Source organism: Amblyraja radiata, chromosome 29 (assembly GCF_010909765.2).
Source record: "Amblyraja radiata isolate CabotCenter1 chromosome 29, sAmbRad1.1.pri, whole genome shotgun sequence".
Taxonomy (NCBI): Eukaryota; Metazoa; Chordata; class Chondrichthyes; order Rajiformes; family Rajidae; genus Amblyraja; species Amblyraja radiata.
The window spans coordinates 1,643,387-1,715,475 of record NC_045984.1 but is presented as its reverse complement, the minus strand read 5'-3'; the positions used below and the strand labels follow the sequence as shown (position 1 = coordinate 1,715,475).

The following is a 72,089-nucleotide window of genomic DNA, read 5'->3' as shown; positions in this document are numbered from 1 at the left end:
AAGATACAGAGTGGAAACAGGCCCTTCGCACATTAACACTATCCTACACAAATGTACAATTTTACCAAGCCAATTCGCCTACAAACCTGTACGTCTTTGGAGTGTGAGAGGAAGCTGAGCACCTGGGGAAAGCCCACATAGGTCATGTGGAGAATGTACAAACTCCTTACAGACAAAGTACCCGTAGTCAGGATCGAACCCGGTTCACTGGGGCTGTAAGGCAGCAACTCTACTGATCTGATCTGATCAGCGACTGATCAGTCACCCAGTCAGACTGAGCGAAGGTGTTCAGCGAAACGATCACCCAGTCTATGTTTGTTCTTGCCTGTAAGAGACCACACGTTGAATAACGGATTCAGTAGATGAGGTTAGAGGAGGTGCAAGTGAACCTCTACCTAACCTGAAAGGACTGTCGAGGTCCCTGGACAAAGTCGAGGGAGGAGGTACAGGGAGAGGTGTTGCATCTCCTTGCGTAGTGAGGGAAAGTACTTGGGGAGGGGGTGGTTTAGGTGGGAAGGGGATGAGTTAACCAGGGAGTTGTGGAGGGAACGGTCTCTGGAAGGCGGAAAAGGGTGAAGATGGGAGAGTTAATGTCTGATACAAGTACTCATGAAGTTTTATTTCATGAGATCCTGCGCGCTTTCTGTTAACCACAAAAAAAAAGTGTTTGTCGTCCTTTAGCGTTCTTCTAAGTGGCTCTGAAAAGAGCCTTTGAATTGTGTTGTGGTGAAGCAAGTGTCTATTTGCAGCCGGTGTATTTGCTGACCGCTTTTGTTCCTTCAGAAATAGCGTGCTTGGACAGTTCCCGGGCAGCAGGGAGGTCTGGATCTCCCTAGAAGAGATGGTCTGCCGTTTGCTCTACCGGATAAAGCGGGAAGCCTCGGAGGCGAGGTGCTCAAAGATGTCACCGACGAAAGAGTTAATGATACTCATGGCCGAAGAAGCGATGCCCGTATTCGGGTGTACCCACAGATCTTATAGCAGATCTTATATCCTCTACTTTTTTCCATCTCGGTCAACGTACTTCTGTTCCAGATTTGAAACCACTCAACCGCAGACATGTCAATTGTTCTCCCAATCCTTCTCCTTTTATAGTATTTAAAACGTATTTAATTTCAAACTTTTCATCATTCTAAAGGAAGACCAAGGACTTGAAATATTCAGATTTTCTTTATCCTCAAGGACTGCCTGACCTGCAACATTCGCAACATTTCTGAATTTAACTTCAGATGTTCAGCACCTGCAGATATGTTTTTTTGCTTTTGATTTGATTGGTTTTCTTCCACAGAGAATGTACAAAGTATGTTAGAACACAGAGCAGCACACCACAGGAGTGCATTGTTTGTGCCAAACATGATGCCAAGTTAAACTGATTGCATTTGCCTGTACATTATCAAAATCTCCCTATTCACTGCATTTGTTCATGCCAATCTAAACGCCTTTTAAATGCTGCTATCGTAACAGCCTCCAGCTTTTCAAAATGAATTTTACTTTAATTAAATCCATGTTTTTATCATCAATTTACATACAATACCCCATAATTAAAAAGTGAAAACAGGTGTTTAGAAATGTTTGCAAAGTAATTAAAATTAAATAACTGAAATATCCAATTTACATAAGTATTCAGACCCTTTACAAAGTACTTTGTTGAGGCACTTTGGCAATGATTACATTCTCAAGTCTTCTTATGTAGGACGCTACATGCTTGGCACACCTGTATTTGGGTAATTTCTCACATTCTTCTCTGCAGATCCTCTCAAGCTCTGTCAGGTTGGATGGGGAGCGTAGCTGCACAGCTATTTCCAGGTCTCTACAGAAATGTTTGATTGGGTTCAAGTCCGGGCTCTGGCTGGGCCACTCAAGGACATTCACAGACTTGGCACGAAGCCACTCCTGCATTGTCTTGGCTGTGGTGCTTAGGGTCGTTGTCCTGTTGGAAGGTGAACCTCTGCCCCAGTCTGAGGTCCAGAATGCTCTGGAGCAGGTTTTCATCAAGGATCTCTCTGTACTTTGCTCCGTTCATCTTTCCCTCAATCCTGACTGGTCTCCCAGTTCCTGCCACTGAAAAACATCCCCACAGCACGATGCTGCCACCATCATGCTTCACCGCAGGTATGGTATTGGCCAGGTGATGAGCGGTGCCTGGTTTTCTCCAGACGTGACGCTTGGCATTCAGGCCAAAGAGTTCAATCTTGGTATCATTAGACCAGAGAATCGTGTTTCTCATTCCTTTTGGCAAACTCCAAGCGGGCTGTCATGTGCCTCGTAGCAAAGATGAGCGAGAAGCAATAGGATTGGGTAATTTTTAAAGAGCTGAAGATAACTAAAAAGACAGTACGGGGAGAAAAGATGAGGTACCAAGGTAAGCTAGCCAAGAATATAAAGGAGGATAGTAAAAGCTTATTTAGGTATGTGAAGAGGAAAACACTAGTTAAGACCAAAGTTGGACCATTGAAGACTGAAAAAGGTGAATTTATTATGTGGAAATGGCAGATGAGTTGAACAGGTACTTTGAATTTGTCTTCACTAAGGAGGACACAAGCAATCTTCCTGATGTACTAGTAGCCAGAGGATCTGGGGTGACAGATGAACTGAAGGAAACCCACATTAGGCAGGAAATGGTGTTGGGTAAACTGATGGGACTGAAGGCTGATAAATCCCCAAGGCCTGATGGTCTGCATCCCAGGCTACTTCAGGAAGTGGCACTAGAAATCGTGGATGCATTGGTGATAATTTTCCAATGTTCTATAGATTCAGGATCAGTTCCTGTGGATTGTAGGGTAGCTAATGTTATCCCACTTTTTAAGAAAGGAAGGAGAGAAAAAATAGGTGATTATAGACCAGTTAACCTGACATCAGTGGTGAGGAAATGCTAGAGTCAATTATAAAAGATGAAATAATAGCACATTTGGATAGAAGTAAGAGGATTGGTCCGAGTCAGCATGGATTTACGAAGGGGAAATCATGCATGACTAATCTGGAATTTTTGGAGGATGTAACTGGGAAAATGGACAAGGGAGAGCCAGTGGATGTAGTGTACCTGGACTTTCGGAAAGCTTTTGTTAAGGTTCCACATAGGAGATTAGTGTGCAAAATTAGGCCACATGGTATTGGTGGTAGTGCTGACATGGATAGAAAATTGGTTGGCAGACAGGAAACAAAGAGTAGGGATTAGCGGGTCCCTTTCAGAATGGCTGGCAGTGACTAGTGGGGTACCGCAAGGCTCGGTGCTGGGACCGCAGCTATTTACAATATACATCAATGGTTTAGATGAAGGGATTCAAAGTAACATTAGCAAATTTGCAGATGACGCAAAGCTGTATGGCAGTGTGAACTGTGAGGAGGGTGCTATGAGAATGCAGCGTGATTGGACAGGTTGGGTGAGTGGGCAGATGCATGGCAGATGCAGTTTAATGCGGTTAAATGTGAGGTTATCCTCTTTGGTAGTAAAAAACAGGATGGCATATTATTATCTAAATGGTATCAAGTTGGGAAAATGGGAAGTACAACGGGATGTACAGAACTGCCAACTCCTCTGGAAATCAGTCATTTAAAATGTTGATGAGGAAACAACAGGGGATTTGAACTTTAAACCATTCACAACAATTATTTATTAGTACGGAAGCTGGTTACTGAAATGGGTCCTATAATTGCCCATGAATCTGCCCATGACCGTTATACGTGTTTTGCATAGGAGTAGGACATCTTGCTCCGCTATAGGATTTTAGATCTCAGCTGCACGGAGGTGGAGAGGAGAACCCTTCAGCACGTCGTCCACAGAGCACAGAAGATTATTGGGACACTGCTACCAGCCTTGGAGGGCATCTACCACACACGGTGCCTCAGGAAGGCCGTCAGCATCCATAAAGACTCCTCACACCCTTGTAATGGACTGTTCGAACTCCTACCTTCCGGCAGACATTACAAGGCCTTCTACGCCCGCACCTCCAGACTCAGGAACAGCTTCATTCCCAGAGCTATAGCTGCTCTGAACCGGCCCTGCTGAGTGCCCCCCACCCCCATGTACTGTCTCCCTCGGATGGTCACGTCGTACAGACACATCTGCACTTTAGTCTGTTTTGACTGTTTACTGTTTTAATGTTCTTTTTACAAACCATGTTCACGGGGTATCTAAATCTAAATTGTATTAGTTATTTAAGTTATGACATCGGATGGAGGCTGCATACCAAATCTCGTTGCACTTATGTGCAATGACAATAAAATGTATTATTATTATTATTATTATTATTATTATTAAGTATTATATAGTCATGTGCAGTAGATGTACCTGGCAACATCACAACACATTTTATGTGTGAGCTTATTTTGAGAAGGAATGTTTATTCTGCCTTTGTAAAATACATAAAATAAATAGATGTGTAATTGCAACAAAATGAATGTGTTTGTGGGAAGAGTTTAAAATAAAACTTCACTTTTGCTAAAACTTTGAATCTATCATTTGCAGGTACCATGGTTTGAATGATTGTCTGCAATTTGGTATTAGTACTGTAATGTGACGCAATAACTTGTTCTGTGTTTAATATCTTGATAATATAGTGGGCTATACCCTGATTATATTAGTAACCTGTGGTGTATTTGGTGCTGGGAACGGACTTTAAATAATACTTGGACACGGGAGTAAACTAACAAGCTTATTTTATTCTGAACGCCACGAAGAGTCTCTCCTGTGCATGCATCAATTGCGCACGACCTTAAATATGTTAATCATATTTCATACACAACACAACTCCCCCTTTAACTTGGAAGCAGGTAACACAATTTCACCTTCACGGTAGATGCTCTTTACCAAAAATATAATTGATTAATACACTGTTCCAAAATTGTATTATTAAAGTCATCTTACAATACATCCTCATAACTGTAATAATCATACCTAAACTTAGCACTTATAATTTTTACATTCCACCCACCTTCCTTAAACCAAATCCATTACACCTTGCTTTATGTGATATCATTTATAAAGAACAAAATCCTCAAATCTTTTGGGTGTTCTTTTTGTCCTATCAGACCTTTGTCTCTCTGCCTGTGTCAGCCTTTGCACGTTATCTGAGACATCAGGCTCTGGTTGTGATGATATATTATCACTAGGGGCTAGAGGTTCCCCGCTCTCTGAATTTCCTTCAGGATCTACACCAGCTGTTGGAGTAGACATAACTATCAGTGGCTCCTCGCTTGGTTGACCCCCTTCTCTTAGCTGGACACCGGCGTGCTTGTCACCTTTTGGTCAGGATGCTCTTATTTGATCGACATGACGACGCACGACTCTTCCTTCATTCAACTTTATGTTGTACATGACTTCACTGATTGCTTCTTCTATCATCCCATAAAGCCAAGTAGGGCCTGAAGTGAAGTTCTTGACCATGTTATTCATTTCAAAGACTCATTCCTCGCTTCCTCGATCTGCTGCCTGTTTCATTGAAGCTTGCTTAATTTGCTGACAGATAAGCTGAGATCGGGTCGCAGACTGTCAAGTTTAGTGCGGATCTTTCGTCTGAACATCAGTTCACTGGGTGACTTTCCATTCGTTTCTTGAGGTGTGAATCTGTACGTCAACAAGAACTTCTAGAGCGTTAGTTCCAGGTCCGATCCTTTCTCTTTCTTCACACCTGCTTTCACCGTCTGTACACCTCTTTTGGCTAGTCCGTTGCTGGACGGGTGTTTGGGTGATGTTTGAATACGGCAGATGTTGTTGCTACTGAGGAACCTGGCAAATTCCTCAGACACAAACTGCGTACCGTTGTCTGTTACCACCGTTTCCGGTAACCCATGAGTTGCAAACAACCGTCTCAGGGCAATCACTGTTACTGCTGATGTTGCGTGTCTCACCCGAATGGCTTCAATCCATTTACTGTGAGCATCGACCACAATCAGCAAATTCTCTTCGTCCAGGCTGGCATAATCACAGTGAATCCTACTCCACGGTTTCTCAGGAAACTCCCATGGATGGCTGCCACCGGACTATGTTGACTCTGCTGTCAGCTTGGGCAACTTCTCACTTGTTGTTCCAACTCTTTGTTGATTCGGGCCACCAGACGTTTGATCTTGCCAATGCCTTCATTTTCACGATGCCAGGGTGCGTGCTATGAAGTTCTTCAAGGATTCTAGTCCTCATCTCAAGATTATCTGGGATGACCACTCGTGATCCCCACAGGATAATGTCATCCACCACTGACAGCTCTTCTTTCTTGCTGGCTTTACTCCTCTGGAAGATTCCTTGCACATGGCCACCCTTCCATGATGTGGCTCCTCACCTTTGAGAGAACTCTGTCCTTCTTGGTAGCTCTCTTCACTTCCTGTGCATCAACAGGGCGTGTGTCCAGATCGGTGAGCAAGTTGCTGCGTGCCTCTGGTGCTTCATCGAGCTCCGCGAGCTCAGGGTGATTCCATGAAGAGTCCTCTTCGTGGATCGGAAAGCGCAACAACGCATCGACATTCTGGTGTTTCTTGCCTTCCAGATGGACAATCATATAACTGTAGACAGACAGGATCATATGCCATCTTGCTACCCGGGCAGAGGCCATTGGGCTTACAGGTTTGTGGTCACCAAACAGTCCCATCAGAGGCTTGTGATCAGTCACAATGGTGAAAAACCTCCCATGTAACTGCATTCAGTATATTGACAATACAAAAATTAATTCATAATACTAAGTTTACTTTCATTAGGGGAGTACGTCCCGACGTGTGGTGTGGCGGCGTCTAACGGCAGCGGCTCAACTACAGTCGTCCGTCTTTTTTTTTATTTTTGTCTTGTTAAATGTATGTTTTGAGCTTACTTTTTATTATTTTTTAGCTGTGTATATGTGGGGGATGGAGGGGGGGGATGTGGGGTCACAGTTTAAGGATAAGGGGGAAATATTTTAGGACCGAGATGAGGAAAACATTTTTCACAGAGAGAGTGGTGAATCTGTGGAATTCTCTGCCACAGAAGGTAGTTGAGGCCAGTTCATTGGCTATATTTAAGAGGGAGTTAGATGTGGCCCTTGTGGGTAAAGGGATCAGGGGGTATGGAGAGAAGGCAGGTACAGGATACTGAGTTGGATGATCAGCCATGATCATATTGAATGGCGGTGCAGGCTCGAAGGGCCGAATGGCCTACTCCTGCATCTATTTTCTATGTTTCTATGTTAGTCTCTTCCCTGTACGGGGACCCGACTTTTTCCCTGTCGGGTCTCCGGTGTCGTTCGGCCTAACATCGTGGAGCCGGCGGCGGCCGGGACCAACCTGAGGGCTACAGTCGCGGACCTGAGGACCTGACATCGCGGAGCTAGCCTTCTTCGGAGCGGGGAGAGCTGTGATGGCGCTCGGCTACGACCCGACTTTGGAGCTTCGGAAGCTCCGGCTGCAGGCTCAGTGGACAGGAACATCGGGAGCTCCAGGTCCCTGGTGGGAGGCGGCTTTTCGGAGCTCCCGCAACGGCAGCTTCTCCTGCTGGAATCGCGCGGTTGCAAGGACACGTCCGGTGCGGGTTAGTGGCCACGGGATTTACCATCTCCTGCCGGGGGCTCTAACATCGGAGCCCCAGTTGGCCTAGACGCTGCAGTTGGACCGCGGGTGAAGAATAAAGGGAACAGATAAGACTTTGCCTTCCATCACAGTGAGGAGGTGTTGGAGACACACTGTGATGGATGTTCACGTAAATTATGTTAAGTGTGATCCTGAAACTGTGACGTTACAACCATCAGGAAAAAACAAGCACTTTCAACAAGGAGAGAAGGGAAAAGGAATTACCTTGATAATAACCTCTGAAATTATATAGTGGTTAGATTCGTCATTTTAGTCCGTGGCATTGGCAAGAATGTGAAACGTTGCCATTACCAAAACAGTAATGTGACCAGACCCAGAGTCGAGGGGGAAACCGAAAATATGAGAAATTGCGATTTAATATCATACATTAGGGTAGACTGTTATCAAAGTATTTAGACCAAGTTGTCGGTCTCTAAGAATTATGTGGTGGTCCTAATAAGGACCTTTGATCATAACTTTTCATTTATCTTTCAGCCCCCGAACCCATACAAGGTGCGCCCCTGGCGTTTCAGTGCATACACCACGTCCATCGCTGTCACTGTCTTGCGTTTCGCATGTTCCGTGTAGGTTACTGAATCCCGGATGACATTCTCAAGGAAAACCTTCAAAACGCCGCGCACTTCTTCGTAGATGAGGCCAGAAATACGCTTGACGCCACCTCGGCGAGCCAAACGACGAATGGCAGGTTTGGTGATGCCTTGAATATTATCACGGAGGACTTTACGGTGCCGTTTTGCACCACCCTTGCCCAACCCCTTCCCACCTTTTCCTCTACCTGACATGATACCAAATCGCCGGTTGACAAGTGTAAATGAATGGGTTCCTCGATTGGTTCTAATACCGGCTGTGCGGACCTGGGTGAAGAAGAAGAAGGAAGCGGTATCCAGTAAATATCACGTGATTCATCTTCCTGGGGATAAACGTCACTGTCGACGTCAAGTGAAATTGAATAAACAATGCTCTTCCTCACAGGAACAAAAATGCATATTTGCACACTTCCTTGCAATTTCTGAAAGTATATGATTTATTCCAACAACAGTCGTTTGTTGTTGGTGGGAAATGAAAGTTTGTTTTATAAACCTTGCCATTTTATGGGAGAGAAACGCGTAATGCTTGGAAACCAGATACAGTTCTTGACTTTCATCCAAATTTTAACCCACTAAATTACTTCCTCTTGAACAATGGTTCCTGCAAGGAATACATTTATTGACATAGGCCATTGGAATTACACTCCAGACCCCACTCGAAACTGCTCTTTTAATCTCTCAAATGGAAAGATTTTGTTTGCAATTACATTTCAATTTCTACCTGCACTGGATTTATTCCCAATCAAATTATTTTAAAACATTATGATTCAAAGCGCTGGAGCACCTCAGCATGTCAGGCAGCATCTCTGAAGAACATGGAAGAGATAACATTTTGGAAGAAAATTCTTCAGAGTCTGAAAAAGGGTCTCGACCGGAGACATCGCCCACCAGTATTCATGTTCCCCAGAGATGCTGCCTGACCCCCCGAATTCATAAAATCATGTTATAGGAGCAGAATTAGGCCATTTGGCCCATCACGTCTATTCTGCCATTAAATCATGGCTGACCTATCTCTCCCTCCTTACCCCAAGGAGAGCCCTGAGTTCGAAATTCAGAGAAGACTATGCCCTACCAACAGAATGAATCTGGCAATTCATTCATATGGGTAATATCTGTCCAAGTTATACATTTTATGATTTAGTTTAAGAAGTGATAAGTTGGAATAGTAAAACAAATGAGAAGTTATTAGAAGTCAATGATTTGCATGCATGCTTAACTCGAGTTGTAATAAACCTTCAGATCCTTTTGTTCGACACGTCAGTTGATAACCGATAGAAATAAAAGGGTCAACATTTTCATGTGCGTGGTTGAGTGGTCAATTTTTGTGGTCCCACCGTGCCTGAATCACAGATGTGCCGGACAAAGCAGAGGAAGATCGAGAGGAAGTAAAAGTTGCTTAAGAGGATGTAAATCGTCCAGTAGTGAGGGTAAACTCTTGTTCAGTATACCTCCTGTGAAGTGAGTTGGAGGGACTGGGTGGGAATTAGCAGGGAAGATGGTCACTCGGGATTAAAGGACATCCACATGCCCTCTGGCCATACCGGAATGCCGGTCCAGCACTTTGTGTCATTTTGTTATATTAACCAGTATCTGCAGTTCCTTTATACTACCTTTAAAATACTGTAGTGCAGAGAAATGGAAGAGCTGGTGTCTATGCAGCAATTTCCTAAACAAAAGCAGTTGAATACATTTAAAAGAATCTGTCTGGAATGGAATGGACAAGGCACAGTGAAATTCTTTGCTTGCACACCCAAGGAGTGCAAATAATCACCACATAAACGGTGCTGATATAGTTACAAAGAACCCTGCGCTTGCTCCTCTGTTGTCCCCCCCCCCCCCCCGGTAGACAAGCACCCATAGTCAGGATTGAACCAGAGTGTCTGGTGCAGTAAAGCAATAGCTCTACCGCCCAGCCACCTTTTATGTCTAAAACTGTTATCAGCATCTTACCCGACTCCAAAGGAAAGAGAATCACATGAGATTGAATTCAGAAAACTTAATCAAATTCATGAGAAGTGACCTCCCACATACAAATTGACTATCCCTAATTAGCCACTGTAGCGCAAGGGTTAAACAGACAATTTCAGCTAAAATGTGAAATGGAGTCATTTCCCACCAACAACAAACGACTGTTGTTGAAATAAATCATGTCATTTCACTAATTGAGCAGCACTACATCCCATAGCCCCTTGAAAACAAGATTCCGACGCGTTATCTCCTAGAATTGACCTTGCACCGGTGCACATTGCCTGGGAACGTAGCCTTTCTCAGGTCATTCTATGGGAAAGCGTAGCATTGGTGAACAATGTACGCTTGCCAGATTCATTCTGTTGGGTAGACCACATGCGCCCCTTGTCGCTAGTAGCGCGGAAAAGTTGCAGACAAGGGGGGCTTATGATTGGCTCAGGCAGGAGGCAGTGGTGCAGTCTGCTCTGATAAGATATGCCATAAAATATGTTGTTGGGCACCCTTTCTAAGGACCTTTCCAGGTGCTGCAACACGGCACCTCGGCTTTCATCATCAACTTGGGCAGTAGGCACGAGACCGTTTCCGTGGATCATCTTAAGCCGACACAATTGGACATTGATCAACCAGTGCAGGTGGCACAGCCCCGATATAACAGTCCACCGTTACGACCACACCCACCCTCAACTCTGCCGGTTGTGACCCCGAGCATAGGAGACATGTACATGAGATCAGGCCGCCTCACTCGTAAACCTACTCACCTCCATTACTCCAGTTTTGGGGGGAGGGGTCCTGTGGTGCCAACTTGTGGTCAAGCCATTTGTCACTCGAACTTTCAATTATCGGGCTCGAACTCTCACGTGCACAGCGTGTGATTTGGGCCGATCAATCACGTGGTCAGGGGGGTGGGCCATTAGGCAGTTGTAGTTGGAGTGGAATTGGGGTGTGCTCACGAACGACGGCACAGTAGTAGTAGTAAAATATTAACTTGACGGGGCTGTTTTGGTTAACAAGCGAGTTCGGTATTCCGAAAATCGCAAGGAGTCATGGGATTTGTCACAAGCAATAAAAATTCTCGGCAGCCATGGACACAGACCTGCACCTCATCTGCAGCCAGGACCAAACCCGGGTCTCCGGTGCCCCTCACCCCGTCCAGGGGCGGCCAGAGATGTCGGGAGTCAGACTGCCAGCGCGGAGAAGCAGTGCTAAATCCAACTCAACTCTGCCTGTCTCGTCGGGTTTACCTACCAGCCCTGCCTGGACTGACGGGACACCAGCCCGGAGCGGTGGAGTTAGCGCTGCTTCGTGCTGGCTGTAAGCCTGGGCCGTCGTTCCTGTAAGTCCAGGCAGGGCTGTAGGTTAACCCGGCAGGGGGGGGGCACTCAGGAGGGGACGGACGGGGATGGTCCAGCGATTGCGGCGCCAGAGACCCGAGATCGATCCTGACTGCGGATGATGCGCAGGTCTGTGTGCATGCCGCGGCACGGCTGCCGAGAGTGTTTTTCACTTGTGACCTATGGCCTGGGCATGCGCAGTCGGAATACCAAACTCGCTTATTATTAAACAGAGTATTTACACTACGCGTGGTCCTGTACAACCGTAACAATTTCAGATACAGGCATGACATGATATTCCAACTCCTGCACTCAATATCCTGAAAAACGTACCTTTTGCAACAAGTCAAAAAATGTTTGAAAAACTCACTAATCATAAATGGGTGGCTAAATAATCATTTATAGAGTCAGACAGTCATAGAGCTGTACAGCATCAAAACACGCCCTTCGGCCCGAGGTGACAAAGCCCACCAAGAAGGAAGAGGTCGGGGTGTCGGTGCAGCGCGGTCAGTGAATCTGGGTGGGCGGAGGGAGCAGACCATCCCCAACTCTGCTGCAGCTGACATTGCCCAGAGCCGCGGCCCGTCCTCACCCGGCCCCGCTCCCGCCGGCCCCAGCCCCGTTCCACCCAGCCCCGGTCCCGCTCCCCCCGGCACCGCTTCACCCGGCCCCGTGTGTGGGCGCTGCCGACACACAGCCCGTGACAGTGCAGCCCACAGGGGGAGACGGGGCAGAGGGCGGCCTTGGCCGGACAGCGCTGACCCCGGGTGGAGAGTGTGGGCTGTCCAAATGGATGCGCTCCTTCGGCCGCGTACACCTTGGTGCTCAGGCTCAGAACAAATATACTGATACATTCCCGCTTTCAATGACAGTAGCCACAAATATTTATAGCGCAAAAAAAGACAATTTCGGCGATTTTTAACAGGTAAGAAGGTACGCGTTCCATGTGTTTACAGTCTGTGCCGAGGCAGCCATGTCCTCCACATGGATTGAGTTGCTCCGTGCATCACGCCCTTTGACCCGATGACCTTACACGCAACCCCCCTATATTTTGCCTACTTTTGGCCCATATTCTTCCAAATCTACTTTGTATGTTTAGCTGCCTGGGAGTCTTGTTATAACTGTACCTGCCGCTTGCGCTAACTCAAGAAGCTCATTCCATAGACCCATCATCTTCTGTCCCCTCAAAATCTTTCCCCTTTCACCTTGAACCTACCCTGGGGAAAATACTGTGGCAATTCAACTTATCTATGCCCCTCATGATTTATGAATCTGTAAGGTGTAATGTGTATGATGTAAGTTATTGGCTGCACAATGTTTGCTGTATTTATTTGTCCAAAGAAAGTGAAAGATTAGTCATGTTTGAATATTGCTGAAAAAGGAAAATGGAGCATGTGACTGAAGTTTGCAACCTGACCATAACTTGATCCAATATAACAGACTTCGTTAGTCTTTACATAAGCACCTTGCTCGACTTCATTTCATCTTTCCACTGTAAATGGAGGTGGAAATTAATAAATGAGTCTTTCACAGGTTAAATGGTTGAACTTCCATTATTGAAGGTTCAACGTTAGTTCGGCCTGGGCTAATTGGGACGTAGGGCCTGTTTCCATGCTGTGTGACTCTTTGACCTTAGGAGTCGCCATGGACCCAAAATGTATCCAGGAGACGGGGAGGGGTGATACGTTGATGCCTAAAATGGAAATCTTCATATTGGGCACGGAAGCAGTAGAGATCGAGACTTAAGACCTATCTTTGCTTGAGACCCTTTGCAAGAGGAAGTTCGACATGTCCCCAACAACTCTCACCGACGTCTACACATGTGTTGTAGTACGCATTTTATCAGGAGAAGTGCGTGAGATGTCTTGACAAAGCAAAGGTTCGATGTTCATAGTTTTTGGTTCAATTCCTTGTTTTTATTTACAATGGTCAACAATACATGCAAGTAAAGAAATACAACCTGTCAGAAGCGTAGCGATGGTGCATAGTTTATTTCAATATAAAGGTACACCAATCTAAAGCTTGCTGAAGGATGAAACAGGGTGCATTGAAACCAGGTGGGAAATGGAGTGGGTGATGGTGGTCAGGGACGCGGCTTAGTGTGGATTGGGCAGCTCCACTGGCGTTATGGGCGTGGCCAACGGATTGTCTCTCCCCTGTCCGCCTTTCGCTTTTATAAAGCGTGATCCTGCACTGAGCTGCCACTTCCGCAGCGGTGTCCATCAGATAGAGGTGGAGATGGCCGAGATCGCACCCATCAAGGCGGATATTGCCGCCGCTATCCCTCCTGATCTCATCAGTGGTCCCGTATCCTCGGCTCCTCCCGTCGCACTCGCTGCCACGAAGAAGAAGGCGGCCTATCGCCCGCAGAAGGGCGCAGCGGCCGCCGTGGCCGAGCAGATCCTGGAGGCTGTGGCCGCCACCAAGGAGCGTCAGGTCGCCAAGCTGGGCGCTGTAAAGAAAACCTCGGCAGCCAGCTGCAGGACGGACAAGGTCGGCGCCTGGCCAAACAAGTCTAACAAGAGCAGTCCATCTGAGGACGGCACTGACACTTCCGCGGCTACTCTCCCGGAGCGAGTTAAGGAGCTGAGAGGGGCAGAGAGCGAACAGGGACAAGGCAAAGTTCGGAACAAAAGGAACACCAAGAAAAAAGCGCCTGCGACGAAAATGGGCCAGAGGACCGCCGCCCAGAGAAGGGCTAAGAAACCGGCCGCCAAGAGTCCCAGCAAGCGCAAGGCGGCCAAGAAAGGGTCCAAGAGACCTGCCTCCAGCGCTGTGGGGCAGCAACGACGGGTAGTCAGAAAGAGGTAGACAAATCCCGTACAGCCAAACACAAAGGCTCTTTTCAGAGCCACCCATACATCTTTATTAGGAGCTACTGACAATAGGGTAATTTCTCCCGGATAAATGTTAATTCATAGAAACATCGAGCTGTCACGCCCTCCTCTTTTTCAGCTTTCTCCCACCCCCCATTGCGATCAATCTGAAGAAGGGCCGACCTGAAACATCGTCTGTCCTTATCCTCAAAAGATGTTGCCTGACTCGCTGAATTCCTCCGACGCTTTGAGTTTTGCATAGAAACAGGCCCTTCATGATATATCATCCATGCCAACCACATTGCCCAACCGAGCTACTACCATTTATAGCCTGGTCCATATCTCCATACCTTTCCAACTCCCGTGCCTGTCCAAATATCTTCATTTAAATTCCGTGAGTTGTTGACAAAATAGAGGTAATACATCTATTTCATGTCTTCACGTAATTTATTCCACTTCAAATGAAATAGTAAGATTTTTTCTCATCTTATAATTTAGATGTAATCGGCTAAAATGGATAATGTTTGTCACCATTATCAATTCATCTTTGTAGGAAGTTGTCATATGAGCTCACAGAATCTAAAATGCTAGACACGTATTCATGCAAACACCCGTGCTCCCAATCCTAATATAATTCTGCAAACAATTAGTGACTAACATTTAGGATAAGATTTGAAAAGTACATATAGCATATCTAGGGAACTCCAACCTCAGCCCTTCACCGTCAGCTACCAATGTGCAATTGTGAAAAGACTAATCCAGATCAATCCATCCATTCCCTGCGAAAATTATTGTATTTGGTTTGTAATATTGTTCTTATAGAAACATATACAATTCTTAAAGGATTGGATAAGCTAGATGCAGGTGCTGGCTCAAAGGGCCGAATGGCCTACTCCTGCACCTATTTTTCTATGTTTCTAATATCAGCCATCAGCGGGCAAGTGGGACTAGTGGATATGGAGCATCTTGGATGGCATGAGCAAGTTGGGCCGAAGGGTCGGTTTCCAAGTTGCATAACTCTCTGAATCTATAACATGTTGAAGAAGTATAGAAGGACATAACAAAATCGGAGCAGGAATAGACCACTCTGCCCCTCAAGCCTGCTGCACCATTCACTAATGTCATGGACATCATCTACTCGTCTACATCAGTTCTCCATAGCTGTTCATTCCTTGCTTTACCTCGTTAAATTTAAGACAAATCGACCACTCTTTAAATACCTCGCCTGCACATCCTGCGAAGGAATAAAGTTCCAGAGATTCACGACTCTCTGTAAGAAGAAACGTTGTCTGGCCATTCTCTCCACAGTTGCTGCCTGACCCTTTGAGTTCTTTCAGCTCTAACGGAATCAATGGATATGTGGATAAAACAAGAACGGGGTACTGAATTTGGATGATAAACCATGATCATATCAAATGACGGTGCTGGCTCGAATGGCCTACTCTTGCACCTATTTTCTACGTTTCTAATATGTATACAGACAGAAGATTAGGCCAGATCAGTGAAAGTATAGTTCTCCTCAGAAATAGAGGTGGGCATCGACGTGTGGTGACTCAGGAGATGAGTATTTCTGCGCAGTGATTTTTTACCATGGAGAAAAACACGATGGTTAAGGAGATGGAATGGAGATGTCTTGTGGTTGAGGTGGGTTGAACGCACAAAAGCATATACATGATTTATGCACCCCAATGTACTTGGAAATTGAAATTGCAAACACATTCTTCCAATTTGAAATTTTAGAAGAACAGTTCTGGAGTGTAAATCCAATGGTCAATGCGAAGAGATAGTTTCCTTGTTGCAACCATGGTTCCATAGTAACTCAAGTAATTTTAGGGTCAAAATTAGGACTAGACACCCTTATCTCGTTCCAAAGTACTACAATCGTTTCCCTCACATTACTCGTTTCCCTGGCATAAAATCCATCGCTTTAAAAAAAATATTTCATTTCCCATATAAACGAAACTGTTGTCGCAATTAATCATATAATGTCACAAATTGCAAGATAATCGACAAATATACGCAAATTTTTTCCGTTGAGCAAGTGCATTGTTTATTTAATTTCACTTGATGTCGGCAGTGATAGGCCTGCGTCAAAGGATGAGACACGTGATATTTACTGCGTCGCGTTTCTCATTGTTCTTCACCCAGGTCCGCGCATCCGGTATAAGAACAAGTGAAGCACCCGTTTATTTTTCACTTGTTAACCAGATATTTGGCATCATGACCGGTAGAGGGAAAGGTGGGAAGGGGTTGGGCAAGGGTGGTGCGAAGCGACACCGTAAAGTTCTCCGTGACAACATCCAAGGCATCACCAAACCTGCTATACGTCGTTTGGCTCGCCGAGGTGGCGTCAAGCGCATTTCTGGCCTCATCTACGAGGAAGTGCGCGGCGTTTTGAAAGTTTTTCTTGAGAATGTAATCCGGGATTCGGTAACCTACACGGAACATGCGAAACGCAAGACAGTGACAGCCATGGACGTGGTGTATGCACTGAAACGTCAGGGACGCACATTGTATGGTTTCGGGGGCTAAAAAATAAATGAGAAGTAATTAGAAAACCAAAGGTTCTTTTCAGAACCACCATATCATTCTAAAAGACTGATAACTAGTTTAACTGCTTCGAACAAGAAACGCTCTATCATACACATGGCAAATCTATAACATTAAATTCACGTTAAAATAATAAACTTTGCCCCTCGACTCTGGTCACCATCTCCATCTAATTTATTTTCTTTATATACAGAAATGGTAACATCACATTCTTCCCAATTCAACGGATTAAAATGACATCTAACACCACTTTCTAATTTGAGAGATTATTATCAACCAATTCATTTTGCCTTCTCTCCTTAAGTGTGCTAGATTTCCATGATGATTGTAACCACAGTTCCGGTGTTATCTGATTAGATTGTCTGATTAGTCTTTGCCGGATCTATTGCACTTGCTGCCTTTGTGCTTCCGTTTAGGGAGGTGCTGCTGAAGAAATCTTGGGGAGTTGCTATAAATTGTGCAGCGTGGCCACATTGATATTATGGTGGACAAGGTGCCAATCAATGGTATCCTTCTCAGAGAAAAAAAAAGGCACAGGGTTGCAGACACCCAGCGGGTCAAGCAGCATCTCTGGAGAAAATGGATAGGCGAGAGTTCTGGTCGGGAACCTTCTTCAGACCGTTCAAGGAAGGCTGCCCTCAAACCATGTCTTGCTTTGTGGTTTAGAATCAACCTGTTTTTTTGCGAATTGCCCTTCACATCTCCCTTTTGTAACCCGGGCAGCATCATAAGGGCAGCATTTATTGCCCATCCCTCACCATCATTAGAACAAGTAGGGGTGAGATGCCTCCTTGAACTGTTGCAGTAATTGAACTTGGAGCAGAGCCCACAACATCTGTGTCTAACGATGCCAAGATAAACTCAGCTCATTTGCCTGCACATGATCCATATCGAGTATCCAATGTAAATGTTACTCTCATTTATCAGGTTGTGCTGGATGTCCTAACTGTCTGCAGTCATTCTATGAGGTTGCAAATTACCGCACTGTGAAGCAAAGATTTTAGAGCAGAGCTCTGCTCTATAATCATTGCTATGAAGTAGCAGTTACTAAGATAAGCTCGCCACTCCAAAGACACAGCATCCCGCAGAGACATGCAAGCAGGCCGACTCGCCGGACACACGACGAAGGAGGACACTACACAGGGCGCCGCGGTCTACAGATCCGGCGCGAAGTCCCATCCTTCGGAGCATCGAGGTCGTAGCGAGTCAGGTCGGAACATCAAATTTGAAGTGAGTCAGGCCAAGGACGGAACCTCGAGGTCGGCGCAAGTCGGGCTGAAGTCCTAGCGAGTCGGGCTGAGGTCGGACTCTCGAGTGGTCGTGGTCTAGCACGATATCACACGATATAACAGGGGGTAGATAAAGAGTTCCCACGGGTACTCGGCATTTCTGTTATTTGTGCGAGTGACTTGTCCATCTCCCGAGCTTTCCCGTTAAATCTTGAATGAACATTGTGAACTGTGAAGTGTTGTTAAATCATCACGTGGCACAAATGATGTCACTTTTTTTAGACAAGCATTACAAGTGCTTTGACACATTGACACATGTTCCATTGGCGATATTGAGACCACCGTTTTAAGAATGGATGTTTTACAGAGAGGTGTAAACATACTAGAAGCGATCGTTCCCTTCACATACAGAGAAAGTTATATGGCATCGCTAAAATCAATATGTATTCCGAGTATTAAATATAATCGTTTATACTCAATGTTAAACGATTACAGATGATAGAAATGTAGTGAGTCCAACGCGATTGTAAACGGCTTATACGGTCCAAATGGGAAAAGCCGGATTGTGCCAAGTGTATCTGAGTGAGCCGCATACAGAAAACCACTGAAATCTCGAATTCACGAGTTCAGAATTTATAAACAAAGTACTTAGAGAATCATAGGAACAGAAAATAGGTCACATAATTTATATAATAAGTAACCACCATTCCAAAATCAAATAGTATCGAATCAAATGAGTTCAAAAGAGATGGACAAAGCTTGAAAATAATCAGAGGAAATTCCCTGAAACACTCAAATACATCAGTACCGGCAGTTGGTTCCCTAACTGTAGATCTATGCGTTGACAGAGGAAAGTTCTACAAAAGAAAACAAGCTACTTTCTGGGGAATTCCTCCATCTTGGAAGGGCTTTGAAGAGTTTTTCCCACAATTAAACCAGCTTGTGCCAAATTACATTGGTATAACTCGTCAGACGCATTGTGGCAGCTGCGAACCCTCACAGTTTACATAAAGATAATAGCATCGATATTCGCCAAGGCAGCAACTTTGTTTATCTAAATGCCACTTTTAGTCTCCCGTTGATTTAATGAGTATTAGAAAAAAATAGGACAAAATCACAGGTACATATTCTCTAAACGCTGGTGGCAATTCTACCGAAACTTACCAGACGTTGGAAATAAACACTTCATTTAAAAAGACCTCTTGAAGGCTGCAGATTGCTGGTGAGACACTTTTGGAATGCTCTTTTATATATAAACAGCCTGGAAGCTCCGTAGAGATCGTGTGGGCAGAGAACGACCAGCATGTTCATTCCAGTTTACTCACCTTCTGTCCCCTCTGTCCAGCTTCCGGGTTCACCGTTCGCAGGAGTTCCCACGGTAAACGCAAGAGTTATTACGGATATCGCACTGACCACTACGTCCATATAATGTTTCAATGTTCAACCACAAGTGTACAAGTCACTCTTGGAGAAATTCAAGCTTGCTTGAATTTTCTCCCGAGTCAACAAGTTACACGAGTACCTGCCGTTAGCGCCACGGTGGTCCATGAATGCCATACGGTTATCGTACGAGGTTCCCACGATGTTCAACTCTGGTTACCTCTTGCGTCAAGTCGCCCCGTGAGAAAGGCCTAAAGCGGGACCTGGCCTGAAGCGCCGCCGAGAACTGTGGGGTGTTTAAAGATTGGTGCCGACATATTCTCCCTATCATGACCGGGCAAAATATTATCACAGGGTACTAATTGTATATCTTCATTTACATCAGCCTCTGATCTTTGAGGAAATGCCATTGGATGCAATTGCAACCTATGCTTGCTGGTTTAAAAAAATATTAATTGGCCGAAATGTAATCAATTAATTGGTTGCCGTTTAATTCATGAGGTGACATTTTATGCAAAATACATCACTTCGCAGTCGCTACCTGTAACCACGGTGATATTTATTTTCAAATGTCGCGCAACACTGTATTTAAATGTAGCGGGTTTTAAACCGCCAGAGCTCCAGTGCTGTCAAAACAAACCGCACGCTTCCAGACAAAAGCATTTATCATCAAAAAAGACATACAGGGAAGACCCTGTGCTGGGAACTATTGCTTGGAATGAGGATTTTAAATGATAGACTAGACTAAGTGGGACCCGTTGGGTCCCATGTTCACACGGGAGGGCTGATCCCCCAACGCAATATTCCACCTCTCCACCAGCTCCAATATTGATGGCCAGTGGTGGTGGGGGTGATTTCTGGAGCGCTGGTATGGGGTGTTGTGGGCTGAAGGGACTGGTTTCCAGAGGGCTAGTATGGACATTGTGGGCAAAATGGATTCTTGGGGTGGCAACTTAGTCCCTCAAACCTGATGTGCTGGCAGCTCACTCAAGGCTGTTGGGCTGGCAGCTGACTCAGGCTTGAAGGAGGTTGTAAGGCCACCAAATTCAAATCCATTTTCCTACCACTTCAAGCAGGGTGCAAGGCCACCAAATTCAAGTGCAGTTTCATACCACTTCTAGCAGGGTGCAAGGCTGCCAAATTCAGATGCAGTTACCTACCACTTCAAGCAGGGTGCAAGGCCACCGAATTCAAGTGCAGTTTCCGACCACTTCAAGCAGGGTGCAGGGGAACCGAATTCAAGTGCAGTTTCATACCACTTCAAGCATGGTGCAAGGCCACCAAATTCAAGTGCAGTTTCATACCACTTCAAGCAGGGTGCAAGGCCACCAAATTCAAGTGAAGTTTCATACTTCAAACAGGGTGCAAGGCCACCAAATTCAAGTGCAGTTTGATACCATTTCATGCAAAGTGCAAGGCCACCAAATTCAAGTGCAGTTTCGTATCACTTCAAGCAGGGTCCAAGGCCACCAAATTCAAGTGCAGTTTCATACCACTTCAAGCAGGGTGCAAGGCCATCAAATTCAAATGCAGTTTCATACCATTTCATGCAGGGTACAAGGCCACCACATTCAAATGCAGTTTCATACCATTCCAAGCAGGGTGAAACCACCATAAAACCACACAAAACACCACACTCACAGTTCTGTAGACATTCAGTGTGTTCAGTTGATTCACAGCTCAGACAGTCGTGACCTTTCCCTCCCTTATCATGCAGAGACCGAGCCACACCCACACTTCCGGGTTTTATAATCCCTCCCCCCTACCACCGGAAAAGGTGTGGCCTTCATGGTATGATTGACAGGAGAGCGACTCTCAAAATTTCTAAACACTAACAACACTTTTATTTTTCATTGATGGGAAGAATCCTCTGTACCTGATGAGCGGAGGGGTACTGAGTAAGATGGCCAAAAATCACAGCCGTAGCTGGTAGCGTTTTATCTAAAATCAATATACAGTGCAAACAGGAAGTTGTCAAGTTTAGACTACCAACCATTTGCAGTGCTTTTACTTCGACTCAAACCACCACCAACCATTTGCAGTGCTTTTATTTCAACCCAAACCCCCACTAACCATTTGCAGTGCTTTTACTTCAACCGAAACCCCCACCAACTATTTGCAGTGCTTTTGCTTCAACCCAAATCCCCACCAACCATTTGCAGTGCTTTTGCTTCAAACCAATCACATTTTCATTTTCAAACCACATTAAGGGCACTCAAGGTCAGTAAAATCACACTCACAGTTTAGTAGACATGTGTTCAGTGTAGGCCATTAAGCGATTCGAGTCAGCTTGCACCATAGCAACAGCATTCCTAGCTCACTGTACTTACCGCGTAATCTCCGAGGAAGTGATTTCTTCTAAGTTTGGACCATGCAATTAATTTAATTAATTGTGCAAACTTTTTCTAATGGAATTGCAGTAAATAATGCACGCACTCTGGGAGCGAAAATGTGGGAAGTTTCCCCGATCTGTCCTTGGGTGCTTGCATTCACTCATTAACTTTTATTCACATATTAAAAAGTAATTAAGAGGCAGGTCATTTGTTTAGCTATAGGGGGGTTGCACGTAAGGTCATCGGGTCAAAGAGCATGACGCACGGAGCAGCTCAATCCATGTGAAGGACATGGCTGCCTCGGCACACACTGTTAACACATGAGACACGTACCTTCTTACCTGTTAAAAACCGCCAAAATTGTCATTTTTTGCGCTTTCGTTGAAAGCGGGAAGGTTTGCTCTGAACCCGAGCCCCAAGGTGTAAACGGCCGAAGGAGCACATCCCTCGGGACACCTCTCCCCCCGATGTCAGCGCTGCCCAGCCACGGCCGCCGTCTCCCCCTGTGGGCCACACTGTCACGGGCTGTGGGTCGGCAGCGCCCACACAAAGGCCGGGTGTAGCGGGTCTGGGGCCAGGGGGCGAGGGGCCAGGGGGACGAGGGTGCGGGGCCGGGGAGGTGAGGAGCCGGGGGGGGACGAGGGTCAGGGGCCAGGGGGGCGAGGGGCTGGGGGGGAAGAAGGGCCGGGGCCGGGGCTCCAGGCAACGTCAGCTGCAGCAGAGTTGGGGACGATCTGCTCCCTCCACCCACCCAGGACCTCTTCTTCCCTCCCCCACCCCAACCCTCACCCCCGGCTGCGGGGATAGACGGTCCGCGGGTGTGCAACCAGTCTGGATGCTGGGCCAGAAGAAGGGGCCACTGTGCTGACAGCCGTAGTAAATGCTTACCTGCAGTTCAGCGCGTGTACTCCAGTTGCTGTTGCGTGGCAACAGTACGGGTCACGGGTCGTGACCTCGACTACGTGCGACCTCCCTATTGCACACATTAAGTGACAAAATGGCCAATTGTGAAAATGTACACTGAATACGTTCCTATCTCCTTCTCATTTAAGAATGAGGACATATAATGTAGATATATTTAATTTTATGAATCAAATAACAATGCAATTTAAAACTTCATCAACTTCCTCAAGCATAATTTAGACAACATGATTTAATGGGACTTCAAAAAATCAAGATCATGTTCAAAATCATGATCATGTTAAATTCAAAACGAAATTATGGTAGCAATGTACATCCTTCATGTTCAAGCAAGCACTTCTATATCAGTATATGAATGTATACACTACATTTTATAACACTAATTGGGATGTTTGGTGGACTGTGTGGCGTGGGAGGACCCATTGCTCCTCCCGTGCAGCAGGTGGTGCTGCACAGGGCAAAGGGAGGTGTCTTGTATATAGTTTATCCTGTGTGTGTGTGAGTGTGCAGTCAGATTCTGTGTGTGCAGCCATTTTTGAGTTGTCTTGCTGCTAACTTTGAAGTAATGTAATAAATACTTCTGTGGTACCTTGAAGACTCTCAAGTACTTGTGCAGACCTAGAAGACGAACAAGAACATGGTGTCAGGAGTGGGATTCTTTGGTTGCATCCAAAGACCCAGATAACAGCCTATTTTTTGTTTTTAAAAAATATATATTTTTTTAGTTCTGTAGTGAACTCAAACTAACATGTCTCGGCAGTTCGATCATTTCGATCCCGAGCGAGAATGGTGGTCATCGTATTTAATGCGAGCTGAGTTTTATTTTCAAAGTATGGCAATTATGACCGACCTGAGGAAGAAGGCTCTCTTGTGTTCGTCGATGTCTCCAGAAACATTTGCACTGCTTCAAAATTTACTTACAGAAGAGGTAACTGAAGTTTCATATGCTGAGATCACATCGGCTTTGAAGAAAGTCGAAATTTCCTTGCAGCTCGCTTTGTTTTCTACCGGACAGTGCAACAAGAAGGGCAATCGATCACCGAATTTCTTGCCGAACTTCGCACCAAGGCAAAAGCATGCGATTTTAAAACTCGATGCTGCGAAAAGTGCCAAGACAATGCGTTGCGGGATAGACTGGTCATGGGGTGCAGGCACGCATTCATCCAGCAGGTGATTCTCAAGGAATCAGACGCCTCATTGAAGAATGTGCTGCAGTGTGCTAAGATGGCCGAGCTGCTGAGTAAAGAACTGCACAAAATGGCTGGCAAAACAGCGTCCCTCAGGAGGTGCATACAGTTCCGTTCAGTCGGATGGACGCCGTCGACAAGGAACTCTGCCGTCTTGAAGAAATGGGAATTATCACCCATGTGGACCATTCAGTCTGGGCCACACCCAAAGTTGATGTTCAGAAGCCTTGCGGCAAGGTGCGCATCTGTGGCTAATAGTAAGTGACTGTAAACCCTCAATTGAACATTGATCAACACCCCATACCAAGAGTGGATGAGCTGTTCATCAAGCTGCAAGAAGGACAGTACTTCTCGAAATTGGACATGTCCGATGTGTATCTCCAAGTGGAACTAGATGACGAGACAAAAAACCTGCTCATGATCAACACGCACAAGGGACTGTTCAGATACAACCGATTGTCATTTGGACCGGCACCGGCGCCGGCCATCTTCCAGAAACTGGTCGACAATCTGGTTGCCGGGATTCCGTATGTAGCTGTCTACCTGGATGACATAATTGTCACCGGCTGGACAGAGGAAGAACACCTGCAGAACCTAAAACAGGTCCTCACGGCACAGAACAACTATGGCATGAAGTTGCGCATGGACAAGTGCGCATTTTTCCAACAACAGGTCACACATCTCGGACATGTGATCTCGGCAAGTGGTCTGAAGCCATCGGAAGAAAGATTGGACGCCATTGTTAAATTGCTGATGTCCAAAAATGTGAAGCAGCTTGAAAGCTTCATGGGCAAGGTTAACTACTATGGCAAGTTCATACCGGCACTTTCGACTTTGTGCGTACCATTGAACAACCTGCGAAAACAGGACGTCGAATGGCACTGGGCCAAAGAGTCTGCATTCACCAGGTTGAAGGAGATGCTTGCCCAGAAGACACGTTTGGTCCACTATGACCCATCAAAGCCAATCTCGCTGGCCGCCGATGCAGCTGTGATCTCACAAATGACGCCGAACGACAAGGAAGAACCAATTGCGTTTGCATCCAAAATGCTGACAACCGCCAAGAAAAACTACAGCCAAGTGGAGAAAGAAGCAGTGGCGATCGTGTTTGGTGTCCGGAAGTTCCACCAATATTTGAGTGGGCGACATTTCCTGCTCATCACCAACCACAAGCCCCTGCTGACTATTTTCAGTCCTGAGAAAAGTTTGCCTGTCATGACGTTGCAGCGTCTATAACGTTGGGACATGATCATGATGGGATATGATTACCATAACTTTTACCGACTGTCTGCTGAGCATGCCAATGTGGATGCACTGTCTCATCTACTGATTGGACCTGACCTGACATTCGATAAAGAGGAGGCAATTATGGAAATTAAGATGGATGTGAATGTACTAAACACGCGGATCATCGCCGATTTCCCCATCTCTGCAAGGACGGTCGCCAACTATACGAGCACAGACCACATTTTGTCGAAGGTACGACATTTTGTCACTCAGGGACGGCCGAACAGTCCTGAGCTGGACAAGGAAATCCGCTCATTCCAGAATGCGCAAACTCCTCAAAGGATGGCATTCTGCTCTGCTATTGTCAAGTGATCATTCCAACGGAACTGCGATCGCTAATTCTGAAAATGTTGTACAAGACACACATTGGAATTGTGCAAACTGCGCTACCGGTTGAACTCCAGCAGAGATGATGATCGGACGTCAAGTGTGCTCTTCCCAATCAGTTTAAACCCGACCCGTAACTCTTATACGGCGTGCACTCAGCCAACGAAGTCGAACAAGTCCAAATTCGACATTGGTGACTACGTATATTACCGCAATGATATGGCCAAGGAAAGCAAATGGTGCGCTAGAAGGATCATGGCTCACACTGGAACCAAAATGTGCACCGTCCAACAACAAGATGGACAATGCAAACGCATGATGACCAATTAAGAAGCCACGTTCCTCCAGCGAAGACTGCGCAGAACCTGACCAAAACCAAGCAGTCGGATACTCCGGTGCTGAATCGTTTGGATACTGGAGTGCCTGACTTTGACGAAGTTTCGCCAGATGAACTCCCCGCCGATCTGCCTGTGGTCCTTCATCGATCGACACGTTGCAATGGTGGTACTCCCCCAAGACGACTCATTCAGGAATAGAGATGTTCAAACTGGAAATGGGGAGTGTGATGTTTGGTGGACTGTGTGGTGTGGGAGGACCCATTGCTCCTCCTGTGCAGCAGGGGTGCTGCACAGGACAAAGGGAGATGTCTTGTATATAATTTAATCCAAAGATCCTACAGCGGTGCATGATAGACCACTCCTGCTAAATGCAATGGGGCTGACGTGTATTACGCAACGGAACGTGGGCCTTTTTTTGATCCATTTCCGTAACCGGACCCGACCCGACCCGACTCGCAGTGTAATCAATGTTGCGGGGGATCAGTTTGTGTGAATACATTTAAATTCTGAAAATGAGGAGAAAATTTTTACCAAATAACTTTGATTTTTATGAGGATGTTTCCGTAACCGGCTTCCATCTCCGCACTATTATTCTATGGGATCTTTGGTGCGGAGACGGAAGCCGGTTATGGAAATGGGGCCTGAAATTACTCATGAATCTGCCCACGACCGTACTACGTCTTTTTTCGTTGAGTGGACTATCTTGCTCGCTTTAGGATCTTTGGTTTAATCTGTCTGTGCCAGTGTGTGAGTGTGCAGTCAGATTCTGTGTGGGCAGCGATTTTTGAGTTGGCTTGCTGCCAGCATTTAAGTAATGTAATAAAGACTTCTGATATACCTTGAAGACTCTCCAGTACTTGTGCAGACCTAGAAGACGAACACAAAACTAATATAGAATGAAAAAAATATCTTGGCATGTGTACATGGATATTTTATTCACATTGTGTGTGTGTGTGTGTGTGTGTGTGTGTGTGTGCGTAATATATATATATATATATATATATATATATATATATATATATATATATATATATATATATATATATATATATATATATATATATATATATATATATATTATATTTATTTATATATTTATATACTTATATACTTATATACATACTAGACTAAGTGGGACCCGTTGGGTCCCATGTTCACACGGGAGGACTGGTTCCCCGACGCAATATTCCACCTCTCCACCAATTCCAATAATGGTGGCCATTGGGGAGGGGCTTTCTAGAGCACTGGTATGGGTTCTTGGGGTGGCAGCTCAGTCCATCAAGCCTAATGTGCTGGCAGCTCACTCACTGCTGGTGGGCTGGCAGTTGACTCATGGCTATTCCTTGAAATTCCATTTCAAGCAAGGCGCAAGGCCACCAAATTCAAATCAATTTTCCTACCGTTTCAAGCAGGGTGCAAGGCCACCAAATTCAAGCAATGTCTTACCACTTCGAGCAGGGTGCAAGGCCACCAAATTCAAGTGCAGTCTCATACCACTTCAAGCAGGGTGCAAGGCCACCGAATTCAAGTGCAGTTTCCAACCACTTCAAGCAGGGTGCAAGGCCACCGAATTAAAGTGCAGTTTCATACCACTTAAAGCAGGTTGCAAGGCCACCAAATTCAAGTGCAGTTTCATTCCACTTCAAGCAGGGTGCAAGGCCACCAAATTCAAGTGCAGTTTCATTCCATTTCAAGCAGGGTGCAAGTCCACCAAATTCAAATGCAGCTTCATACCATTTCATGCAGGGTGAAACCACCATAAAACCACACAAAACACCAAACTCACAGTTCAGTAGACATTCAGTGTGTTCAGTTGATTCACAGCTCAGACAGAGTTGTGACCTCTCCCTCTCCCATCATGCAGAGACTGAGCCACACCCACACTTCCGGATTTTATAACCCCTCCCACCGGAAAAGGATTGGCCTTTATGGCGTGATTGACAGGAGAGAGATTCTCAACATTTCTTAAACACTAAAAACATTTTATTTTTTATTGATGGGAATAATCCTCTGCACCTGCTGAGCGGAGGGGGACTGAGTAAGATGGCCAAAAATCACAGCCGTAAGTGGTAGTGTTTTATCTAAAATCAATATACAGTGCAAACAGGAAGATACCCAAAGTACCCAAACCACCATTTGCAGTAGTGCCTTTTAACTTCAAGCCAAAGCACCCAAACCACCATTTGCAGTAGTGCCTTTTAACTTCAAGCCAAAGCACCCAAACCACCATTTGCAGTAGTGCCTTTTAACTTCCAGCCAAAGCACCCAAACCACCATTTGTAGTGGTGCCTTTTAACTTCAAGCCGAAGCACCCGAACCACCATTTGCAGTCGAGCCTTTTAACTTCAAGCCAAAGCACCCGAACCACCATTTGCAGTAGTGCCTTTTAAAGCATGAGAGCTCATTTCATCACTTTTGCTGTTTTTCAACACACAAATGTACTTTCTCGCTATAAACATGGAATATGTGACCAAGCGAACAATATTCCTGTTATCTTCTGAAACATTCGTTATACGCATTACACAGTGTCCGAGGATGGACACCAAAATGAAAGTAGCTCCTGTTTCTTCCGGTACTTCTTTTTATGGAAGTAATTGTCCATACATAATAAGGGACTGCAGGTACACAATTTGATGGAAATATAGCTACTCAGGAGTCAGGCGCCCATAAATAAAATGTATTATTATTATTATTACAAAATGCTGGTGTTACGCGTGTGATGGTGGACACCAAATATATTCACTAATTGTGGCATGCAGCAGCTTTTACAGAATCTTGATATTAAGGTTACTTTTTTCTCATAATTTCATTATCTATTGAGTTCTTCAAACTAGAAAATGTTCAATCTCCTTGGGAAGTTCTTTGGTCTTAATTTACCATTGTGGTGTAATGGTGGTTACTCTAAAGTAGATTGGACACCGAGAGTAACCACTGTTACACTCTTTGAAATATAGTAATTCAGAGCACTTAATGCCAAATACATCAAAGGTTTTGCTTATTACTGTGAAACATGCCTCTGCAAAGCAAGAAACTTGAAAATGTTTTGAATTATAATGAAATTAATGCAGATATCGCCTCTTCATTTCATTGTGTCAAAGCATGTCACATTTTTGTTGTCCTAAAAATGGATATTTTTGAGATACAAACTGATTGAATCAGGGAATTAATTTAATTCCTAACTGGATTTTATCTCTACTATCTCGTGCACATTTGAGTAACAATCCCTGAGCAAATTAACATACTGTAGCGGTGCCTGCAAGCGCATGCAGATATCGAACCTGGCGTTCGGAAGCCGTGGTCACGTGACTCAGGAGGGGCTGTTGTTTTCGCATGGTTTTTCCTTTGCACGCGTCAGTTCAGTGCTGACCACCGATGTGGGCAGGCAGGTCTGATTAACCTGTATGCTGCAACTTGAGCTTTCTAATAAAGTTACGTTGAAAACTCCAGTAGTCGTTTCTCAGACCGCTTAAATACTACTTGAAACTGTGATATAACATTTTTAGTTCTGTGCTGAAATTTTTTTCCGGAAGTGGCGGCGCTGTGATACAGCTGCGGCTCGCCTGCAGTCTGTCTGTTTTTACTTTTTGTGTTGTTTTTTTTGTCTAGTTTAGTAATTTTTTGGGTTATTAGGTGGTGTTATGTGTGTGGGGGGAGGGTGAAACAGAGCTTTCTGTCTCTCCCTTCGGGGGAATGCGACTTTTTGTCGTATCCCCCTTCTCTTCCCCCGTCTGCGCTGAGGCCTAATGGCGGAGCTGGCGGCCTCCAACCTGCGACCGACCTCGAGGGTCCGGAGGTAGAGCCAGCCAGGACTCACCAACGCGAGGCTGGCCGTCTTCGAGCTGTGGCGACGTCCGGGTAGCGGCACGACTCGGCGCTCCGGTTAGGGCGGACGGCGCGGGGCTGAGACACTCCTGTGTGAGCGGCACGGCTACTGGCTGGAAGGCGCTCCCGTGTGAGCAGCCCGGTGCGGGGCTGAGACGCTGCCTTGTGGGCGGACCGGCTCCCGGCTGGAAGGTGCTCTCGTGGGGGCAGCCCAGTGCGGGGCTGAGACGCTGCCTTGTGGGCGGCCCGGTGCGGGGCGGAGACGGTGCTACGGCGGCTGAGGCGGCGTTCTGGCGGCGGCGACCTGGATCCGGGGCTCGGCCGCGGGCCAGTGGAGGACAATGTCGGGAGCTCGCAGGTCACAGGCTGGTGCCTGTTTTCCGGAGCACCCGTTGCAACAGGAGGGAAGAGACAGTAACTCTAAGACTTTTGCCTCCATCACAGTGAGGAGGTGTTTGGTGAACTCACTGTGGTGGATGTTAATTTGTGTTTATTGTGTTTTGTTATTATTACATGTATGGCTGCAGGCAACAGCATTTCGTTCAGACCGAAAGGTCTGAATGACAAATAAAGGATTCAATTCAATTCAATTCAATTCAAATCTCTCCAATATTGTAAAAATACATATATATGCTTTATACATATATAATGTGTATTTTTACAATACTGGAGAGTTTTCAGCATATATAAAAATATATATAATTGCCTTCATGGTTTATGTACATCATTTGAGAAATAAGATAAAGATAAAGAGAAAGAGAGCGTTGCTTTAAATCAAAGTTGCTTGTGATACATGAGGGAAACTTGAGATCTATTATCTCTATCTTGCCTCTCATACACAAACACGTAATATTCCACCTCTCCACCAATTCCAATATTGGTGGCCAGTGGGGGGGGGGGGGGTGGGGGGGCTTTCTGGAGCACTGGTATGGGTTCTTGGGGTGGCAGCTTAGTCCCTCAATCCTGATGTGCTGGCAGCTCACTCATGGCTGGTAGGCTGGCAGTTGACTCATGGCTATTCCTTGAAATTCCATTTCAAGCAAGTTGCAAGGCCACCAAATTCAAATCCATTTTCCTACCATTTCAAGCATATATATATATATGAAAGAGTTAGTTATTAATTGATTGTTGTCATAATTAAGTTTTCCTGTTGTAAAAGGCCAATTGTAATCCATGATGGGATTTGGACAACTCCCATCGTGACAAGGGTTTTTTTTAACCTAAGTTGAATAGTTCACAGCTCTCTTGAAAAACAACTCCATATTTGGAGGTGGATGATGGTTTTTGTACATTACATCATTCAATTGGTTTTATATCTGTACATATATAAACTCGCATTTTCTGGTATTTCTGTGTGTGTGCTGCTGGAGATTCAGACGTAAAACTGGTGCCTCTGGGTCTCTAGGTCTACACCCGTCATACGTTAAATTAAAGCTTTGTATGGTCTTAAGAATTTGTACTTTGTTTATCTTTTTAAGTGAACTTTTTCAGATGGATGTAGAGATAGATAGATAGATAGATAGATAGATAGATAGATAGATAGATAGATAGATAGATAGATAGATAGATAGATAGATATCCCTCTCTCTCTCTCTATAGAGATCTCTATCTATATCTCTATTGAGATCTCGATAGAGATAGAGAGATATACAGTATATTAAGGTATATCAGTGCATATTGTATGTTAGAGCAAAACTGCAGGAAAGATGGGGGTGGGGAGGAAGGAAGGGAGGGAAATGGGCAGAAACAGACAGATTAAGCAGGTAGGGAAACATTTATAAAGAAAATTAACAAAATGATGAATTTGGTAGATGAGCTATGTCACACACAGATACTGTTCCCCCGCAACACTGATTGCACTGCTAGAGGCATAACGGAAGTCGGATCGGGTTTCCCAAAATGACGGAGGTTCCGCTCCGTTGCGTACTACACATCAGTCCATTGGATATTGCAAAAGTGGTTCATCTTAGCCTTCTATGATCTTTGGTCCCAACCTTACCCCACCCCCATGGTCCACAGCCGAGGAGGGGCCAATGGCACTAAGACAATGGGCACTGATTATGTCCTTGTATGATGACGACTGGAATTATGAGAGTACTGAAGACTGAGACTTGACTGCTTATCTCCTTTCTTATTTGGTTAAGACTGCGGCGCCTCGCATCAGGAGGGTAGTACTCCCGATCCTGGGACCGGGGGTTTAGGCATCTATAGAGACTGCCCTCAATGCACTCGAGGGGTTGAACCATTTGACTGACCACGCCTGTTTGAGGCAACAATGAGGATAATTGATGCATCCAATCCCAGGCCAGGGGGGTGGGGCTAAGGGGCATCTGTCAAGAAACAAACTGTTTATGGCCCTCCTCCAAGCTGGAGTGGATAAACAACAGACTTCCCACTAGCACCCTCTATACCCTTTGGAAAATACATTGTGAGAAAAAGGGGAATCATGGGCAGAATTAAGAAAACCCGGTCCAAGACGAGAGCCCCCGGGGATGGACTTCGCTGGTTAACCTAGACTAGGGGTGTGGTCAGGGTCTCCAGCAGATATTCTTGGCTAAGGTCCAAGGCCCAACCCAAAGTATTATCTTTTTGAGTATTCAGTGGCACGCCGGCCACAGTGACATCCCAGAAAAGTCTTGAAACACGATTCTCACCGCTGAGGTTCCCCGGACCAAACAGGAGGCCCAGCGGGTCATTGGCCTTTTAGGGTATTGGCGAAAGCACATCCCCCAGCTTACCATGCTGCTTCACCTGCTCTACCACATGACCCGGAAAAAGGCCATCTTTGAATGGGGCGCTGACCAGCAGGCATCCTTTGAGATGGCAAAGAGGGTGGTGGAACAGATGCTCTTGCTTACGTTATTGTGGGAGAATATCCCTTTTGAATTGCAGGTTCCAGCGACCGCTCATGAAGAGGAGTGGAGTCTGTGGGAAAAGCATGACGGATGTCGGGCGCCTCTCGGCTTCTGAGCAAAGACATTGCCTGATCCTGCCGTATGATATTCGCCCTTTGAACAACAGTTGTTTGCATGTTATCTGGCCTTCCTTGCTACCGAACAGCTTACGGTGAGTGGGATAGTGGTTATGTGCCCTCACCTACCTATTATGACCTGGGTTAAGGCTGCCGACCTCTCCAATAAGGAGGGACGTGCACAGTGCTCCTCTATTGCAAAATGGAATTAGTACATCTCTGATACCTCTTCAGTTTGCTTCAGTCACTATTGATAAACATTGATGCTGAGTGTTCAGTAAACATCAGATAAGAAACCAAAACAAACTGAACTTTCAGAAAACATCCAAATATTCTCGAAGTGTAGAAGTGACTTCAGTTCAGAAAGAATGTGTCTTATCTCAATTTCAAAACAAAACAAGGCCTTGATCTTCAGTCACCCTTGGCTGCTTTCCAAAACTTAGCAGAACTTGCTTCTAATACTTTTTCCAGACTCTTTTATCAGAGCCTGTAATTTTAAAAAACAGGACGTTCGTCAAAATTTCACAGCATCTTATTAAGAAGGTGTTCTAAATTAAAGCGTTCCAGCTTTCAAATTCACAGCATAATGCAATAGCTGTTTTACTCACGATTTCTTGGTGATGTTTTCAACCTTCAGATAAGTCGCGTGTCTGCCCATTAACCTAATGGTCAGGTAGATTCTAAATCTATAAGCCAATCTCTGGCTGAGATCTATTTTATTCTTGCTGTTAGGCCACGGGGGAGGTGACCTTTTACCAGGTCACCTCCCCCGTGGCCTAACAGCAAGGATCGGGCGGCCTTTCGCGGAGTCGCGCCCGGGGCTTCAGCGGCGGGCGCAGCGTGGACTCTCGGCGTGGAGCGGGCGAGCCCTCGCTGGGGCTCGCCGGAGGGGAGCGCTCCGTTTCGCTGGCCCACGGCAGCCGGCAACCTGCAGAGCTCCAGCTGGCGCGGCGCGAACTGGCTGCGCCGCGAACTTTAAATCTACGACCGCCGGCCTGCGGCCTACACCAGCCTGAAGCCGCGGTCTCCGGTGGGGAGGAGCCGATTCTGGACTTACCTTGACTTTTACCTTGTCCTTTTACCATCTGGACACCCGCAGCAACGGCGGAAGGTTGAGGTCCCGACCACGGGGGTAAATGGAAGAGGACTGGCTAATTTTTGTGCCTTCCACCAGTGATGATTGCTGTGGTAGATGTTTGTGTTAAATTTTTATCGTGTATTGTTTGTTCTTTCTCATTGTACCGCTGCTGACAAATTCATTTCACTTGCACTTTATGTGCAATGTGACGAATAAAACTGATTGTATTGTATTGTATTCAGTTCCTCTGAAAAGGATCCAGTCTTCAATTCCTCTTCTGGAACTAATTCATCTGGCAGTAATCTCTCTCTAGCGATCCAGCCCAATCTTCTGCCCCTCTTCTATGGGTCCAATCATCTACCTCCTGTCTGTAAGGTAGCTTTGGACTAGATGTAGTGGCAGAATATTATATCGTTCAAGGAATTTTCCTCTAGTCACTATGATTAAAGACAAGGGTAAGGAGATAATTTCTTTACGTATCCTCGAGCTCTCCGTGAGACATTCATTGCAGTCGAAAGATAAATCTCCCAAACAGTCTCTTGATTAATAATGTATTTATTGTCGTAGTAAAAGCAGTGAGATATTCATCCAAACTTCTTCTTGTTTAAGTACATTTTGATCTTACTCGTAGTCAAACTCGTGCATGGTCGAAAGCTGTGCCTTCCCCATGCCTCCTCCGAACTAAACTAACAACTCGCGGGTCTGCGTGATAATCCCAGCCACCAACACGCCTCCGACTACGTAATAAATCCTACCCATATAATTACAGGCAGATAAAATGTAAAGGTAACTGGTTATAAATATAACCTACTGAGTTAAGTTAAATGGCTACTACAGAACTGTCCTTCAAAGTGACGTATGAGGCACTCCATGAGTCACTCCAGCTTATTGTGTCTATCTTCGGTTTAAACCAGCATCTGCAGTTCCTTCCTACATAAACTGTGACTTAAACCCGTTTACTCTTCAAATAATGCGTGTCCTAGCTATTTTAAGCATTATTTTAATTCCAGATAGCCAGTCGTTGCCATTGTTTACTGTGTCGAGAATAATAAAACTTGCCAGGTTAGTCAGGCATATCACAGAGCAGGCATTTCTTCATCCAATCAGAAATCTTCTTTATTATAGATTCCTAATCAGTGAATATATTCAAGAACACGGTTAGATTGATATAATTTAGGAGTTTGGAACTGAAGGGGATTTAAAATACAGCATGAGCCACGGAGCCTCCGCTATGGGAGACCCGACCTTTTCTTTGTCGGGTCTCCGTTGTCGTTGGGGCTGCAACGAGGAGCGGCCTCCAACAGGAAGACCGGGGGCTGTGGTGCCGACTACTCACCTCACCGTCGCGGAGCTGGCCGAGTCCAGAGCGGGTGAAGCGGTGGTGGACGCTGCTGCGACCCGACCCCCGGAGGTTCGGAGGCTGCAACTGCGGGTTTGGCGGGCGGCACCGGGAGCCCGCGGGTCCCTGGAGGGAGACCGCTTTTCAGGGCTTCCGCAACGGCGACTTCTCCCGCCCGAGTTGCGGGGTTGAAGAGCACCTGGAGCGGGGCTTTACACCATCGCCCCGCGCGGCTTGGAATGGCCGCGGGACTGCGAGCGCCCGCCGGGGGCTCTAACACCAAGAACCCGGTGTGCGACCTTGCATCACCCGGCGTGGCTTTAATGGCTGCGGGACAATTCGCCATCGCCTGCCGGGGGCTTTGACTTTGACTTTGACTCTGACATGGGGGGGGGAGATTGCAGTGGAGAGATAAGTTTTTTTGGCCTCCCATCACAGCGATGTGATGGATGTTCATGTAAATTATGTTGTGTCTTGGGTCTATTTGTTTGTAATGTATGGCTGCAGAAACGACATTTCGTTTGGACCTCAAGGGGTCCAAATGACAATAAATTGAATTGTATTGTATTGTGTATGGAAGAGCAGGCGGAAATAACTATATAAACGACATTTCATCTTATTTGTGACAGTATTCATTTTCACGGCCCTTCTTCACACTCCACCTCCTGCCCACCAAAGAACAGTTGCATCTTCTGATGTCCGAAGCCAATTATTTTCGGGGTTTTAAATATTGTAAGCATCTCTGCAGTTGGTAAGCAGTTGGTACCTTGTTCATTATTTTTCAAATTATCGGTGAAGCGGCTGCCTCAGAGAGCTAGACTCAAGTTCGATCCTGACGTCGGCTGTTCTGTGTGCGGAATTTGCACGTTCACTCTGTGATCGGGTAAACCCACCGGATTATCCGCTTTTTCCCAAATGTCAAAGACGTCCGTTTTCACGTAGGATCTCTATAAAGTAAACTTAATTAGAAACGTAAACACAATAAAACATTATAACAGCACCTATTTATTTAATAACATATTCGGTGGCTCTTAAAAGTACCGTTTAGGTCAAGCAAAGTTTGTTGCTGTCATTACATGTACACTTTGCTGGGGTGGCTGGTTTTCTTGGGCGGCAGCAAAGCCTGGATGTTGGGTAAAGCTCCACCCTGGGGGGTGGAGATCCCACTAAACAGCTTGTTGAGCTCCTCGTCGTTGCGGATGGTGAGCGGCAGGGAGCGAGGGATGATCCTGGTCTTTTTATCGCGGGCCGCGTTGCCCGGCAATTTCAAGATCACAGTTGTCAGGTACTTGAGCACCAAAGATCCTAGAGTATCTTTGTTGAGCACTGCCGCAAAATAAACTGGAGCGCCAGCGCCAATCGCTTAGCATTGTGACACTTCCGTAAGAATTGATGGATTCGATCAACCGGCGAGAGGAACGGGTGTTAGCGCCGGCTGCCAGTTTTACCACATTCAGGCATCTGTATTTCACTCCTCAGAAACGTTATTGAATTTGAAAACCACTGTCGAAGCTCATTTTATATCTTCCCAATAGGTAGAAAAAGGAGCCATTTCATTGGTCAATAATTTTTTCTTTTTGTTTCCCATTGACTTTCCATTGCAGTGTAAAACGAATCCAAGTGTCAGCCAATGGAAATAGAGATCTTACCCATTCCTAATTAGCATAACGTATCATCCTAAGAAGTGGTGCAAATATTTTCTGATAAAATCCCTGTTTTGTGTTTGATTGGATGCGCGTGTATAGCCCGGCGGCTGCACAGACAAATATTTAATCTATAAACTCATTGTATTATTGAATTTATTATTCAAAAATTGAATTATCTTTTTTCTTTGTTGTGTGTGTTTAATCTCCCCAATTATTGATTTGATCGATTCCCCGCCCGGCGAGTGAAAAAAAAAAATAAGAGTAAAAATTAAGATTCCATTACTGAGGTAAAACTTCATCAGAAATCATATTATGTATAGAATAATCTGACATGTTGTGAAAGACGCGTTACGTAATGGATGTATTCAGATTCTGAAATAATTGATATACGTATTTTCAGCAAAACGAAGTTTTGTTCATCTCCAACATTTGTTATTTGTAAAAGTATGTGTTTTACTCCAGCGGGATTTGGGAGCAGACTGCATCAGACGTTGTTTATATTTATATATTTAATGAGAGGAGACCGAGATCGTTGAGCTGCCTTGACTCTGCAGCGTCCGGCAAACCCAGTTAAGTGGCGGCAGCAGCTGGAAACATTTCACTCCCGCGAAGCGAGTCAGACGCACTGAGATCAAAGGGGGGAAAGGTTTTAAATACAACCATGACTGACATTGTACGCGCCAAACGTATTCAGGGGAAAAACAAGCCCCCGAAGATGCCTAAAAAAGCCTCCGTGTCCAAGTTAATCTTGCAGGCTGTGGCGGCAACGAAGGAGCGTCGCGGGCTCTCGCTGGTCAGTGTAAAGAAGATGCTGTCGGGCAACGGCTACGATGTGGCAAAGAACAACTCTCGAATCAACCATGCGGTCAGGACCCTGGTGAACAATGGTTCGTTAGTGAATGTATCGGGCATGGGCGCCTCCGGCTCCTTCAAAGTTAACAAGGAGCAGAAAGACGAGGTACAACAGGTGGCGAGAAAAGAGCTTGTATCTGGCGCCGCGGTCAGCAAACAACCGAGGGGCAAACGTGCGACCAAGAGACCCGCCCCCGCCAAGAAACCCAAAAAGAAATGGGCGTATCGGCGGACGATGAAGGATGGCGCGCGCGGGAAAATGGCGAAAGACGGCAGAAAACTGAATAATGCCCCGGGAAGAAAAGCAGCCAGGATAGGCGCGAAGGGAAAGCGCCAACGGGCAAAGCCAAAGAAGCCAACCAGACCGCCGAAAGCAAGAAAACCTTTGGCTGAGACATCGGACTCCGTGAAAGAAAACCAAGCTGGTTCGGAGCAGCAAGAGAGCACCTGAGTGAAGGTAGACCATTTGTTACCGATGACTCTTTTCAGTCACAACAAATATTTAATCAAAAGGCCAAAACGATTGTATGTTTAATTTGGGATGCTGCATAGAGGGGGATTAGAAATTAAATTATTAACAATTAAATAAAAAGTAATTACGGTACAATAGACAATAGGTGCAGGAGTAGGCCATGCGGCCGTTCGAGCCAGTACCGCCATTCAATGTGATCATGGCTGATCAGTACCTCGTTCACGCCGTCTGCCCATATCCCTTGACTCCATTGCACAGATTCACAACTTTGGGTGAAAAACTGCCAACTTTTCTGTGGAAACAGTCATTTAAAATGTTGATTGGGAAATAGCAGGAGATTTGAACTTTAACCCATTCATAACAATTGTTCATTCAGTCTTTGCCACATCTATTGTACTTGCTGCCTTTGTGCTTCCGTTTAGGGAGGTGCTGCTGAAGAAATCTTCTAGAGTTGCTGTAAGTGGAGCAGTGTGGCACAAGGTGCCAATCAATTGTATCCTATGAAAAAAAACAAAAAGTGTTGCTGACACTGGAGGTCTTGCAGCCTCTGGAGAACATGGATAAGTGAGAGTTCTGGTTGGGAACCTTCTTCAGACCATTCAAGGAAGGATACCCTCAAACCATTCAGAGCATCTTTCCCTGAATGGTTTCAGATGAGTGAAAAAGTATTCCAGCACTCTTGATTTGTGGTCCTACAAATTGTTGAAGAGCTTTAGAATCAACCTGTTTAGAAACATAGGTGCAGGAGTAGACCATTGGGACCTTCGAGCTAGCACCACTATTCAATATGACCATGGCTGATCTTCCAACATCAGTACCCCGTTCCTGCTTTATCCCCCATACCCCTTGATTCTGTTTGCCCTAAGAGCTATATCTAACTCTTGAAAACATCCAGTCAATTGGCCTCCACTCCCCTCTGGCAGAGAATCCCACAGATTCACTACTCTGGGAGAAAAAGGTTTTGCTCATAGAAAATAGGTGCAGAAGTAGACCATTCAGCCCTTTGTGCCAGCACAGCCATTCAATATGATCATGGCTGGTCATACAGAATCAGTACCCTGTTCCTGCTCTCTCCCCATATCCCTTGATTCTGTTAGCCCTAAGAGCTAAATCTAACTCTTAAACATCCAGTGAATTGGCCTCCATTGCCTTCTGTGACAGAGAATTCCACAGATTTACACGTCTCTGGATGAAAAGCTTTTTCCTCGTCTCAGTTAGTCCCATAAACTCCTTCACCTCAATGATTAGATTCCAGTGAATAAGTTGCTCCCAGATTTCCACGATCAACGTATTTCCCTCCTGATCCCATGTAAGGCTGGGCATTGGAGCTGGATGTCAGGGGCTTGTGTATGTACGTACAAACCTCACCCACACTCCCGGTTTGCAGTCGCTAAACCGCTCCCACCTCTTAGTGTTCCTATAAATATACCTCAATCCCCTTGTGACTATACCAGGTTTCTGCCGAGTATTTGCTGTAATTGATAAATCAGAAACTATTCTTGTCTCCGTTGCAAGGATAACATAGAAACATAAAAAATAGGTGCAGGAGTAGGCCATTCGGACTTTCGAGCCTGCACCGCCATTCAATATGATCATGGCTGATCATCCAACTCATCACAGTCCTAAATAGCATACCCCTTATTCTTAAATTGTGGGCTCTGGTTATGGACTCCCCCAACATCGGGAATATGTATCCTGCCTCTGGCGTGTCCAATACTTTAATAATCTTATATGTTTAAGGAAGAAACCCTCTCATCCTAAATTCCAGTGTATACAAGCCCAGTCGCTCCATTCTTTCAACATATGACAGTCCCGCCATCACGGGAATTAACCTCGTGAACCTACGCTGCACTCCCTCAATAGCATGAATGTCCTTCCTCAAATTTGGAGACCAAAACTGCACACAATCCTCCAGGAATGGTCTCACCAGGACCCTGTACAACTGCAGAAGGGCCTCTTTGCTCCTTTACTCAACCCCTCTTGTTATAAAGGCCAACATGCCATTAGCTTCTCTTCACTGCCTGCTGCACCTGCATGCTTACTTTCAGTGACTGATGTACAAGGACACCCAGATCTCGTTGTACTTCCCCTTTTCCTAACTTGACACCATTCAGATAATAATCTGCCTTCCTGTTCATGCAAACAAAGTGGATAACCTCACATTTATCCACATTAAACTGCATCTGCCCACTTACCCAACCTGCCCAAGTCACCCTGCATCATCATAGCATCCTCCTCACAGTTCACACTGCCACCCAGCTTTGTGTCATCTGTAAATTTGCCAATGTTACTTTTAAATGCTTCATCTAAATCAATGTTTATTGTAAGTAGCTGCTGTCCCAGCACCGAGCCTTGCGGTAGCCCAATAGTCACTGCCTGCCATTCTGAAAGAGACCCGTTAATCCGTACACGTTCTTTTCTGCCAACTAATTTTCTATCCCTGTCAGTACCCTACCCCCAATACCATGTGCTCTAATTTTGCCCACTAATCTCCTATGTGGGTACTTATCAAAGGCTTTCTGAAAGTCCAGGTAGACTACATCCACTGGCACTCCCTTGTCCATTTTCCGAGTTACATCCTCAAAAACTTCCAGAAGATTAGTCAAGCATGATTTTCCCTTAGTAAATCCATGCTCTCTCGGACTGGTTTATACTCCAGTCCCTCCTCAAAACTGCTTTTCTACTCTCAAATTGAAAGAACATGTTTGCAATCACATTTCAGTTGCAACCTTCATTGGATCTATTCCCAATCAACTAACTTTAAAATGGTAGGGTACAAATGCTGGAGTAACGCAGTATTTCAGGCAGCATCTCTGGAGAATATGCAGAGGTAATGTTTCGGGTCGGAACCTTCTTCAGAGTCTGAAGAATGGTTTCCACCTGAAACATCACCTATCCATGTTCTCCAGAGAAGCTGTCTGATCTCAGTTACTCCAGCACACTGCGTCCTTTTGTGTATTAAACAGCATCTACAGTTCCTTGTTTCTAGCTTTAAAATGTTCTCATGCAAACAAATGCAACAGCCGGTATCTTCAGCAATTTCCAAAATAAAAGCAGTTGAATAAATTTACAGTGATGTCTTTGGTAATGTTGGTTTGGTGGTGAATGCACTTTTGACTGTGAGAACTCTCCTGTTTAAATGATTCAATAAACGGATGTTCAAAACTGTTATTAGCACCTTACATAATTCCAGAGGAAAGAGACTCACATCAGACATTGACTTCAGTTGCTTTTATTTCATGTTGTATAAATGTCTTGAGGCTAGAGCATAATAAATCATGTTCTGTTGGATGTCATACATACTTTTAAATACATCGTCACAAGCCTCTAGACCGAACAGCAATCTTCTACCACCACTCTGCTTCCTTCCTTGGTAAATTTTATATTTAAGACTTGCTTATGATTTTGCAATTGCTTGCAGACATTTATATTGTTACTATCTTGCTTATTTTTCATATGCACTTTATGTATTGCATGTGTAGTTATTTGTGTATGTTTATCTGGTTCTATATGCCTACCATCCTGCTGCAAACAATATTTTATTTGGACCTGTAACTTGACAATAAATTCAATTTGACGTAAATTAAATAACATTATCATCACATGGATTTCCAATGTTCACAGAGAAGGTTCTACATTAGAAACATAGATAGAAACATAGAAAATAGGTGCAAGAGTAGGCCATTCGGCCCTTCGAGCCTGCACTGCCATTCAATATGATCATGGCTGATCATCCAACTCAGTATTCTGTACCTGCCTTCTCTCCATACATTATTTGTGACTTTAGTGCGGAGACAGCAACATCAACAGTTGAAGAGAAGGTGATTGCAAATAAATAATTATCTGCAGCCAATTACCTTGCCAACTAAGCCATATGTTTGAATGAAATTATTCAAATGAGAAATAACTAAACAATCGAACCATGGTGTTACACTTCAAGATTTTGTGACAGAAAGAAATGCAGAAAGAAATTAAGAAGATTCTGGAGTGTGCAATATATTCAGTGTAGGAGCCATTAAGCTTAAGTCAGTATATTATAGCCATGTCTAATATTTTCATCTGTCTGTACTTTTGTAGGTGGGATTTGATACATAGAGGGTTGTGTCTGCTTTGGAGGAGACTAGCGCACTCAGATTTGAGTTTTAGCTTGCTCGAAGGATGTGAAGACTAACAGATTTTACCACAATCTCATGATCACACGAGACACGGGACGCCACACTCTTATAAGAAGACACTCTTATATGATTTATATGCCATGAATGGAACAGCTATTGAGAATGGAAAGTTATGAGTTATTTCTTTGTTATGTATTATTTTAGTAAAGACCAATTAATCAAGAAGCAACGTCTGGAGAATTTGTTTTTGCTATCACAAGAGTTTGGTGAGTGCGTAAATTATAGCTGCATCACATTCTCGAGAAGTAATGGTTATCGAAGATGTACTTTGAGAAGGCATAGAAACCGCCATTACATTCAGAATCGTACAAAAATACGATTCTAATTTTAGCTCGCAGGATAGCAGAAAAAATCTAAAAATCAATCAAATGTTCAGATTAAAACTGTTCCAATTAACGTCATTTAAAGTATTTTAAGTCCATTTAATGCAATTCAAATTTCTGAATTTGACAGTTTCATTTGTAGGCTTTAAAATTCAAATCGGCCAACTGCCAACAGTAAACTGTTTGTGGAGTAACTGGACATTTCATTTACTAAAACACATGGAAACATACCTGAACGCTGCAGATTAAGCCAATCAGAAAGCTGTATCCTAGCTACATTTCAACCAATAAGATTAAAGAATAGTGATGATGACGTTGTAGATGCTCCAATAGCACAGCATCCCACAGATGGTCAGAGACACTTGGATTGTGCGTGTTAAGACGTCATGGGAAGATGGTCTGACTTTAAAACGCAAAAATAACGGATACAATCGTTAATTAGTGTACTATTTCAGTTTATTACTGGACGGCTTATGCCTTAATCGTTTGATGTTTAAGTTATGGCACTACTAATTAATTGCTACGTTTCGGATACTTATGATTCCTTCTAAATCATTCCCCTCTGACCTTAAACCAATTAGGCTGTGGGCCGAGGAGCTTTATTCTACTGTTTCGTGACCCAAGTCACCAAACTACATGAAATTTTCACATATTGTGTAAAAAAATTATATAAATCACCCCTGAAACTCGTCATGAACAAGACTTGCACATTTTTGATTAAATTAGAGAAAAACCGGAAACATTTCGGGTAATTTCCAATCAAAGCACGTTTAACATTGAGTTGTCTGCCAGTTGGCCAATCACGCGCTTTGCTTCAGGCTAGCACACAAAATGGCTGAGGGTGCCTCTACAGATGCCTGTTTTACTGGAGATTCCGATTTGTTGTTCTGTGGAATACATGTCGTGGAAACTTGCAGCAGGGTAATTGCATTTAGTGAGAAAAGCATTAAAAAAGGCTGAAGAATGTGCTGCTAAGTGGATAGAGGTGGAAGAAAGCCTTGAAAGCAAAGTCGCTGCTGAGGTGCTGGAACACAAAGAAGACTGCCAGGAATCAACTGTAACTGAAAGGTAAGATCTAAAGTCTGAATTTATGAAAATCTATCTGTATGGACTTTAATTAATTTAATTGCACCCTTTTATAATGTGAATAAATTCATTCACTTATTCATTCACTCATTCATTCATGAAGTTGAGGGCCTAATCTATATGTATCCATAACACAGTCAATTAAACATTGTCACTAATGTCAGCTTGATGTAGAGTAATAAGTCTTTAACAGCTAATCTCGGAGCTGCCTGCGATAACTTACCGGGAAAAAGTGCTCCGACCGCGGGGCCTAGGTACCCACAGTATAGTGAAGCCGCAGTCTCAATTAAGAAGCGGCCGATTCGCGAACGCGGAACCGCGGATCATCTCCGCGGGTGGAGGGGGGGGGGGGTAGGCTGTACATAGCAAAGATTATAGAGGAGCAAGATAAACCACTCGACGAAAAAGCTGCAGTACGGTCATGGACTCATGGGTAATTTGTTGCGTGCCATTTTGGGAATCATAGATATTAGGGTTTTTTTTTAATGGGCTTCTGTCATGGCGCCCACATCTACCAGCATAGCGAGCCGTTCTGCTATAGTGCTAGAATCGCCAATGTTAGCGATTCAAGCACTTTATAGCAGTGCTTCTTCAGGTTCCCCAAAAAGGTAACACTCTCAGGATTACTGCCTGTACCACGCGACAGTGAGAGTAGGAATGGAGCGAGGTGGAGGATAAATGCGTGGCTGAAAGACTGGTGCAGAGGGCAGGGATTCAAGTTTCTGGATCATTAGGACTTCTTTTGGGGAAGGTGGGACCTGTACAGAAAGGATGGGTTGCACTTGAACCCGAGGGGGACCAACATCCTGGCGGGGAAATTTGCAAAGGTCACTGGGGAGACTTTAAACTAGAATGGTTGGGGTGAGGGACTCAAATAGAGAAAGCTAGTAGACAGAATGGGAGGCAGGAAGCAGAAAAGGGAAGCACTCGGACACAAGAGGAGAAAGAAAAAAAAGGAAATAAACAGAGAAGAAGAGACGGGGGGTTTCTTAAATGTGCATATTTTAATGCTAGGAGCATTGTAAGAAAGGTGGATGAACTTAGAGTCTGGATAGACACCTGGAAGTATGATGTGGCGATCAGTGAAACATGGTTGCAGGAGGGCTGTGATTGGAAACTAAATATTCCAGGATTTCGTTGCTTCAGGTGTGATAGAATTGGAGGGACAAGAGGTGGTGGTGTTGCATTGCTAGTCAAGGAAGATATTACAGCAGTGCTTTGGCAGGATAGATTGGAGGGCTCATCTAGGGAGGCTATTTGGGTGGAACTGAGAAGTGGGAAAGGTGTAGCAATACTTATAGGGGTGTATTATAGGCCGCCAAATGGGGAACGATAATTGGAAGAGCAAATATGTAAGGAGATAGCAGATATTAGTAGTAAGCACAAGGTAGTGATTGTGGGAGATTTCAACTTTCCACACATAGACTGGGAAACACATTCTGTAAATGGGCTGGATGGATTGGAGTTTGTAAAATGTGTGCAGGATAGTTTTTTGCAGCAATACATAGAGGTACCTACTAGAGGAGGGGCAGTGCTGGACCTCCTGTTAGGAAATGAGACGGGACAGGTGGCGGAGGTATGCGTTGGGGAGCACTTCGGGTCCAGTGATCACAATACCATTAGTTTCAATATAATTATGGAGAAGGTCAGAACTGGACCTAGGGTTGAGATATTTGATTGGAGAAAGGCTAACTTTGATGAGATGCGAGATGATTTAAAAGGAGTGGACTTGGACATTTTGTTTTATGGGAAAGATGTAGAAGAGAAATGGTGGACATTTAAAGGGGACATTTTAAGAGTACATAATCTTTATGTTCCTGTTCGGTTGAAAGGAAACAATAAAAATTGGAAAGAGCCCTGGTTTTCAAGGGAAATTGGACAAAGTTAGGAAAAAGAGGGAGATCTACAATAATTATAGGCAGCATGAAGTAAATGAGGTGCTTGTGGAGTATAAGGAATGTAAAAAGAATCTTAAGAAAGAAATTAGAAAAGCTAAAAGAAGATATGAGGTTGCTTTGGCAAGTAAGGTGAAAGTAAATCCAAAGGGTTTCTACAGCTATATTAATAGCAAAAGGATAACGAGGGATAAAATTGGTCCATTGGAGAAACAGAGTGGGCAGCTATCTGCAGAGCCAAAAGAGATGGGGGAGATATTGAACAATTTCTTTTCTTCGGTATTCACCAAGGAGAAGGATATTGAATTATGTGAGGTAAGGGAAACGAGTAGAGTAGTTATGGATACTATGAGTTTCAAAGTAAAAGAAGTACTGACACTTTTGAAAAATATAAAAGTGGATAAGTCTCCAGGTCCTGACAGGATATTCCCTAGGACATTGAGGGAAGTTAGTGTAGAAATAGCCGGGGCTATGACAGAAATATTTCAAATGTCATTAGAAACGGGAATAGTCCCCGAGGATTGGCGTACTGCGCATGTTGTTCCATTGTTTAAAAAGGGTTCTAAGAGTAAACCTAGCAATTATAGACCTGTTAGTTTGACTTCAGTGGTGGGCAAATTAATGGAAAAGATACTTAGAGATAATGTATATAAGCATCTGGATAAACAGGGTCTGATTAGGAACAGTCAACATGGATTTGTGCCTGGAAGGTCATGTTTGACTAATCTTGAATTTTTTGAAGAGGTTACTAGGGAAATTGACGAGGGTAAAGCAGTGGATGTTGTCTATATGGACTTTAGTAAGGCCTTTGACAAGGTTCCTCATGGAAGGTTGGTTAAGAAGGTTCAACTGTTGGGTATAAATGCAGGAATAGCAAGATGGATTCAGCAGTGGCTGAATGGGAGAAGCCAGAGGGTAATGGTGGATGGCTGTTTGTCGGGTTGGAGGCAGGTGACTAGTGGGGTGCCTCAGGGATCTGTGTTGGGTCCTTTGTTGTTTGTCATGTACATCAATGATCTGGATGAAGGGGTGGTAAATTGGATTAGTAAGTATGCAGATGATACCAAGATAGGGGGTGTTGTGGATAATGCAGAGGATTTCCAAAGTCTACAGAGTGATTTAGGCCATTTGGAAAAATGGGCTGAAAGATGGCAGATGGAGTTTAATGCTGATAAATGTGAGGTGTTACACCTTGGCAGGACAAATCAAAATAGGACGTACATGATAAATGGTAGGGAATTGAAGAATACAGTTTAACAGAGGGATCTGGGAATAACCGTGCATAGTTCCTTGAAGGTGGAATCTCATATAGATAGGGTGGTAAAGAAAGCTTTTGGTATGCTAGCCTTTATAAATCAGAGCATTGAGTATAGAAGCTGGGATGTAATGTTAAAATTGTACAAGGCATTGGTGAGACCAAATCTGGAGTATGATGTACAATTTTGGTCGCCCAATTATAGGAAGGATGTCAACAAAATAGAGAGAGTACAGAGGAGATTTACTAGAATGTTGCCTGGGTTTCAACAACTAAGTTACAGAGATAGGTTGAATAAGTTAGGTCTTTATTCTCTGGAGCGCAGAAGGTTAAGGGGGGACTTGATAGAGGTCTTTAAAATGATGAGAGGGATAGACAGAGTTGATGTGATCAAGCTTTTCCCTTTGAGAATAGGGAAGATTCAAACAAGAGGACATGACTTCAGAATTAAGGGACAGAAGTTTAGGGGTAACATGAGGGGGAACTTCTTTACTCAGAGAGTGGTAGCGGTGTGGAATGAGCTTCCAGTGGAAGTGGTGGCGGCAGGTTCGTTGGTATCATTTAAGAATAAATTGGATAGGCATATGGATGAGAAGGGAATGGAGGGTTATGGTATGAGTGCAGGCAGGTGGGACTAAGGGGAAAAAATTGTTCGGCGCGGACTTGTAGGGCCGAGATGGCCTGTTTCCGTGCTGTAATTGTTATATGGTTATAAGACGAAAGGTAAGAAAAAAATTAGAACTTTCTGTCTTGAGGCCGATCTCTTCCTATAGCTATAGCCGGGGGCGCCAGAAGAATAGCTCTGATCTCTGGCCCCGCGGACTATAACACTCTGAAGCCACGGTGTGTGGAGCTTCTAGTCGCGGGGGCAGCGTGCATTTTCCCTCGCGGAGTCTGGGATTCCTAGCCGGAGAAAAGCTCCGACAACCGGCCCGCGACCTATAACATCATAAAGCCCTGGTCTCCGGTAGGAGGCGGCTGATTCAGGACCTCCAAGCAGCGGAGATCCCGAATCGGCTTGTGTTTAAGCAGGTTTGAAATAGTGTTAAAAATACAGGATAAATGGTGTTAAATATACACAATGTAGATGCATTAATGGTGTTTAAAATACATGATAAATGCTATTAAATATACACAATGTACACGATCAGTGGTGTTTAAAATACATGATAAATAGAGTTATAGGGAACAATGACATGCCACGAGGAGCACACATTAAAGCCTTAATTTCCTTCCCAATGTATGATGACTGAAACATATATAATTCTATTTTTATGATCCTGACAATGTATTATATTATATAAGACATTTTTTGGTACATGAGCAAGTTATTAGAAAGTCTTCTTTTATAAATCTAGACTTATCACAATAATAAAGGTAGACAAAAATGCTCCAGCTCCATAAGAATTTCTCCAGCATTTTTGTCTACCTTCGATTTTCCAGCATCTGCAGTTCCTTCTTAAACAATAATAAGGGTATCAATGTTTACACTGCTGTAACATTTTTGGTTTTGTTCTTGTCGTAAGGCAGGCATGGTATTGTAAGCTCTTCTACATTTAAGTTAAATCAAGTCAAGAGAGTTTATTGTCATGTGTCCCGGATAGGACAATGAAATTCTTGCTTTGCTTCAGCACAACATAACATAGTAGGCATGAATACAGAATTTATTCAGTAGGCATAAATTGACCTACTAGAGGAAAAATGCATCTTCAATATACATGTCTCTCCCCACCCCTGAAAACAATTGCATTTAAGTGACATATCCATTCTTCAGTTATGTAGTTATAATCAGATTTGTTCTTATAAGTTAATTCTATATGATATTTTACTGTAATTTCAGATGTTGACAGTGGGTCCAGAATATTTGTTGATAAGATCTCCTACAGCGAACTACGGAGTACTTGTCAAAGAACTACCGTCTTTGTTCTGAACACCTTGTATATCTCACACATAAAACAATAAATTATGTAAATCTTATTATAAATGACAGAAATAAAAAGTGTTATCCTTGTTTATGAATTTTGTTGTAGAATGATTTAAAATTGAGTGGATTGATGCAATATACTGCTAACCCACAAATGTTTAGTTATGAGATATTCACATTTAAAAATGCACTCAGCTTGGGTGGCTGCGAGCGGCTGCCGGGCCTGGACAGCGGAACCGCAGCTAGACCCGAGGCTCGCAGGTGAGCTGGGAACTGCAGCTAGTCCTGGAGGGTCCTGGCCCCTATGCAAAAAGGCTGCGGACCCCTGGACTAAATCAAACCCTCGATCCTGTCCCGCCATCCTTTTTTCAACATTTAGCAACTCAAATGATGGTGTGTCTTCATTGCCAGCAAATAGGGTAACTCATTTTCCTCAAATATATGTTAAATTAAAAACTAAACTATGGTAGCAATGCACAGTTTCCATGTATAATGCTCGCACTTCTGCATCAATATAGGTATGTATACACTATATTTCTTTACACTAATATAGAATGAAAAAATATCTTGGCATGTGTTCATTTTTATTTTATTCACAATATTAGGATTTCAGAGAGAGGTTGAATGAAAGAAAAATATGTTCAACAAAATTAGGAGATCACAAGAAATAAACTAGAGAAACATACATATGTGTGTGTTATACATTTATATACACATATATCACATATATATGCATCATATATACATATATATAAACAGTCAGCCACAGGGAGCCTCAACGATTTCCGCCCAGTGGCACTCACCCCTGTCATTGCTAAGTGCTTTGAGCGGCTGATCTTGGCTCACCTCAAAGCCAGCCTCCCCCCCACACTGGACCCCCATCAGTTTGCCTACCGGGCCAACAGGTCTACAGAGGACGCCATATCGGCGGCCCTACACTCTGCCCTGACCCACCTGGACAGCAACAACTCCTACATCAGGTTACTGTTCATTGATTTCAGCTCCGCTTTCAACACTGCCATCCCCGCCAGCTTGATCACCAAACTCAGCGGGCTTGGCATCTCCACCTCCCTCTGCAACTGGACACTGGATTTCCTCACCAACAGACCACAGTCTGTTAGGGTCAACAACCTCAACTCCACCACTATAACACTGAACACCGGCGTGCCACAGGGCTGTGTGCTCAGCCCTCTCCTCTACTCCCTCTTCACCCACGACTGCATCCCTAAGTACGGATCCAACGCCATCATTAAGTTTGCTGACGACACCACGGTGGTAGGACTGATCAGTGACAACGATGAGTCAGCCTACCGAGAGGAGGTCCAGCACCTGACAACCTGGTGTGCCAATAATAACCTCGTCCTCAACTCCAAGAAGACGAAGGAACTTATTGTCGACTTCAGGAAGGTCAGAGGGGGCAGACATACCTCCATCCACATAAACGGGACTGAGGTGGAGAGCGTCTCCAGCTACAAATTCCTCGGGGTACACATCTCGGAGGATTTGTCCTGGTCCCTCAACACCTCCAAGCTGATCAAAAAGGCACAGCAGCGCCTTTACTTCCTGAGGAGGCTCAAGAAAGCCCACCTGTCCCCCCAGATCCTGACCAACTTCTACAGGTGTACCATCGAGAGCATCCTGACCGCCTGCTTCACGGTATGGTACAGCAGCTGCACTGTTGCGGACAGGAAGGCACTACAACGGGTGGTGAAAACCGCGCAGCACATCATCGGCGCCCCGCTCCCTGCCATGGATGCCCTCCACCGAAAACGGTGTCTGAAACGAGCTGGGAAGATCATTAAAAACCCCTCCCACCCCAATCATGGACTGTTTGCCCTCCTCCCATCAGGGAGGCGGTACAGGAGCCTCAGGTCTCGTACCAGTAGAATGAGGAACAGCTTCTACAATCATACCGTCGCATTGCTGAACTCGGAGTCCCGCCGATAGATTCCTCCGGTCCCTCCGTCCCCCCATTGTTTAATTATTCTGCATTTTTTATTGTTCTGAACCTCTTTTTTTTTTTTTTTAATTTCTATATTGCACTACTACGGACTGACGCAAAACTGCATTTCGTTGTACCGATACTCAGTATTTGTGCAATGACATTAAAGTTGAATTGAATATATATATAAATAATGAATATATGTGTTTATATATAAGAAACTAGAGAATTATGTATATGTGTTATATAATTATATACATCAATATCACATTTATATATCTATCATATATGTTCCTTATATCTTATAGCAAAATATAAAGGCGAATATAATTGTCTTTATGGCTTATGTACATCATGAGAATGGCTCATGTACATCATGAGTTGCTTTAAATCACAGTTGCTTCTGATCTATGAGGAACTTTGAAATATTATCTCTATCTTGCCACTCACACACAGAAACACACACATACCGTTCCCCCACAACACTGATTAAACAAAAGATCATAGAATGAATATGGTCCAGAAACCTTTAATTGAGCATTGTTGCTCATTTTATATGCAGTTTCCCTTTTTATTTTTTATTTTTTTAAAGGAGCACCTTATTTATTATAAACAAAGATAATAATAGTCTAACATGGAAGGCTAAGAGAACAAGATAAGCTGCAAAATTCAATGGACTGACGTGGATTAAACTGCGAGAGGCATAACGGAGATCGGGGTCTTATTCCTAAAATGGCGGAAGTGACGTTCCGTGACGTTCCGATCCGTACTATACGTCAGCCCATTGGATTTCGAAGGAGTGGTCTATCTTGCTCCTCTATAAGCTTTGGTACATAGTGCCGTCTGTAGCGGCCGTTTCCAGCCCCCCACCACGGGAGAAAAACGGAGGGATATTGATAGCACTTTATAGGCTTCCATTGCAGTGAGAAATTGTCAGAAATGGTTGATGTTTCTATAGAAATGAATTGGTGATATGTGAACTTGAACTAGTTTTTCTATGGTAGTAACCGATTGTTATTCTCATTAACATTAAGAAGAGGTTGAAATTTTATGAATTGATGTCCATGCAGACTTAATGACTGAGATTTTCTGTAGCCTCTACTTAAACTTGAAATAACTTATCAATTGTAGTAAATTACAATGTAAGTCTCATTGGCATTAAATAGAGGTTGACACTTTATGAATGGAAGTCCATGCAGACCTAGGTACGATGAGATGTTTCTTTCTCTAGCTATTCTGCAGTCTCTGCTCCTGCACTTGAACTTGAAGTCTTATCCATGGCAGTAAATTACAGTGTAAGTCTCATTGACATTAAGAAGAGATTGACATTTTATGAATTGAAGTCCATGCAGACCTAAGTAATATGAGATTTTTTTTCCTGCAGCTTCTGCCCCTCCACTCTTCATTAAAGCACTGTGCTTAAATGAACTAATTTGATAATTTGCAGACTTGCCATCCCATCTACCTGGACATGGTCCAGGACCTCATACTTTGATCTATTTGCATAAACATGAGCTATGCAGACTGAGGTGTGTATGATCGCTTTTTTTTTTTTCTTTCTCTCTCTCTCTCTCTCTCTCTCTCTCAATGACACAGCCTGATCTTGTGTGCTTTGTCTGTCCTGTCTTCTGTGTGTGTGTGTTTGTGTCAACCTGTGTATGTGGCTCTCCCGTCCCCTTTCTCATGCTATTTCCTTGCCCCACTCCCCCAACCTTATCTACACCTAATTGATCCATAATTGATACAGCTAAAGGCCTAAAAATTATCCATTTGAACATTAGGCATCTTCTTCCAAAGATAGATTTAATTAGAGTTTGGATTGCACAGAATAAACCTGACATAATAACATTTTCAGAAACATGGTTACAGTGAAATTTGTGACAATGATATTCATATTGATAATTTTGCATTATATAGAGCAGATAGGCCTACGAGAGCTGGAGGTGTGGCTTGTTATGTGTCAACTCGCTTTATATCTGAACCTACTATCCCTAAAGTAACCTCATCTCTCTTTGAAAGCCTTTTCATTAGGTTAAAACTTCATGAGAATAAACACCTAATTATCGGCACCATCTATCGATCCCCCCCTGTTCATCCTGACTCAACTAAGTCCCTAATTTCCACTCTCACTTCTATTGAACACCCATGTGAATTAGTGCTTCTTGGTGACTTCAATAAAAACTGGCTCGATCGCTCCTCTTCTAACGACAAAAACTTGCTTAAAAATATAAACCTGACCCAGTTAATCAACGAACCTACCAGAGTTCATGGCAATTCTATATCACTATTAGATTGGATTCTTGTTACCCATCCTTACCGAATCTTAACATCTGGTGTTTTGTCAGATTGCTTTAGCGATCATTCTGCTATTTTCTGTGCGTGGAAGATTAAACCTTCCCGTCTCCCTCCTAAACATATTCGTGTTAGACAACGTAGAAAATTTAATTATGATAATTATATGCATGACCTGATTGCAATAAACTGGGACAGGTTTCAACATACCAACTGTCGAGGATGCCTGGAATTATTTATACACTGAAGTCACAAGAGTTATCGATAAGCATGCCCCCTGGAGAGAAATAAAAGTCAAGGGAAAACATTTACCATGGATTAGTGCTGATTTGATCAACCTTTTTAATGAGCGGGATAAAGTCTGGAAGACTTTCAGGGAAACAAAGGACCCTGCTGATTGGGAAAAATATAGGTCCTTAAGGAATCAGTGTACGACTAAAACACGTAATGCTAAATCAAGTCATTTTAAAAAACATCTTTCTGAAGACATGCATAATCCAAAAAAGTTCTGGAAAAGACTAAATAATTTTCTTAATAAATCAAATCAAAATATCAGCACTCAGATTCGGGTCAACAATGACATCATTCAGGACCCTGCTGTTATATCCAATGCTTTCAACCAGCACTTCTCCACTGTATGTAGCTCCATTGTATTTGACTCATCTATTATATGTGACTTTCCAGCTACCTCTACATGTAGAAGCTCTTTCTTTTCAAAAAATAAAACCTGTTGACGTTCAACATGCTATTAATGAATTAAAGGATGATTGTGGATCTGGACCAGCTGGTATTGAGACTAAATTCATTAAGATAGCTAATATTCTAATGTACCCACTATGCGACCTGTTTAATTTGTCCTTTTCAACTTGTACCCTCCCTTCCGCGTGGAAGTGTGCTAATGTTACTCCACTGCATAAGGGAGGCGACCCACACGATATTAACAATTACCGCCCCATCTCAATTAGCAACTCGGTGGCTAAAATCCTCGAGAAACTAGTGTTCAACCAGCTATCACATTATGTCTCAATTTTCAACATTCTATCTCCATGCCAGTCTGGGTTCAGACCTAATCACTCCACAACTACAGCTCTGTTAAAACTCACCAGTGATGTGTTCACTGCTTCTGAGGATGGTAAACTCACCAGTGCCATCTTTCTTGATTTAACCAAGGCCTTTGATGTTGTTGACCACTACCTACTGCTTGATAAACTTTACTCTATTGGTGTTTCTCAAAACAATCTACTGTGGTTTAACCCATACCTTCATAACAGACGCCGATGTGTCGCCTTTAATGGAAGTCAATCCAATTTCTTAATTGTTGAGAAGGGGGTCCCGCAAGGTTCGTCTTTGGGACCACTCCTTTTCTCTATTTTCATAAACGACCTCCCTAATATCTGTTCTGACTGTCAAACACAACTATATGCCGATGATGCAGTGCTATATACATCTAGTATTAACAAATTTGAAATTGAAAGATCCCTTCAATCAGATCTTAGAATTCAGACATTCAGAAATGGCTATTATTTAACAAATTAATTTTAAATAAAAATAAATCATGCAGTATGTTATTTGGTACTAGACAAGACCTTGGTAATTCTGTAGATCTGACTATATCATTTATTGAAGGATCACCATTAGAACAAGTATTGAACTTCAAATATCTTGGTGTTTGGCTTGACCCAACGCTTTCATTTACGAAGCATAGTGAGACGATTACTAAAAAACTCAGCTGTAATCTAGCTATTCTTTACCGCCATATAAATTGTTTCACCTTTCAGATGAGAAAAATAATTGTCTCAACTACTACTACCAAGACTGGATTATGCTGATATTGTCTATCAGAATACATTTGATATACATCTTCAACCTCTCAATGTAGTTTAAAATAGTCTTTGCAGATTTATTTTAAGGTGTCCATATAGTCCAGTAATCCATGCCTTTATTACATCTAGGCTGGATTACTGTAACGCACTCTACTCTGGAGTCGCACGAGCTTCATTGGCTCGTCTCCAGCTGGTTCAAAATGCTGCCGCTCGCCTTTTAACTGGAACTCGAAAGAGGGAGCACATTACGCCAATTTTGGCCTCCCTTCACTGGCTCCCAGTGCACTTTCGAGTTCATTTTAAAATTATTTTATTTGTTTTCAAATCGTTGAATGGGCTCGCCCAGCCTTACCTCTCTGAGCTGCTCCACCTATATGCTCCTGCCCGGTGCCTCAGGTCAGCTGATCAGCTGCTCCTTGAGGTACCAAGGTCTAAGCGGAAGCTCAGAGGGGGTAGAGCCTTTTCTGTTGCTGCTCCGGCATTTTGGAACACCTTGCCGTTGCACATCAGACAGGCCCCCTCACTGTCCATCTTCAAATCCTCCCTAAAAACTCATTTTTATTCACTGGCTGAGACATTGCTCCTGTTCTTAGTGCTTTTAATGTCTTTTAATTTTTACTGTTTTTTAGTCCTTCGTTTTACGGTTTTTAATGGTTTGTAATAACTTTTTGTCCATGAGTTCTCATGTACAGCACTTTGTGGCAACTGCGGTTGTTTAAAGTGCTTTATAAATAAAGTTATTATTATTATAACTCACCACTGTTCTATGTACGAAACTCTAAACTGGTTATCCCCCCACGCTCGAAGATGCTACCACTGGTTCCAGTTCATCGTTAAATGCATCCATCTCAATTACCCTTCTTATTTAAAACAAGACCTATTACCATACACACCCTCATACTCACTAAGACATATTCAGCAACCCTTCTTTTTCATTCCAAGAACTAACAAAGAAATTGGGAGACGTGCATTTAAATTCAAAGCTCCTCTGACTGGAACACTCTGCCTAGTACCATAAGAACTATTAGCTCATTTCGTCTATTTAAAAATACACTTTTACACTTCCTTATAAAACCATGTACCTGTTTCTAGTATTAGAGTCTTCAAGCTCCTTTATCTAGCTTGCTCTGTGTGTGATCATTTGTGCTGTAACATATAACTGTTATTATTATTGGATATGTAAAGTCAATTAACAATTGTTATAAACTGTAACAAGTGGGGATGGAGGGGTTATGGGATTGGTGTGTGGGTAGGTGGGTCAATGAGAGCCTTTATGTATGTTATGTCTTGTGCTGTATGTTCTATGTTGGACCCCCTCGAAAAGGAGATGACTGTCCAACTCAAGGGGTTATCCATGAATAAACTTGTTGAAACATGCATACATGTTTAATTTCCTCATAGATATGCCGATATTGTCTTACATAATATAAAACATGAAAAGATGTAAAATACACCCTGACGCATATTATCTTCTATTATTAGGAGGCAGCAGTGTATCCCGGGTTATCATGCAGAGTGCTATCGTCACTTCTGCAACATAACAACAATAAATCGAGCGATAGCAAAGTCTAGAAGGAAGAAAGGTAATGATAGGAATCAAACAACAAATCTTTTTACTTATGGTCATATGATGTTACTTTGAAAAATAAAAAGATATATTTGAGGATGTTGATTTATTTTACTTTTCATTCCTTTTCTGTTTTCTTTTTCCTCTTTCAATTGAGTTCAAGACGCTGAAAAGCCTGAAGCAGGTGAATCACCTCAAGAGGCAGTTCCTGATGGTGAAGCAGATGAGCCGGCCCCAAAGAGACTGCTTCGATCCATAACAAGTCATAGTCAACAAACAGCAACTGTCGAGCACACTGACCGCAGGCATGTCCTTCCAGCGCATTACATCATTTGTAAATGTTCAAAGTACACAAAATAAATAAATTGTGGAAAAAAATGATTATATAAAGTTTTATTTTAATGTGGATCGTTTCACTGTATATTTGGTCAAATTATTTAAACAATGAGTGAATTACTTATGATAATGGCGTGCGGGTGAATGACTGCGACAATCCACCCGCCAATCCACACATACATACATACATACGCACATCCACACACACACATCCATCCATACGCACACTTCCATGCATGCAAACACACACATGCACACAAATCCGCACACACACACATCCATTCACACGCAGACATACATGTACACATCCAAACATACATGCACACATACATCCATCCACACGTACATACACACTTACATCCACAGATACATGTTTGAAAGGCATACACAGACACACACACAAACTAGAGATAAACAATGCAACACTTTTAGGGTTCTTTTAGGTCAAAGGTAATAGCCCTCATTTTCAAAGGCACCATCAGGGGGGGAGGGTCTATAACATAAATATAAGCTCATTGTAGCTTAAAATGAATATTCATTGAGTAAACATCAGAGCATTCGATTCTTGGCCAGGATGTGACATTTACATCAGAAATAAGACAGGTGCTTACAGGTCTGGCACTGCCCCAGTCCCACTATGGCCGTTACCACCACTCTCCCCACTTTGGCAGTCAGCGGGGTTCAGTAAATGGGGAAACCTAGAGGATCTGTCCTGACCCTTTATTTAGGCAGGTTCATGAGCCCTTAAAACCTGGAGCATCAGCTGCAGTCTCATTTAATTTCCTATTAAAGCGACTGGAACATGCCTACCTGGCACTGCCCCAGTCCCACTATGGCCGTCACCCCCACTCCGCACACTGGCAGTCAGTGGGGTTCAGTAAAGGGAGGAACCCACAATAACTGCCCTAACCCATTAATTAGGCTGGTTCAGGAGCAGGACCTCTGCGACAGTGTCAATAAAAAAAACACTCACAATGATATTCATCATATTATTTTATATAATATAATTATACTTAATTATATATGATAACATTAATATTAACAGGTTATATATTTATATAATAATGTATAGTTTAAATGGACTGCAACACGGAATTAGGCTGCCCATGGTGTAATACGGGCATTGGCCAATAGATGGCGCTTATTTTCACATTCTAATTAGTTAAATTAATTAATGTGCAACTTTTGGCAATGACGAGTTATGACATCCTTCTCAATTATATTTCATCTAAATCTGTGGAAAATTTCATGTAGTTTGGTGACTTGGGTCATGAAAACCTATTTCTAGACACATTTTTGATGCCCCGCCCACAGCCTAAATGCACTTTCATTTGATTTCCCGACATTCACTTCTGTTGTGTCCGATAAATCAGTGGATTCAGATAAGAGAGTTTGATTCTCTCAGTAATATATTACACTACTGAATAAGGCACATACACTCACGTATACTCGAATATCCCCGAACGCATTCGCAAACCCAGAGTACATAGCAGAGCATGCCGCAAGATGTTTCTACATACACTCATGTAAACTCGTAAGTACTCGCTAACTCATCAGAGCACACCACAGGATGTTTCTGTTCAAGATCACCTGGCACCATTCGGGACACATTGCAAGGCTGTGGTTCTCTCAATGAAAGGGTGCCCAACATCATTCTTTAATGCATTTCTTATCAGGGCAAACTGCACCACTTGCCCCTCCCCAAGCCAATCATAAGTCCCGCTTGTCTGCAATGTTTCTGCGCTACTAACAGCAGGGGGCACAGGTGGTCTCCTCAACTATTGCTGTTGTGTTGTGTTTGCCAATGTTACGCTTTCCCATAGAATGGCCTTGAAGACTGCGTTCCCAGGCTAAGATCGTCTGGAAACTTGTTTTCGTAGACCGTGGAATGTATGGCTGATAACTCCATTTCACATTTTAGCTGAAATTGTCAGTTGAACCCTTATGCCCCTGTCCCACTTAGGAAACCTTAATGGAAACCTCTGGAGACTTTGCCCCCCACCCAAGGTTTTGGTGCGGTTCCCGGAGTGTTTGTCAGTCTTCCTACCTGCTTCCACCTGCAACCTCCGGGAACCGCACGGAAACCTTGGGTGGGGCGCAAAGTCTCCAGAGGTTTCCATTCAGGTTTCCTAAGTGGGACAGGGGCATTACACTACACTCCACACCTTGGACTGATCAGTCTACATTAGCGCCCATTTAACTACGTTACTGAGTGTACAAACAATAATAATCAAAAGTTCAGTATAATAATCCTATCTCTATGGATGTGAGGTGATTATGTGTCAAACTAACTATCCATGCCATAATGGCACAAGTGTTATGTGTTCCATCAGGCACCGAGCTAGTCTTGGATGTCTCTGAAAGCAAAGCTTATCTCAATGGCCTTGCAAGCATCCTCATGATTTACTGGCCGCTTTTAATCAGCCCAAGCATGCAAAGTTGTGTTTTCAACTCAATTTCATCTCACATTAACCCCATACACACTAAATTACATTTGGCCCACAGCGTCAATACCAGCCTTCCACCCTCTTGGCACACAATTGTAGAATATTATGCCAACTGCTGCTAAAACAAGCACAATCACCAGCCATTGCGTAATAATATGCCCCCAAACCCTGAACCCCCAAGACCACCGGTTCCACAATGCGCTCTCCGAGGCATCATCGTGCAACTGTTTACCAACTTTATTAAAGGCCTCAACCTATTGTCGCATGTGGGCTACCAGGTTTGTAATGTTTTCACTGGTATCTGGTATGTAAGTGCAGCATTCTCTCCTGATGATGGCACAAGTCTAGCGGGAAGTCCAAGGCCGTGTCAAAGGCAGACAAATCCAGGGCAAAAATCAAAAAGGGCTATTTTTCATCATAATTGTATAAGGGGTAAGAGTGTTGTAAAAACAAGCCTTAAGGCTTTGTGTCTCAATGTAAGGAGCATTCGTAATAAGGTGAATGAGTTGAATGTGCAGATAGCTATTAATGACTATGATATAGTTGGGATCACGGAGACATGGCTCCAGGGTGACCACTGGGAGCTGAACATCCTGGGATATTCAATATTCAGGAGGGATAGACAGAAAGGAAAAGGAGGTGGGGTAGCATTGCTGGTTAAAGAGGAGATTAACGCAATAGAAAGGAAGGACATTAGCTTGGGGGATGTGGAATCAATATGGGTAGAGCTGCGAAACACTAAGGGGCAGAAAACGCTAGTGCGAGTTGTGTACAGGCCACCTAACAGTAGTAGTTGGGGATGGCATTAAACAGGAAATGAGAAATGCGTGCAACAAAGGTAAAACCATTATAGTGGATGACTTCAATCTACATATAGATTGGGTGAATCAAATTGGCAGGGGTGCTGAGGAAGAGGATTTCTTGGAATGTATGCAGGATGGTTTTCGAAACCAACATGTAGAGGAACCAACGAGAGAGCAGGCTATTCTAGACTGGGTATTGAGTAATGAGGAAGGGTTAGTTAGCAGTCTTGTTGTGTGTGGCCCCTTGGGCAAGAGTGACCATAATATGGTTGAGTTCTTCATTACGATGGAGAGTGACACAATTAATTCAGAAACAAGGGTTCTGAACTTAAAGAAAGGTAACTTTGAGGTTATGAGACGTGAATTGGCCAAGCTAGCCTGGCAATTGATTCTTAAAGGGTTGACAGTGGATATGCAATGGAAGGCATTTAAAGGTTGCATGGATGAACTGCAACAATTGTTCATCCCAGTGTTGCAAAATAATAAATCAGGGAAGATAGTGCATCCTTGGATGACAAGGGAAATCAGGGATAGTATCAAAACAAAAGATGAAGCATACAAATTAGCCAGAAAAAGCAGCCTACCAGAGGACTGGGAGAAATTCAGAGACCAGCAGAGGAGAACAAAGGGCTTAATTAGGAAAGGGAAAATAGATTATGAAAGAAAACTGGTAGGGAACATAAAAACTGACTGCTAAAGCTTTTATAGATATGTGAAGAGAAAAAGTAAAAACAAATGTTGGTCTCTTGCAGTCAGAAACAGATGAATTGATCATGGGGAACAAGGACATGGCAAACCAATTGAATAACTACTTTGGTTCTGTCTTCACTAAGGAAGACATAAATAATCTGCCGGAAATAGCAGGGGACCGGGGGTCAAATGAGATGGAGGAACTGAGTGAAATCCAGGTTAGCTGGGACGTGGTGTTAGGTAAATTGAATGGATTAAAGGTCAATAAATCCCCAGGGCCAGATAGGCTGCATCCCAGAGTACTTAAGGAAGTAGCCCCAGAAATAGTGGATGCATTAGTGATAATTTTTCAAAACTCTGGAGTAGTTCCTGAAGACTGGAGGGTAGCTTCAAAGTGTAACCCCACTTTTTAAAAAGGGAGGGAGAGAGAAAATGGGGAATTACAGACCAGTTAGTCTAACATCGGTGGTACACACAATTGCTGGGGAAACTCAGCGGGTGCAGCAGCATCTATGGAGCGAAGGAAATAGGCGACGTTTCGGGCCGAAACCCTTCTTCAGACATCGGTAGTGGGGAAACTGCTAGTCAGTTATTAAAGATGGGATAGCAGCACATTTGGAAAGTGGTGAAATCATTGGACAAAGTCAGCATGGATTTATGAAAGGTAAATCATGTCTGATGAATCTTGTAGAATTTTTCGAGGATGTAACTAGTAGAGTGGATAAGGGAGAACCCGTGGATGTGTTGCATCTGGATTTTCTGTAGGTTTTTGCCAAGGTCCCACATAAGAGATTAGTATACAAACTTAAAGCACACGGTATTGGGGGTTCAGTATTGATGTGGATAGAGAACTGGTTGGCAAACAGGAAGCAAAGAGTAGGAGTAAACGGGTCATTTTCAGAATGGCAGGCAGTGACTAGTGGGGTACCACAAGGGTCAGTGCTGGGACCCAGCTATTTACAATATACTAGACTAAGTGGGACCCATTGGGTCCCATGTTCACACGGGAGGGCTGGTCCCCCGACGCAATATTCCACCTCTCCACCAATTCCAATATTGGTGGCCCATGGCGGGACTTTCTGGAGCGCTGGTATGGGTTCTTGGGGTGGCAGCTCAGTCCCTCAAGCCTGATCTGGTGGCAGCTCACTCACGGCTGGTGGGCTGGCAATTGACTCATGACTATTCCTTGAAATTCCTTTTCAAGCAGGGTGCAAGGCCACCAAATTCAAATCCATGTTCCTACCATTTCAAGCAGGGTGCAAGGCCACCAAATTCAAGTGCAGTATCCAACCACTTCAGGCAGGGTGCAAGGCCATCGAATTCAAGTGCAGTTTCATACCACTTCAAGCAGGGTGCAAGGCCACCAAATTCAGTGCAGTTTCATACCACTTCAAGCAGGATGCAAGGCCACCAAATTCAAAAGCAGCTTCACACCATTCATGCAGGGTGAAACCACCATAAAACGACACAAAACACCACTCACAGTTCAGTAGACATTCAGTGTGTTCAGTTGATTCACAGCTCAGACAGAGTCATGACCTCTCCCTCCCCCATCATGCAGAGACTGAGCCACACCCACACTTCTGAGTTTTATAACCGCTCCCCCTCCCAACCGGAAAAGGTGTGGCTTTCATGGTGTGATTGACAGGAGAGAGACTCAACATTTTTAAAACACTAATAACACTTTTATTTTTCATTGATGAACAAGAATTCTCTGTGGGGGGGGGGGGGGGGGGGGGGGGGGGGGGGGGGGGGACTGAGTAAGATGGCCAAAAATCACAATCCGCAAGTGGTAGCGTTTTTTCTAAAATCAATATAGAGTGGAAACAGGAAGTAAGTGCATTTGCAGTAGTGTATTTTAACTTCGCCAAAGCACCCTAGCCGCCATTTGCAGTATGTAGTGCCTTTCAACTATAAGCCAAAGCACCCAAGCCACCATTTGCAGTAAGTAGTGCCTTTCAAATAAATGCCACCATTTACAGTAAGTAGTGCCTTTCAACTTCAAGCCAAACCATCCAAGCAACCATTTGCAGTAAGTAGTGCCTTTCAACTACAACCCGAAGCACCCAAGCCACCATTTGCGGTAAGTAGTGCCTTTCAACTTCATGGCACCATTTGCACTAAGTAGTGCCTTTCAACTTCAAGCAAAGCACCCAAGTCACCATTTGCAGTAAGTAGTGCCTTTCAACTTCAAGCAAAGCACCCAAACCACCATTTGCAGTAAGTAGTGCCTTTCAACTTCAAGCCAAAGCTCCCAAGCCACCTTTTGCAGTAAGTAGTGCCTATCAACTTCAAGCCAAAGCATACAAGCCACCATTAGCAGTAAGTAGTGCCTTTCAACTCCATGCCACCATTTGCAGTAAGTAGTGCCTTTCAACTTCAAGCCAATGCACCCTCACCACCATTTGCAGTGTAGTGCCTTTCAACTTTAAGCAAAGCAACCAAGCCACCATTTGCAGTAAGTAGTGCCGTTCAACCTCATGCCACCATTTGCACTAAGTAGTGCCTTTCAACTTCAAGCAAAGCATCCAAGCCACCATTTGCAGTAAGTAGTGCCTTTCAACTTCAAGCAAAGCACCCAAGCCACCATTAGCAGTAAGTAGTGCCTTTCAACTTCAAGCCAAAGCGCCCAAGCAAGCATTTGCAGTAAGTAGTGCCTTTCAACTTCAAGCCAAAACTCCCAAGCTACCATTTGCAGTAAGTAGTGCCTGTCAACTTCAAGCCAAAGCACCCAAGCCACCATTTGCAGTAGGTAGTGCCTTTCAACTTCTTGCCACCATTTGCAGTAAGTAGTGCCTGTCAACTTCAAGCCAAAGCACCCAAGCCACCATTTGCAGTAAGTAGTGCCTTTCAACTTCAAGCAAAGCACCCAAGCCATATTTTGCAGTAAGTAGTGCCTTTCAACTTCAAGCCAAAGCCCCCAAGCCAGCATTTGCAGTAAGTAGTGCCTTTCAATTTCAAGCCAAAACTTCCAAGCCACCATTTGCAGTAAGTAGTGCCTATTAACTTCAAGCCAAAGCACCAAAGCCACAATTTGCAGTAAGTAGTGCTTTTCAACTCCATGCCATCATTTGCAGTAAGTAGTGCCTTTCAACTTCAAGCCAATGCACCCACACCACCATTTGCAGTAAATAGTGCCTTTCAACTTCACGCCAAAGCACCCAAGCGACCATTTGCAGTAAGTAGTGCCTTTCAACATCAAGCCAAAGCACCCAAGTCACCATTTGCAGTAAGTAGTGCCTTTCAACTTCAAGCAAAGCACCCAAGCCACCATTTGCAGTAAGTAGTGCCTTTCAACTTCAAGCCAAAGCTCTCAAGCCACCATTTGCAGTAAGTAGTGCCTATCAACTTCAAGCCAAAGCATCCAAGCCACCATTTGCAGTAAGTAGTGCCTTTCCACTTCAAGCCAAAGCATCCAAGCCACCATTTGCAGTAAGTAGTGCCTTTCAACTTCAAGCAAAGCGCCCAAGCCACCATTTGAAGTACTGCCTTTCAACTTCAAGCCAAAGCACCCAAGCCACCATTTGCAGTAAGCAGTGCCTTTCAACTTCACGCCAAAGCACCCAAGCGACCATTTGCAGTAAGTAGTGCCTTTCAACATCAAGCCAAAGCACCCAAGTCACCATTTGCAGTAAGTAGTGCCTTTCAACTTCAAGCAAAGCACCCAAGCCACCATTTGCAGTAAGTAGTGCCTTTCAACTTCAAGCAAAGCACCCAAGCCACCATTAGCAGTAAGTAGTGCCTTTCAACTTCAAGCCAAAGCACCCAAGCAAGCATTTGCAGTAAGTAGTGCCTTTCAACTTCAAGCCAAATCTCCCAAGCTACCATTTGCAGTAAGTAGTGCCTGTCAACTTCAAGGCAAAGCACCCAAGCCACCATTTGCAGTAGGAAGTGCCTTTCAACTTCTTGCCACCATTTGCAGTAAGTAGTGCCTGTCAACTTAAAGCCAAAGCACCCAAGCCACCATTTGCAGTAAGTAGTGCCTTTCACCTTCAAGCAAAGCACCCAAGCCATATTTTGCAGTAAGTAGTGCCTTTCAACTTCAAGCCAAAGCACCCAAGCCAGCATTTGCAGTAAGTAGTGCCTTTCAATTTCAAGCCAAAACTTCCAAGCCACCATTTGCAGTAAGTAGTGCCTATTAACTTCAAGCCAAAGCACCAAAGCCACCATTTGCAGTAAGTAGTGCTTTTCAACTCCATGCAATCATTTGCAGTAAGTAGTGCCTTTCAACTTCAAGCCAATGCACCCACACCACCATTTGCAGTAAATAGTGCCTTTCAACTTCACGCCAAAGCACCCAAGCGACCATTTGCAGTAAGTAGTGCCTTTCAACATCAAGCCAAAGCACCCAAGTCACCATTTGCAGTAAGTAGTGCCTTTCAACTTCAAGCAAAGCACCCAAGCCACCATTTGCAGTAAGTAGTGCCTTTCAACTTCAAGCCAAAGCTCCCAAGCCACCATTTGCAGTAAGTAGTGCCTATCAACTTCAAGCCAAAGCATCCAAGCCACAATTTGCAGTAAGTAGTGCCTTTCCACTTCAAGCCAAAGCATCCAAGCCACCATTTGCAGTAAGTAGTGCCTTTCAACTTCAAGCAAAGCACCCACGCCACCATTTGAAGTAGTGCCTTTCAACTTCAAGCCAAAGCACCCAAGCCACCATTTGCAGTAAGTAGTGCCTTTCAACTTCAAGCAAAGCACCCACACCACCATTTGCAGTAAGTAGTGCCTTTTACCTTCAAGCCAAAGCACCCAAGCCACCATTTGCAGTAAGTAGTGCCTTTCAACTTCAAGCCAAAGCTCCCAAGCCACCATTTGCAGTAAGTCGTGCCTATCAACTTCAAACCAAATCTCCCAATCCACCATTTGCAGTTAGTGCCTTTCGACTTCAAGCCAAAGCACCCAAGCCACCATTTGCAGTAAGTATTGCTTTTCAACTTCATGCCACCATTTGCAGCAAGTAGTGCCTTTCAACTTGAAACCAAATCTCCCAACCCACCATTTGCTGTAAGTAGTGCCTTTCAACTTCAAGCCAGAGCACCCAAGCCACCATTTGCAGTAAGTAGTGCCTTTCAACTTCAAGCCAAAGCACCCAAACCACCAGTTGCAGTAAGTAGTGCCTTTCAACTTCAAGCCAAAGCACCCAAGCCACCATTTGCAGTAAGTAGTGCCTTTCTACTTCAAGCCAAAGCACCCAATCAACCTTTTGCAGGCAGTGCATTTTTACTTCAAACAAACCATATATTCATTTTCAATCCAAATTAAGGGGACTCACAGTGTGTAGACATTTGTTCAGTGTATTCAGAGCTCAGAGAGACGTGACCTTGGCTTCATCCATCTTGCAGAGACTGAGTGAGGCACACGACTTCCTGGTTTTATAGACCCTCCCCCTCCCTCCAGCAGGGGCAGCAGAGAGAATGGTGAATTAAAAAATTAAAAAATAACTCTCTGATTTGTCATCGATGGGAAAAATCCTCCACACCCATAAGGCAGAGGGAGGCTCTGTGCGAGGTGGCCAAAAATGACGGCCATAGGTGGTGGCATTCTGTCGGAAATCGCAGCACAGTGGGCCAAATGCGGTCAAGATCAGAGTTTTAGTAATATAGATATAATATTAAAACTGTGTGTGTGTGTGTGTGTGTGTGTGTGTGTGTGTGTGTGTGTGTGTGCGTGTGTGTGTGTGTGTGTGTGTGTGTGTGTGTGTGTGTGTGTGTGTGTGTGTGTGTGTGTGTGTGTGTGTGCGTGTGTGTTTCTGCCTGACATATGGGTGCCAGCCTTTGATTCGTTGCTACGCCAACATCAGAAGCAGAAACGCAGAGATTTTTTCCATTTCGGTAGAGATTTCACTTTTCATTCCAAATATCCACTCCTGATTAAATTTCGTCATGTTTATGTACACATTTTTAATAAAATCCTTCTCTTCCCTCCCCCCCGCCCTCCCCCCTCCCCCTCACTCATTTTGTCGCCTTCTGCTGGCCAGCGACCATAACAGCTGCTGGCGCCCGCCTCTCGCCTCAAAGACGCCATTTAAAAACAGCCGCACTGCTGAGTGCTGGAATCTTATGTTCGGGAACGACTTGAGTTGGAGGACCACATCTCCCGTGGGGGCTATGGGTAGTGAACGGTTGCATTGGGGGAACAGACCCAACGGGTCTGCACGTGGTCTAATTTAACAATAAAATCAGAGCGGTGATTAATAAAAAGATAGAGCCATAATGTAACACAGTAGCATAGAGCCCACCAAACCAACTAAATGGCGAGCAGCTCATATTTCCTTAATTGTACCCATGCATGTCACTGCCAAACTTACGGATCTTTTCAATTTCTTGGGAAATATTGGTAGCAGGGTCAGTGATATTGGAGGATTCATCAGGGATATAGGCGCAACACTCTCGTCTTATTACAGCACAGTTGCCTCCTTGTTGACCTTTATGATCAATACATATTATAGTAAGAAAGTTTTAAATATTTTCTCTAATTAATCAGTTGCAGAAATGGAGGCATACATGTGTCTGATTGTAATTTGGTTTCAACTTGTCCTGGAGCTCGTAAAGGGATATGGCACAAATCAACATTCTAATCAAATAAGGAAGCTTGTTTACCTTAGAGCAGCGAGTTCACTGCTAACACTCCTATCATTGTAGCCCTCGCCGTTACAGCTCATAAGCAGGCTGGCATGCCATTTACTGCTGCTGGTAAAGCCACGGAATATTAGGCTACTGGTCTTTTTCCCCTCCATGTTCTTGAGCCAAACCCCTTTTATTCATTTACATTGAGTTGAAGGGATTATTATAATTTGGCAATCCCAGAGCTAGAGCAGTAACCATAGTGTTCTTTAGATTTCTAAATGCCTGATTTCTTTCTGCAGTCCATACTACTCTGGAGGGCTTAGTCTGCAACGTGGCTGAATGCGATGTGCATCTAGTTCCCTGCAGTCATAGATCCATTGTCTACAGTAACCCACTTTACTTAAGAAGGAGAAAATGTCCTTCTTTACAATCAGGACCTGTCACAGAAGCTACCAAAAGGTCATCGATCAAAGTATACCTCTCTGATAATTGACATTGCTCTAGATTATTTTCCACTCCTGCTTCATATATGACTGGGCTTTCACTATACCCCTGGGTAGCCAAGTCCAGATATATTGTTGATCTTTGTAGGTAAAAGCAAACAGGACTGGCTGTCTTTATGTAGGGGTATGGAGAAGAAGGCTGAACATAGGTCAATTACTGTAAAGGTGTCGGCTTCTGCCGGTATAGATGACAGAATAATATTGGTGTCAGGTACTAAAGGACTATTTTTAATAGCTCTCAGGTCTTAGACAAAACACCATTCATTACGTCTTCCCATTTTCGGGATTGGCAGAATAGGAGTATAACACAGACATTGCATTTTCACTAATAGTGCTTATTGCAATAAAGACATGTTGACCATAGGGAAGTGGCGGCGCTGCCTTGCAGCTGCGGATCGCCTGCAGTCCGTTTGTCTTTTATTTTTTTTTTTTTTTTAATTTTTCCCGTTGTTGCAGTTTATTTTGGTTTATTTAGTTGTGTATGTGTGGGGGGTGGGTGTGGTATGTTTTTTTGATTCTTCCTTCGGGGGGGATGCGACCTTTCCTGCCGTATCCCCAGTCTCCGTGTCCGTCTGCGCTGAGGCCTAATGGCGGAGCTGGCGGCCTCCAACTGCGACCGACCTCGAGGCTCTGGAGGCAGAGCCAGGACTTACCACGCTGGCCGACTTTGGGGCTGAGGCGGCGGTGGCCTGACTCGGAGCTGAGGCTGCGGGACTCGGAGCTGAGGCTGCGGGACTAGGAGCTGAGGCGGTGGGACTCGGAGCTGAGGCGGCGGGACTCGGAACTGAGGTAGTGGGACTCGGAGCTGAGGCAGCGGCAGCCCAACTAGCCGAGGCGGTGTTCCAGCTTTAGGCAGCGGCCCCGACTCGGAGCTGAGGCTGTGGCAGCCCGACTCGGAGTGGAGACGGCATTCCGGCTTTCGGCAGCGGCCCGAATCGGAGCTGAGGCGGCGGCGACATCACTTTGGAGGTACGCTGGACTGGAGGGCGGCATCTTCGCCCTGGATCGCCTCAGCGCAGAGGGAGAACAAGGAGGGAAGAGACAGAGACTAAGACTTTGCCTCCATCACAGTGAGGAGGTGCTTGGTGAACTCACTGTGGTGGTGTTAACTTTGTGTTTATTGTATGCTTTGTTATTTATTATTATTGTGTATGACTGCAGGCAGGGAGAGGGAGAGGGGTGAGGAGAGGAGATGGAGATGGGGAGGAGAGAGGGGTGGGGTACGGGAGGAGAGATGGATGGGGGAAAGGGGAGGGGGGGAGGGATGGGGGAGGGAGGGGAGGATGGAGATGGGGTAGGGGAGGAGAGGATGGAGATGGGCGTAGGGGAGGGAAGGGGGAAAGAGTGTGGTGAGAGGGGGAGAGGGGTGGGGGGGAGAGAGTGGGGAGGGAGGGGTAGGGGGAGAGGTGGAAGAGGGACAGAGAAGTAGGGGGAAGGGGGCGGAGGGAGAGAGGGAAGGGGGGTGGGTAGAGAGGGAAGGGGGGTGGGGGAGAGAGGGATGGGGTGGGCGGAGGGAGAGGGGTGAGGAGAGGGAGATGGAGAGGGAGATGGAGAGGTGAGAGGGGGAGGGGGAGAGGGGTGGGGGGAGGGAGGAGAGTGGGGAGGGGGAGAGAGGTGTGGGGGAGGGTGGAGATGGGGTACCACCATGAGGTACCACCTCCAGTTTAAATTCCATTTGGAATATTTTGGAGGACCAAGAAACCAAGAACCAAGATAGCTATCCCTTCTTCAGCCTCCAGGCCAGTCAATATTGTTTTAAACATGGCAAGGCAGCACACTTTTTAAAAGTCATTTTATATTCAGGGGCTGAATCCCACATGATTCTTATGCTTTTCCCGTAGTGCAAAGGGTACTTGGACCAGAGCCATTGGACCAGTCTTGCAGGAGAATGTCCGTTCATGCTTCCTTTTTCCAGTTCCCAATTCTTTCGCAATCGGTTAGGTGTATCCGATGAAGATTATTTTCGACCTTCATGCTGTAGGTGTATTCAGTAGTACTTGGAAGGGCTCCTTCCACCATTCTCTCAATATCTTCTGATCCAAATTTCTTATCAGTTCATGATCTCCTGGTTGTAAGGATTCGCGTTATGGTCAGCTGATAGTGGTTTCTGCATTTCTGTGGTTTCTGTAAGACTGACAAGATTTGGGGTCAATTGCTGTGTTTATGTAATTAATTCATCACACAGGTCCTGTCCAGTCTCAGCCAAATCTTTACTTAAAGTCTTTAACTACTTACAAGGCAGACCCTTAAAAAATAGGTCATTATAAAGAATAATAATTTAAAAATTATCCCCAATTCTTTCAATCTCACCAAATTCACAATTTCAAATTAACAGATTATTTTCTGAGATAAAGGCATTTCCAATCTCATCCAACACCTCAATCGAATTATACATGGCCAGTGTGCAATTCAGATCTCTCTTGGATTCAATTCAAAAGGTAAGAAATAGGAAGAAATCAAACTTAAACCACCGACAAAGTCCACCAATCCTAATGACAGGTTACGCAGCAAAGAAAATGAACAGTCTCTTTGCTGAGCCACATCCCCCTGTTTATTAAAAGTGATAAGACAGAGAATAAACAGTTAATTTCCACATAGATAACCAATGCATTTCCAAAGAGCAAGGAAAAGAAAATAACTGTGTGCGGCTCCACCCCCGCACAACTGCAACTTCATAAAGAGGCACTACCTTTTAAAACACATGACTACAAGATTTATCATGTAAATGAGCAAGCACAGTCAATGACATCCTATTTCATCTGAATTATAGGATTAATTCAACATTCCACCAGAACCGGCTCCAAAACAAGTAACAATCCTTTAACTCCTTGAGAAAGTTTAAAGATTTAAAGTTACAAAATTGATTCAGATGTAGATTAGAATCAATAAAATTGATGATTAACCTTTCTCATATTACACTAACAAGCTACAGCACTATAACAAAATGCTTGCACTTTCTTCTATACACAGCAAGGCTACAGCATCAGAACACAAAATGTTTTCGCCCATCTTCCATAATACTAGAGAGATAACAGCACAAATACATGAATGTTATATCATAGAGAAACCAATCAAGAGAATTGTTTCAGACCACTTGGCTCCCTACTCTTTACTCATCTTCCAAGATTATAATGTGCGTCAACAAGGTAAAAACAACAAATGCTTGATCTGCAGAAAAATAGCTTCATCAGCATAACCTTATATGGGCTAACCTTTCCTCTCTCAGAAGAACCTGTTAATCCTACAGGCATGAGGTTGTACAATGCTCTGTAAGATAAAGTATTGCTGAATTGCTCATTATTGGGGTATAAATATCTGATTGAACATTACCTATTTGTGTGGGGATAGAGTCAATCTATAGTCTGCATTTTACATACTGTAAAAGTTTACAGCCACACCCAGCTGGGCAAAATAAATATTTTAATGCTTATTACTATATTTTGTGTTGTTAATCTGTTTGAAGTAAAAACGAACCTTTACACACTCACTCTACACCCTCTTCTCTGTGAAATTCACTCACAAATTTCCACACCTCATTCAATATACTGAATCTCAGATATTCACACACTTTAAAGCAATAACATTCTCACTCAAGAGTAAAAGTTAAACACACCTCAAGGAAATCATGCAAACTCTTAAACTTTAATACAGCCAAAAATGTTCATACTTGGTTTATAAATGCGACAATACTGATGAACGGTCTCAAACCAAAACACACATTTACACATCCGTTATATCCCATTCGACTCTCTCACTCTCTCTTGCTGCTACTGCCCCTCCCTCTAAGATATGGGCCATTTATTAAAGCTTCAAGTGTAAACTACATTCTACATTCCCTTCCCTTCCCTGAGCATGCCTAAGGAAGTGTATATGGTGTAAAAGAACGGGCAGAAAAACATCAGGTACACAACTTTGGCCGAGAGGGGTGAGCCAGAGGCCCATCAAAGGGTCAATGGCGCAGCCCCCTTGTTACATAGATCTTTTTACATGGCAGAACTTTTACTTCCCTTGTCCGGCAGAGCCGTTCTGTCTACTAGAATCTTTGGTTCCATGGGGACCAATTTGCAGAATTCGTAATCTGCTTTGCGGGCAGTAATATCAGCTAGGCATTCCCCCAGAGACTTAATTGTGGCCACTTGTATGGGCATTGCACTTAATCATTGCATTTAATAGTGGCCAGTTGGATTGAGGGGCTAAGGAGGTGCAGTAGCTAGCACAGTCACCAGCGTGTTTTAAGTGGCAAAAGTCGTCTATGGTGGACTGAGAGCGAATTGCTGTGGTGCATTGGCACAGACATGAGCAACAGAGGTTTACTGCATCCACTGCCAGTAGAAATTAACCAAGCCCAGAAAAGTCCACATCTGTTTAAGGGTGGTTGGGCTGATATGTGTTACAATGGGATTGGTCTGATTCCCTGTCATTCAGGGTCTTGCCGCACCTCACACTTGCCTGGTTACTCTCTCTCCATCAGGGAGATGAGTCT

The 72,089-nt window shown here is 44.2% G+C and overlaps 3 protein-coding genes across 4 annotated transcripts; 2 read left to right on the top strand and 1 right to left on the bottom strand.

Moving 5' to 3' along the window:
- Positions 1-8,015: 8,015 nt before the first annotated feature.
- LOC116989677 (histone H4-like) lies at positions 8,016-8,351 on the bottom strand. Its single transcript, XM_033047289.1, has one exon. The coding sequence runs from the start codon at positions 8,325-8,327 to the stop codon at positions 8,016-8,018; it is 312 nt and encodes a 103-aa protein (XP_032903180.1). The 5' UTR covers positions 8,328-8,351.
- An 8,116-nt stretch (positions 8,352-16,467) lies between these two features.
- LOC116989749 (histone H4-like) lies at positions 16,468-16,824 on the top strand. Its single transcript, XM_033047344.1, has one exon. It carries the CDS (start codon positions 16,468-16,470, stop codon positions 16,777-16,779), a length of 312 nt encoding a protein of 103 aa, XP_032903235.1. The 3' UTR covers positions 16,780-16,824.
- A 20,415-nt stretch (positions 16,825-37,239) lies between these two features.
- Positions 37,240-42,317, top strand: LOC116989743 (histone H1.1-like). Of its 2 annotated transcripts, none has more exons than XM_033047337.1 (2): positions 37,240-37,964; positions 42,057-42,317. In XM_033047337.1, the coding sequence occupies exon 1, from the start codon at positions 37,317-37,319 to the stop codon at positions 37,956-37,958; it is 642 nt and encodes a 213-aa protein (XP_032903228.1). In that variant the 5' UTR covers positions 37,240-37,316; the 3' UTR covers positions 37,959-37,964; positions 42,057-42,317. The 2 variants fall into 2 exon arrangements, with proteins under 2 accessions (XP_032903228.1, XP_032903229.1); XM_033047338.1 differs by lacking the exon at positions 42,057-42,317 and adding an exon at positions 38,402-38,463.
- Positions 42,318-72,089: the final 29,772 nt, after the last annotated feature.

What these genes read in the sequence shown, in the direction of transcription:
- LOC116989677 (XM_033047289.1), bottom strand. Translation starts at nt 8,327, where the DNA reads ATGTCAGGTAGAGGAAAAGGTGGGAAGGGGTTGGGCAAGGGTGGTGCA.
- LOC116989749 (XM_033047344.1), top strand. Translation starts at nt 16,468, where the DNA reads ATGACCGGTAGAGGGAAAGGTGGGAAGGGGTTGGGCAAGGGTGGTGCG.
- LOC116989743 (XM_033047337.1), top strand. Translation starts at nt 37,317, where the DNA reads ATGACTGACATTGTACGCGCCAAACGTATTCAGGGGAAAAACAAGCCC.